This window comes from Ustilaginoidea virens, chromosome 3 (genome assembly GCF_000687475.1).
Source record: "Ustilaginoidea virens chromosome 3, complete sequence".
NCBI lineage: Eukaryota > Fungi > Ascomycota > Sordariomycetes > Hypocreales > Clavicipitaceae > Ustilaginoidea > Ustilaginoidea virens.
The window spans coordinates 3,258,997-3,330,827 of NC_057318.1; the positions used below are offsets into that span (position 1 = coordinate 3,258,997).

At 44.7% G+C, this 71,831-nt stretch overlaps 7 protein-coding genes across 7 annotated transcripts; 4 read left to right on the top strand and 3 right to left on the bottom strand.

The window, feature by feature from the left end:
- Positions 1 to 25,753: 25,753 nt before the first annotated feature.
- On the top strand, positions 25,754 to 27,286 carry UV8b_03798 (uncharacterized protein; the record flags this gene model as incomplete). Its single annotated transcript, XM_043141296.1, has 4 exons — positions 25,754 to 26,000; positions 26,066 to 26,153; positions 26,207 to 26,367; positions 26,427 to 27,286. The coding sequence occupies 4 exons, from the start codon at positions 25,754 to 25,756 to the stop codon at positions 27,284 to 27,286; spliced, it is 1,356 nt and encodes a 451-aa protein (XP_042997230.1).
- A 492-nt stretch (positions 27,287 to 27,778) lies between these two features.
- On the top strand, positions 27,779 to 29,498 carry UV8b_03799 (uncharacterized protein; the record flags this gene model as incomplete). The annotated part of the gene is made up of 4 exons (XM_043141297.1): positions 27,779 to 27,893; positions 28,006 to 28,162; positions 28,230 to 28,861; positions 28,960 to 29,498. 4 exons carry the CDS (start codon positions 27,779 to 27,781, stop codon positions 29,496 to 29,498), a joined length of 1,443 nt encoding a protein of 480 aa, XP_042997231.1.
- Positions 29,499 to 30,805: 1,307 nt separating this feature from the next.
- Positions 30,806 to 32,242, top strand: UV8b_03800 (uncharacterized protein; the record flags this gene model as incomplete). Its single annotated transcript, XM_043141298.1, has 3 exons — positions 30,806 to 31,106; positions 31,237 to 31,479; positions 31,548 to 32,242. 3 exons carry the CDS (start codon positions 30,806 to 30,808, stop codon positions 32,240 to 32,242), a joined length of 1,239 nt encoding a protein of 412 aa, XP_042997232.1.
- Positions 32,243 to 32,939: 697 nt separating this feature from the next.
- On the bottom strand, positions 32,940 to 36,624 carry UV8b_03801 (uncharacterized protein; the record flags this gene model as incomplete). Its single annotated transcript, XM_043141299.1, has 2 exons — positions 32,940 to 35,104; positions 35,172 to 36,624. 2 exons carry the CDS (start codon positions 36,622 to 36,624, stop codon positions 32,940 to 32,942), a joined length of 3,618 nt encoding a protein of 1,205 aa, XP_042997233.1.
- A 1,174-nt stretch (positions 36,625 to 37,798) lies between these two features.
- UV8b_03802 (uncharacterized protein) lies at positions 37,799 to 39,102 on the bottom strand (the record flags this gene model as incomplete). Its single annotated transcript, XM_043141300.1, has 2 exons — positions 37,799 to 39,014; positions 39,083 to 39,102. The coding sequence occupies 2 exons, from the start codon at positions 39,100 to 39,102 to the stop codon at positions 37,799 to 37,801; spliced, it is 1,236 nt and encodes a 411-aa protein (XP_042997234.1).
- A 476-nt stretch (positions 39,103 to 39,578) lies between these two features.
- UV8b_03803 (uncharacterized protein) lies at positions 39,579 to 41,609 on the top strand (the record flags this gene model as incomplete). The annotated part of the gene is made up of 2 exons (XM_043141301.1): positions 39,579 to 40,575; positions 40,657 to 41,609. 2 exons carry the CDS (start codon positions 39,579 to 39,581, stop codon positions 41,607 to 41,609), a joined length of 1,950 nt encoding a protein of 649 aa, XP_042997235.1.
- Positions 41,610 to 45,542: 3,933 nt separating this feature from the next.
- Positions 45,543 to 48,683, bottom strand: UV8b_03804 (uncharacterized protein; the record flags this gene model as incomplete). The annotated part of the gene is made up of 5 exons (XM_043141302.1): positions 45,543 to 46,441; positions 46,645 to 46,861; positions 46,930 to 47,946; positions 48,021 to 48,452; positions 48,513 to 48,683. 5 exons carry the CDS (start codon positions 48,681 to 48,683, stop codon positions 45,543 to 45,545), a joined length of 2,736 nt encoding a protein of 911 aa, XP_042997236.1.
- Positions 48,684 to 71,831: the final 23,148 nt, after the last annotated feature.

The window sequence follows — 71,831 nt, forward strand, 5'->3', positions numbered from 1 at the left end:
CACTGGCTCTGATTAAGCCAGGCTACTATTACTATTACTAATAAAGGTGGTATCCGATGTTATAATCAATGAGGATTAAGAAGAAGCTCTCGTTAATGCTATAGCTTCTAATATCGTTATTAATGTCTCTTTCCTAACCGCGAAAGAGTAAGCCGACCTATAGCTTATTAGCTAATTACGCCGGGAAGGGAAGATTACAACCCCTAGAGCCCCTTTCGAATAGTCTAACCGTATAGAGATAGAAGCATTATAGGCCTGCGATGTATTCTGATTTATTACCTTTAATATCGGTAAATATAGAGCCTAATGCCTCTTTAACTTACGTATAGTATAAGAGATTAAGGGTAAAGGTATGGATACACTATACGAGAAGTCTAGGCTTATGATATAAGGTTATAGTAATGACGAGAAGCAATTGATATTGACTCAGTCCCCTATAATCTAACGGGCTAGTTAACGGTTACTTATATTATTAGCACTATTACTATAATACTCTCACGGCTTATTTCTCTGGATACGTGATATCACATAGGCTTATATGTAGTCATCCACTACCCTTAATCGGTCGATTATCGCTAAGCTACCTAAGCAAATAGCCCACTAATACCCTAATAATACTATTATAGAAGTAGTGAAGCTACTATACGGAATAGCTGAGGCAGGCACCTACTAGTGGGCGATATACTTCCGGCACTATCGCGAGAAGTTGGGCATAACCATATCAACCTATAACCCCTGTTTGCTGATATCCGCCGGTAATAATGATACTAACCGTACTAGTGATACTGACTGTACTAGCGATACTGACCGTACTGGCGATACCAATAATACTAATACATGCTTCGGTATCGTGGGTATGCAGACTAATAATACCCTCGGCCTAAATAACGATACCTTCTTCTAATGGGAGGAATTGGAGCTTATTAAGGCAGGCTTTAACGCAAAGCCTAAAACGAGGCTATCGCTAACCATACCCCTAATATTCAATGGATGCATCCTAACGGCTGATAATAACGGTATAACCTTATGCCAGAAAGGGCAAAGTAAGAAGATTATAACCATCGATAAGAATGCGCCTACAGCCTAGCGTAATTATATCGAATAATGCGCTTATGGCGCTTATGTGGCTACAGTCTGCCAGCCCAAGGCCTCTTTTGACCTGTCTACCGCGGCATAATACCAGCAACCTAGCCCTAAGGATATTGCGAGGTTAAATAAGCGCCTTTAATAGCAGCGTGATAACCAGGATTATGGCCTGCGGTATATCAATCTGACCTTTGCTATAGCTAAACTCTTTGTATTTATTGACGGATCCTTTGCTAATAATAAAGATTTAAGCTCCTAGATTGGCTATATTATTATACTAGGGAATGAAGAGGATAATCCTATGGATAATGCTAATACCTTCCTGCTGACCGGTAATATCGTCACTTATAGCTCTATAAAAAGTAAGCGTATAATATATAGTGCACTCGCTTCGGAGCTATATAGTATGGTATAAGGGGTCGATATCGCATATGCGATAGGCACAACCCTCAATATAATTACCAGTAGGCTGGGACTACTAAAGATTCCTACGGTGGTATGTATAGATTCTTTTTCGTTATACGAATGCCTTATTAAGCTAGGCACTATAAAAGAAAAGAGGCTTATAATAGATATTATGGCCTTGCGATAGTTATACGAGCGCTAGGAAATCTATGAGATTCGCTGGATTAATAGGAACGATAACCTCGCTGATGTAATAACTAAGGGAATGCTAAATAAAGCCTTTAAGACCTTCGTCGATTAAAATAGGGCTATTATATATGTGGAAGGGTGGGTAAAGAGGCCGGTCAATATCTGATTGCATTTGGAAGGTATTGGTGATGTTATGGGTGGCAAGTGTGTGGATTTTCCTATATTTAATGTTGTGTGCATTTGCTGCTTTTACTGTATTTACGGCTGCCCCTTTTTGCCCCTTTATTTTAGCTACGATATTCAACATACCGGCTGTACGGTATGAGCCTGTACAAGCCAGCCGCGCGGCGCGACAGCATTATCGGCGGTATAACCTGCTGAGACTGCGCTACACTTTTCTTTCTATGTGTGCGCTTTACATCCTAGCGATTCCGATGTTTGCTTCTATAAAAAGAGAAGCTGCTAGTGTCGGAATCGCTGTCGCAAGGTGCCTAATTGGGCACTAATTGGGCATATTGCGATGGATGTGCCGCGCATACCCGTTGCGCATGATGTGGCCACTTTTGCCCCTGTGCCCCTGAGCCCGGTAGGGCACGCGGGCAGCCCGGCCCGACCGCGCCGATGCACGTGACCACGGCACGCATAAAAAGGCCATATCGTGTAATTACCCTCTTTTGCTTCCTTTCTTTCCTTTTAGATATTCAGTCATTAGTAAAGCAATTAAATCCTTTACTTAGTGACCTCACGGTACATGATACTACGCGCGCGACCCTACGTATAACTAGGTACCCCGAGTTTATATCAATAAAGTAGGTAATTTTCACTAAGCCCAGCTAGGCTTGCTCCCTAATATACCGGAATTTTAATAGCGTATGCTTAGTGCGAGCATGCTGATTAGGATCGTTAGAATTTGAAATAGAGCCCTAGTTATCGCAGTATAGCGGTATAGGGCATAAAATATCGATTTCTAGCTCCTTATAAAGGTTAGAAAGCCACTATACCTTACGGATAGTCTTAAGTAATGCATCAGATTCAGCTTCTAACGTAGATAGCACTACTAAAGAGGCTCGCTTAGAACGCTAGCTAATAGGACTACTATTAATAGTAGTAAGGAAGCCTCTAGTAGATTTAGAGGTTTCTTTACAGCCAGCAAAATCGCTATTAGAATAAGCGGTTATAATAGGCTGTTAATTGCTTTTAGTAAAGCAAATAGTAAGGTTCTCAGTGCCTTTAAGGTAACTAAAGCTGCCTTTTGCAGTATTTAAATGCATATTAGTTGCTTTCGATATAAACCGAGAAAGGTATTGGGTAGGAAATGCTAGGTCGGGCCTAGTTATTATTATAAGCTATATTATAGTGCCAGTTAGGCTCTGATAAAGGCTCTGATTAGTAGGGCTAAGGTCTTTTCTATTAGATTCATTTAGAATGCCTGGTTGAAGTGGAATAAGCTAAGGTTTAGTATCCTATAGGCCGAATTTAGCTAGGACCTCTACTATAAATTGGGCTTAGTATAGCCATAATAGACCTTCCTTCCTATTTCGTATAATTTATACGCTTAGGAAGAAGGAAGCCGGACTATAGTCTTCTATAGCATAGACCTTATAAAATTTCCTTTTTAGCTGGTTAATATAAGTTATATTTGGACCAACTAATAGGCAATCGTTAATATAAGTGACGATAAAGGTACTGGTTTGCTTATTATAAAAGACGGCAGTATTAGTAGCTAAAGGTAAGAAGCTTTTACTAGAAATCAGGTCTTTTAGCCGGTATTGCTATTCGCGGGGTGCTTGTTTTAGCCCGTATAGGGCCTTTTTTAGTAAAATAGCTTGCTTAATAAAGGGATTAAAGCCGGCTTCTTTAAGTAAAGTTAGTAGCCATTATCGTTGAATATTAGACTAAAGCTTGCTATCGCTATTAGTTAGCAGTAAGCTGTCTATAAATTTAAGAAATCCGTTAGGAATATCTATATAAATGGTCTCAGAAAGCTCGCTATTTAGAAAGGCGCCTATAAAGTCGATTTGCTCTATTTCCCAGTTATTACTAGCAGCTAAGGCCAGTATAACCCTCTAGGTAGGTGGAATAGAGGTAGAAGCATAGGTATGCTAAAAGTCCTTTCTTTCGACTTGTATAAAGCCCTTTACTACTAATCTAGCCTTATATTTTATAGGCTGATTATTAGCATCCTTTTTAACCCGAAAAATAGGCTTATTGCGTATAATTTTCCTATCAATAGGAACGCTAGACTTAGGAATAAATTAGAAGACTTTAGTATCTAAAAGCTGCTCAAATTCCTTAAATAGTGCCTTTATCTAAAGGTCTTTTTCAGGGCTTTATAGCACATCCTTCCAGCTATTAGGCGTACCATTAGGGGCCTTTTTAGCTAGCTTACGCTTAGCTGCATAGCAGGAATCCTATATTAGGTGGTATAAATCCTAATTAGGGAATAAGTCGGTAGGGCTAGTAGGGTTAATAGGGCTAGCAGGTATAGCAGGGCTAGCAGGGCCAGTAGAGCCAGTAGGGCCAGCAAGGTCGGCAGGAGTAAGGCTAATAAGGATATCTATAAGGTCATCCTTTGCAGTAGCCGGGGACTATAGTATAGTACCTTCTGACTTAGAAAGGTAATCCATAGTAGCATTAGTATTAGTAATATTATCCGGGGTAGTATTAGTAATACTAATAAAATTAGTAGGGTCCGGCATGCTTTCTAAGTCATCCGGTATAGCATTAATATTAGTAATACTAGTAAGGTTAGTAGGGTCAGGGATGCTTTCCAGGTCATCCAGTAAAATAGCAGGTTCTTTACTGCTAAATACCCCCTCTAAACCTGTATTTTGCCCTCTGTGAAAGTCTCCTTCTAGGCCACTAGAAATAGGGCCTATTCCTTCATTTTAGTAGATAAAGGTAATAAAAGTTATTTTAGTAACAACCTTCTTCTTTAGAAGGTAGACTAGGTAGGTATTATTACTTAGAGTGGTAAGGAGCCTATCAGGCTCGGTATAAGGCGCTAATTTGCGGCTTTTTATACGCTTTTCGTGTGGTATAAGCACTTTAATAGCTGCTCCAATAGCCCTAAGGTTAATAAGGTTAGGGTAGTGCTCTGGTGTTATCTAGTTATAATCCTTTAGTAGCTCCTAATAGAGGCTAAAAGGTCTATTAGTAATAGCTGTTATATTTACTAGCATAATAACGCTAGTAATTATAGTAGACCAGAGGTTAGATGGTAGCCTTAACCAGGCCATAGTAGCACGTAGCCTATTAGCTATAACCCTAATAGAGCGCTTAGCTAGGCCGTTTTATTCGTAAATATAGGGGCAAAAGGTATTAAAAGCTATACCCTATTTAATAAGCCAATCACTAAGCATTTTGTGGATTTCATTTCCACTATTATAGTGGAATTCAATAGGCGTTTTACTATATCTGACCTATAGGCTCTATATAAAGCTCTATAATGCTTTAAAAACAATAGTGCTATTGCAATTCTAAAGGTCACTATAAAAGCAGAGCCTTACTAGCTAGCTAGATGGCACAAGACTGTCTGCGACCTGTGAACTAATCTTAGTATAAATACTAGATTTTTCACCAAGTCCTAAGACTATACAAGTGCTATAAAGCAGGGCAAGTGTAAAGGCAAGGCAAATATAAGATAACCAGAAACGCAGGGAAGGTGGGAGTTAAGAGGCATATAGTGCATTAACAGACTCGATTGTGCTACCCTTCTACTATCTAGAAAGAAGGGGGAAAGCTATCCTATATATACACGAAGGAGGGGTGGGCCCAGGCATCCAGGGAAGCCAGTAAGAGGGCTCCCTGTAATGCTCGCTATAATACGTCAGCAACCCTGCTATATCCGACCTTTCCAACCACCCTAACCACCGCACTAGTAATTAGTCACCGCACTAGTAACTAGCCACCACGCTAGTGACTAACCACCACACTAGTGGACTAGCCACCACGCTAGTAGGCCACCACGCTAATTTAGCAATGCCACACCACACTAGTAGGCCGCCACCACGCTAGTAGGCAACCACGCTAATTTAGCAATGCCACACCTTTTCAACAAGGCCTACCTTACTTGATATACAGTAAATAATCCACTGAAAATCCTTAAGGTAAAAGGCAAAGGCCTAAGGTAATACTACCATAAGTCCAAGAGGCGGTATAAGGGCCAGAAGGTTAGTAGGCTAGTAGGGTATAAGGCTAGCAGCCTAGTAGGCTATTATAGGATTTTAACACCCCCTCTGATTAGCTACTGTAGTAGCAAGCTAATCGTGTAAAGGATAGGGAAAGAAAATGCAGTAAAAAGTGCTAAGGAAAAACATAGGAAAAACCTTAGTAAAAATATGTTAGTATAAGTTAGTAGGCCCTAAGACCTAGTAACTCGCGGAACCTAGTAAATTTAGGGCCTGGTAGTGGCTTCGTAAGACTGTCAGCAGGCATACTATTAGTAGGTAAGTAGGTAATTTTAACTAAGCCCAGCTAGGCTTGCTCCCTAATATACCGGAATTTTAATAGCGTATGCTTAGTGCGAGTATGCTGATTAGGGTCGTTAGAATTCGAAATGGAGCCCTGGTTATCGCAGTATAGCGGTATAGGGCGTATAATATCAATTTCCAGCTCCTTATAAAGGTTGGAAAGCTATTGTACTTTACGGATAGTCTCAAGTAATGCATTAGATTCAGCTTCTCAAGTAGATAGCACTACTAAAGAGGCTCGCTTAGAACGCCAGCTAATAGGACCACTATTAATAGTAGTTAAGAAGCCTCTAGTAGATTTAGAGGTTTCTTTATAGCCAGCAAAATCGCTATCAGAATAAGCGGTTATAATAGGCTGTTGGTTGCTTTTAGTAATACTAAAGCAAATAGCTAGGTTCTTAGTGCCTTTAAGGTAGCTAAAGCTTCCTTTCGCAGTATTTAGATGTATATTAGTTGCCTTGGATATAAACCGAGAAAGGTATTAGGTAGGGAATACTAGGTCGGGTCTAGTCATCATTATAAGCCATATTATAGTGCCAGTAAGACTCTGATAAAGGCTTTGATTAGTGGAGCTAAGATTTTTTCTACTAAATTCATTTAGAATCCTTAGTTGAAGTGGAATAAGCTAAGGTTTAGTATCCTATAAGCCGAATTTAGCTAGAACCTCTGCTATAAATTAGGCTTAGTATAGCCACAATAGACCTTCCTTCTTATTTCGTATAATCTGTACACCTAGGAAGAAGGAAGCCAGACCGTAGTCTTTTATAGCATAGACCTTATGCAATTTCCTTTTTAGCTAGTTAATATAAGTTATATTTAGACCAACTAATAGGCAATCGTCAATATAAGTAACGATAAAGGTGCTGGTTTGCTTATTATAAAAGACGGCAGCATTAGAGGCTAAAGGTAAGAAGCCTTCACTAGAAATCAGGTCTTTTAGCCGGTGTTGCCATTCGCAGGATGCTTATTTTAGTCCGTATAGGGCCTTCTTTAATAAAATAGCTTGCTTTATAGAAGGGTCAAAGCCAGCTTCTTTAAGTAAAGTTAGTAGCCGTTAGCGCTATATATTAGACCAAAGCTTGCTATTAGTTAGTAAACTTTCTATAAATTTAAGGAATCCATCAGGAATATCTATATAAATAGTCTCAGAAAGTTCGCTATTTAGAAAAGCGCCTATAAAGTCAATTTGCTCTATTTCCCAGTTATTACTAGCAGCTAAAGCCAGTATAACCCTCTAGGTAGGTGGGATAGAGGTAGAAGCATAGGTATGCTGAAAGTCCTTTCCTTCGACTTGCATAAAACCCTTGATAACTAATCTAGCCTTATATTTTATAGGCTAATTATTAGCATCCTTTTTAACCCGAAAAATAGGCCTATTGCGTATAATTTTCCTATCAATAGGAACGCTAGACTTAGGAATAAATTAGAAGACTTTAGTATCTAATAACTACTCAAATTCCTTAAATAAGGCCTTTATCCAAAGGTCTTTTTCATGGCTTTGTAGTACATCCTTCCAGCTATTTAGTATGCCATCATCATTTTTAGCAAGCTTACGCTTCGCTTTATAGCAGGAATCCTATATTAGGTAGTATAAATCCTAATTAGGGAATAAGTCGGTAGGGCTAGTAGGGTTAGTAGGGCCCGCAGGTATAACAGGGCCAGCAGGGCCAGTAGGGCCAGTAAGGTCGGCAGGAGTAAGGCTGGTAAGGATATCTATAAGGTCATCCTTTACAGTAGCTAGGGACTGAATTATAGGGGTAGTATTAATATTAATAATACCAGGGACGCTTTTAAGGTCATCCAGTATAACATTATTATTAGTAATGTTAGTAGGGTCCGGCATGCTTTCCAGGTCATCCGGTATAGCATTAGTATTAGTAATGCTAGTAAGGTTAGTAGAGTTAGTAGGGTTAGGAATGTTTTCTAGGTCATCTAGTAAAATAGCAGGTTCTCTGCTAGATACCCCCTCTAAACCTATATTTTGCCCTCTATGAAAGTCTCCTTCTAGACCACTAGAAATAGGGCCTATACCTTTATTTTGGTGAATAAAGGTAATAAAGGTTGTTTTGGTAACAACCTTCTTCTTTAGAAGGTAGACCAAGTAGGTATTATTACCTAGAGTGGTAAGGAGCCTACCAGGCTCGGTATGGGGCGCTAATTTGCGGCTCTTTACACGCTTTTCGTGTGGTATAAGCACTTCAATAGCTGCTCTAATAGCCCTAAGGTTAATAAGATCAGGGTAGTGCTCTGGTATTATCTGGTTATAATCCTTTAATAGCTCCTGATAGGGGCTAGAAGGTCTGTTAGTAACTGCTGTTATATTTACTAGCATAATAACGCCAGTAATTATAGCGGACCAGAGGTTAGATGGTAGCCTTGACCAGGCCATAGTAGCACGTAGTCTATCAGCTATAACCCTAATGGACCGCTCAGCTAGGCCGTTTTGTTCGTGAATATAGGGGCAAGATGTATTAAAAGTTATGCCCTGTTCGACAAGCTAATTATTAAGCATTTTGTTGATTTTATTTCCACCATCATAGTGGAATTCAATAGGCGTTTTGCTATATCTGACCTGTAGGCTCTGTATAAAGCTCTGTAATGCTTTAAATACAACAGTGCCTTCCCTATTAGGTAGTAAGTAAAGCCAGCGGAATCGGGATTTTCTGTCTATTAATATAAGGGCAACAGGTCGTTTGTTATATGGCATAGGTGATATAGCAAAAGTATCACCTTTTATAATATCCAGGCATTTAGCTGGATTAGGTATCGCATCCTTAGAAGGTCTTCTAACCTTCTTAGCCTGGATACAGGCTAGGTAGCGAAAATCAGCATCTTTAACCTTATTAAGGTTAGGTAGACCAGGAGTATTAGCACAGGTCTTTTTAAGTAGCTGAATACCTATATGCCCTAGCCGTACATGCCAAATGCCGGCTAATTATAATAGCTTTTGATATTTTGTATCAGCAGCTATAGGGGCAGGAGTAGGGCTAGTAGCCACTACAGGATTTTCGCTAGGTATAATAGCGGAAGGTTGGGTGGTAGGGCTAATAGCCTCTACAGGTTCCTTACTAGTCGTAATAGTAGGAACATCGCTAGTTGTGGTAGCGGGCTGGTTAGTAGTAGGGCTAGTAGTCTCTACAGGTTCCTTACTAGTCGCAGTAGTAGGAACGGGGGTAATAGTAGTAACCTCAGGATTACTATAATCAGCAGGGTTAGTAGGGCTGGGGACCTTTACTGTTATACTATTAGTAACAGTATAATAGCTATAAGGTTGATGTAGTAGTGGTGTGTCTATTCCTTTCTGTGGAAGGAAAAAGCCGTATTTATCAAAGTTAAAAATGCCGATGCATTTACGGCTTGCTGACCAAAGCTGATTTTTAATTAGTACCCCTTTAGCAGCATAATGCTTTACACCGCTAATAATGTTAATATCCAAGGCAGGAATATATAGTGCATTCTTGAGCTCTATAATACCCCATTTTGTAGGATTAATGCCCTATAGCACAGTAAATCGTGCTGTACCCTAACCAGTAGGGGAAATAGGGCCACCACCAGTAGTAATTACAGGCTTATCATCCTTCTCAAAGTGGTGAAAAGTGGTGAAATACTTCTTATCATTAACAATATAACAAGTAGAGCCTATATCGTAAAGGAGGGCATCCTTAGGAGTCCTACCGCCTGATTTAGCACTATAGCTTATAGCTAAGGGCTGGTTATCAGTAGATATAGTAGAAGAAGAATAAGATATATTAGTATCCTGGGTATTATAGTTGCCTATAATAAAGGCCTTAATATCTTACTGATTGCTATTAGAGTCCTATTTCTTCTTCTGTTGCTGCTTCTTTTTCCTATTATTAGTAGAATTATTCTTGCTATTATTAGTAGAAGCGGCATTAGTAGACCCTTTCTTAGGGTCCTTAGAAGCCTTAAGCTGCTTAGGGTTATTAGCAGCCACCTTAGAAGACCCTTTAGAACGCTATTCTTCTAGTAGGTCAACTATAAAATACTAGAGGTTAAATTTGCTGCTGTTAATAACACCTTGGGCGCTATAAGCCCTAATCATAGAGCGTTAGCGTTCCATCCAGCGGGTAAATACCCCCTCTACAGCCCAAAGATACTAGTTTACTTAGTCGAAAGAGTCGATCTTAGAACCTAGGATTCTAAGGCGAGAAATATAGCTATTAAATTCGCTATTAAAAGCCTCTAAAGTGCCTTTATAACCGGTAAGTATAAGGGTGTGAAAGGTAGGGTATAAGTGTGCCCGCTATACTTCTGGTAAATAGCAATACTAGGCCACTAGCAAAAGGTAAGCTTCCTCTGGGTCATTACACCAGTCTATAGCCTCTACAGCTTCTTCACCATAGCTATTCTTTAGCATTAGTAGTAAAAGTGCCTGCTCAGACTCATTAAAATGCCTTACTATAGAGGGGTCGTTAACAAAATTTGCTATTTTAAAGGCCCTAAGTTGTATTATAAGGGCCTGCTTCCACTGGTCGAAATTATAGGGGCTTTTTAGCTTCTGAGACTCTTTAAAGCGGTTGGCAGTCTTAGCTAATTCCTTAATAGCCCTATCACTAATTTGGTTGGTAATAGTTATTAGTGGCATTATATAAATAGGCTCTTTACCCTTATATTTTATAGGAGTAGAAGGTTAGTCGATTTCTATAACGTCAGCTTCACTATCATCATCTTTAGTGGTAGTCTTAGTGGAAGGTCCAGCTTCAGTGGCTTTAGTAGGCTTCTTATTAGTAGCCTAGGTAGCCTGTGTGTCGTTATTTTGCCTACTAACTAGGCCCTATATAAGGTCAGTTAGTATATTCATCTGGGATTTCATATCATCCATATCTAGCTGTAGCTGTATATTAGTATCAACTTTAGTATCGGATTCAGAGACCTTATAGGATCCTGACTCTGCCATAGTGGGCAAAAAGGGTTTAAAAATCCGTTGAAAAATAGTGCCGATAGTTATAAAAACAGAGGAATAACTAGCTAAATAGCTAGCAAAATAGTCGAATAACTGGTAAAGTAGCCGAGTAACTAGCTAGACAGCTAGTAAATATAGTGGCTAATAGCCTACTATAAAAGGTAACCGCAGAATATAGCGGCAGGTCTCAATATAAAAAAGCACGGATGCCGTAGGCGTTGTGCAAGTCCGTATTATAGCATTGGTATTCAAGGTGCTTATATGGTGCCGTAATATGAAGGTGCCGTAAGTGCCGTAGGTGCCGTAGGTGCCGTAGGTGCCGTAGGTGCCGTGGGTGCTATAGGTGCCGTAATATAAAAGGTGCCGTAAATGCCGTACCAAAAGTGCTATAAGTGGAAGAGTATAACAGGTGCCGTATAGTATAGTAGGTGTCGTACACTAGGTGCAAAGGTATTATACAGTGGTATAGTATGGTAGATATCACACTATAAAATCCGTAGGTGCCGTAGGTTACGCCGAAAATAACGTAGGGTTACGCTAAAAGTGCCGTGAGATTACGCCATAAATTGCCATTAGGTACGCCATTAATTGCCGCAGGGTAATACCGTAGGTAATAAGGGTAAGCCAAAGGTAATAATAGGTAAGCCAAAATTAATAAGGGTAAGCCGAAGATACTAAAGGATAGCTATATTAGTAGTACTAATAAGCAAAAGAGACCAAGGGGTGAATACAAAAAAGTAAGGTTAAAACAAAGAAGTAAAACCCAGGCTCATAACCTATTGCAATTCTAAAGGTCACTATAAAAGCAGAGCCTTACTAGCTAGCTAGATGGCACAAGACTATCTGCGACCTATGAACTAATCTTAATATAAATACTAGATTTTTCACCAAGTCCTAAGACTATACAAGTGCTATAAAGCAGGGCAAGTGTAAAGGCAAGGCAAATATAAGATAACCAGAAACGCAGGGAAGGTGGGAATTACGAGGCATATAGTGCATTAACAGACTCGATTGTGCTACCCTTCTACTATCTAGAAAAAAGGGGGAAAGCTATCCTATATATACACAAAGGAGGGGTGGGCCCAGGCATCCAGGGAAGCCAGTAAGAGGGCTCCCCATAATGCTCGCTATAATACGTCAGCAACCCCGCTATATCCGACCTTTCCAACTACCCTAACCACCGCACTAGTAATTAGTCACCGCACTAGTAACTAGCCACCACGCTAGTAACTAACCACCACACTAGTGGACTAGCCACCACGCTAGTAGGCCACCACGCTAATTTAGCAATGCCACACCACACTAGTAGGCCGTCACCACGCTAGTAGGCAACCACGCTAATTTAGCAATGCCACACCTTTTCAACAAGGCCTACCTTACTTGATATACAGTAAATAATCCACTAAAAATCCTTAAGGTAAAAGGCAAAGGCCTAAGGTAATACTACCATAAGTCCAAAAGGCGGTATAAGGGCCAGAAGGTTAGTAGGCCAGTAGGGCATAAGGCCAGCAGCCTAATAGGCTATTATAGGATTTTAACAAGTGCCTTCCCTATTAGGCAGTAAGTAAAGCTAGCGGAATTAAGATTTTCTGTCTACTAATATAAGGATAATAGGTCGTTTATTATATGGCATAGGTGATATAGCAAAAGTATCACCTTCTATAATATCCAGGCATTTAGCTGGATTAGGTATCGCATCCTTAGAAGGTCTTCTAACCTTCTTAGCCTGGATATAGGCTAGGCAGCGAAAATCAGTATCTTTAACCTTATTAAGGTTAGGCAGACTAGGGGTATTAGCACAGGTCTTTTTAAGTAGCTGAATACCTATATGCCCTAGCCGTATATGCCAAATGCCGGCTAACTGTAATAGCTTCTGATATTCTGTATTAGTAGCTATAGGGGCAGGAGTAAGGCTAGTAGCCACTATAGGATTTTCGCTAGTCGTAATAGCGGGCTCTTCGCTAGTCGTAATAGCGGGAGAGTTAGTAGTAGGGCTAATAGCCTCTATAGGTTCCTTACTAGTCGTAATAGTAGGAATAAGGGTAATAGTGGTATCCAGAGGATCACTATAATTAGTAGGATTAGTAGGGCTGGGGACCTCTACTATTATACTATTAGTAACAGTATAATAGCTATAAGATTGATGTAGTAGTAGTATATCTATTCCTTTCTGTGGAAGGAAAAAGCTGTATTTTTCAAAGTTAAAAATGCCGATACATTTACGGCTTGCTAACTAAAGCTGATTTTTAATTAGTACCCCTTTAGCGGCATAGTGCTTTACACCGCTAATGATGTTAATATCCAAGGTAGGAATATATAGTGCATTCTTAAGCTCTATAATACCCCATTTGGTAGGATTAATACCCTGTAGAATAGTAAATCGTACTATGCCCTAACTAGTAGGGGAAATAGGGCCACCACTAGTAGTAATTACCGGCTTATTATTCTTCTCAAAGTGGTGAAAAGTGGTAAAATGCTTCTTATTATTAATAATATAATAAGTAGAGCCTATATTGTAAAGGAGGGCATCCTTAGGGGTCCTACTGCCTGATTTAGCACTATAGCTTATAGCTAAGGGCTGGTTTTCAGTGGATATAGTAGTAGAAGAAGAGGAATAGGATATATTAGTATCCTAGGTATTATAATTGCCTATAATAAAGGCCTTAATATCTTGCTAATTGCTACTAGAGTCCTACTTCTTCTATTGCTACTTCTTTTTCCTATTATTAGTAGAATTATTCTTGCTATTATTAGTAGAAGCGGCATTAGTAGACCCTTTATTCTTAGAGTCTTTAGAAGCCTTAAGCTGCTTAGGGTTATTATTAGCAGCCACCTTATTAGACCCTTTAGAACGCTATTTTTCTAATAGGTTAACTATAAAATACTAGAGGTTAAATTTGCTGCTATTAATAACACCCTGGGCGCTATAAGCCCTAATTATAGAGCGTTGATATTCCGTCCAGTAGGTAAATACCCCCTCTATAGCCTATAGATACTAGTTAATTTGGTCGAAAGAGTTAATCTTAGAACCTAAGATTCTAAGGCGAGAAATATAGCTATTAAATTCGCTATTAAAAGCCTCCAAAGTGCCTTTATAACCGGTAAAAGTAAGGGTATAAAAGGTAGGGTATAAGTATGCCCGCTATACTTCTGGTGAGTAGTAGTATTAGGCTATTAGCAGAAGGTAGGCTTCTTCTGGGTTATTATACTAGTCTATAGCCTCTGCAGCTTCTTCACTATAGCTATTTTTTAGCATTAGTAGTAAAAGTGCCTGCTTAGACTCATTAAAGTGCCTTACTATAGAGGGGTCGTTAATAAAGTTAGCTATTTTAAAGGCCCGAAGTTGTATAGTAAGGGCCTGCTTCTATTGGTCGAAATTATAGGGGCTTTTTAGCTTCTGAGACTCCTTAAAGCGGTTAGCAGTCTTAGCTAATTCTTTAATAGCCCTATCACTAATTTGGTTGGTGATAGTTGTTAGTAGCGTTATATAAATAGGCTCTTTACCCTTATATTTTATAGGGGTAGAAGGTTGGTCAATTTCCATAACGTTAGCCTTATTATTATTATCTTTAGTAGTAGTCGTCTTAGTGGAAGGTCTAGCTTTAGTAGCTTTAGTAGGCTTCTTATTAGTAGCCTGGTTAGGCTAGGTGTCATTATTTTGCCTACTAACTAGGCCCTATATAAGGTTAGTTAGTATATTCATCTAGGACTTCATATCGTCTATATCCAGCTATAGTTGTGCATTAGTATCAGCCTTAGTATCGGATTTAGGGATCTTATAGGTAGAAGATCCTAATTCTGCCATTATAGGCAAGAAAGGTCTAAACATCCATTGAAAAATGGTGCTAATAGTTATAAAAATAGAGAAATAACTAGCTGAATAGCTAGCAAAATAGTCGAGTAACTAGTAAAATAGTCGAATAACTAGCTAGACAGCCAGTATATATAGTGGCTAGTAGCCTACTATAAAAGGTAACCGCAGAATATAGCGGTAGGTCTCAGTATAAAAAGCACAAGTGCCGTAGGCGCTATGCAAATCCGTACTATAGCGTTAGTATTTAAGGTGTTTATAGGTGCCGTAATACAGGAGCCATAAGTGCCGTAGGTGCCGTAGGTGCCGTAATATAGGTGCCGTGAGTGCCGTGGGTGCTGTAGGTGCTGTAATATAAAGGTGCCGTAAGTACCGTACTAAGAGGTGCTATAAGTGGGAGAGTATAACAGGTGCCGTATAGTACAGTAGGTGTTATGCACTAGATGCAAGGGTGTTATATAGTGGTATAGTGTAGTAAATATTACACTATAAGATCTGTAGGTGCCGTAGGTTATGCCGAAAATAACGTAAGGTTACGCTAAAAGTGCCGTAAGGTTACACCATAAATTGCCGTTAGATGCGCCGTTGATTGCTGCAGGGTAATACCGTAGGTAACAGAGGGTAAGCCAAAGGTGATAATAAATAAGCCGAAGTTAATAAGGGTAAGCCGAAGATACTAAAGGATAGCTATATTAGTAGTACTAATAAGCAAAAGAGACTAAGGGGTGAACACAAAAAGGTAGGGTAAAAACAAAAAAGTAAAAACCCGGGCTTATAACCTATTGTAATTCTTAAGGTTACTATAAAAGCAGAGCCTTACTAGCTAGCTAGATAGCACGAGACTGTCTGCGACCTATAAACTAATCTTAGTATAATACTAGATTTTTCACGAAGTCCTAAGATTATATAAGTGCTATAAAGCAGGGCAAGTGTAAAGGCAAGGCAAATATAAGATAACCAGAAAACGCAGGGAAGGTAAGAAGTTAAGAGGCATATAGTGCATTAACAGATTCGATTATGCTGCCCTTCTACTATCTAGAAAGAAGGGGGAAAGCTATCCTATATATATACAAAGAAGGGGTGGGCCCAGGCATCCAGGGTAGCCAGTAAGAAGGCTCCCCGTAATACTTACTTGCCACGTATATAATACGTCAGCAGCCCCACTATTTCGGGCCTTTTCAACCACCCTAACCACCGCACTAGTAACTAGTTACCGCACTAGTAATTAGCCACCATACTAGTGACTACCCACCACACTAGTGGACTAGCCACCACGCTAGTAGGCCGCTACCACACTAGTAGGCCGCCACCACGCTAATGGGCTACCACGCTAATTTAGCAATGCCACACCTTTTTAACAAGGCCTACCTTACTTGATATACAGTAAATAATCCACTGAAAATCCTTAAGGTAAAAGGCAAAGGCCTAAGGTAAGACTACCATAAGTCCAAGAGGCGGTATAAAGGCCAGAAGGTTAGTAGACCAGTAGGGCATTAGGCCAGCAGCCTAGTAGGCTACTATAGGATTTTAACACCCCCTCTAATTAGCTACTGTAATAGCAAGCTAATCGTCGTATAAAGAATAGGAAAAGAAAATGCAATAAAAGTGCTAAGGAAAAACATAAGAAAAACCTTAGTAAAAGTTAGTATAAGTTAGCAGGCCCTAAGACCTAGTAACTCGCGGAACCTAGTAAATTCAGGGCCCGGCAGTGGCTTAGTAAGACCATCAGCAGGCATACTATTAGTAGGTAAGTAGGTAATTTTAACCAAGCCCAGCTAGGCTTGCTCCCTAATATACCGGAATTTTAATAGTGTATGCTTAGTGCGAGCGTGCTGATTAGGATCATTAGAATTCGAAATAGAGCCCTGATTATCGCAGTATAACGATATAAGGCGTAGAATATCGATTTCCAGCTCCTTATAAAGGTTAAAAAGCCACTAGACCTCACGGATAGTCTCAAGTAATGCATCGGATTCAGCTTCTAAAATAGATAGCACTACTAAAGAGGCTCGCTTAGAACGCCAGCTAATAGGACCACTATTAATAGTAGTAAGAAAGCCTTTAGTAGATTTAGAGGTTTCTTTACAGCCAGCAAAATCGCTATTAGAATAAGCGGTTATAATAGGCTATTGGTTGCTTTTAGTAGTACTAAAGCAAATAGCTAGGTTCTCAGTGCCTTTAAGGTAGCTAAAGCTGCCTTTCGCAGCATTTAGATATATATTAGTAGCCTTAGATATGAACTAAGAGAGGTATTGCATAGGAAATACTAGGTCGGGCCTAATCATCATCATAAGCCACATTATAGTGCCAGTAAGGCTCTGATAAAGGCTCTAATTAGTAGGGCTAAGGTCTTTTCCACTAGATTTATTTAGAATCCCTAGTTGAAGTGGAATTAACTGAGGTTTAGTATCCTATAAGCCGAATTTAGCTAAAACCTCTACTATAAATTGGGCTTGGTGTAGCTATAATAAACCTTCCTTCCTATTTCGTATAATTTGTACGCCTAGAAAAAAGGAAGCCAGACCGCGGTCTTCTATAGCATAGACCTTATGAAATTTCCTTTTTAGCTAATTAATATAAGTTATATTTGGACCAACTAATAGGCAATCGTCAATATAAGTAATAATAAAGGTGCTGGTTTGCTTATTATAAAAGACGGCAGCATCAGAAGCTAATGGTAAAAAGCCTTTACTAGAAATCAGGTCTTTTAGCCAGTGTTGCTATTTGCAGGGTGCTTATTTTAGTCCGTATAGGGCTTTTTTTAATAAAATAGCTTGCTTTATAGAAGGGTTAAAGCCAGCTTCTTTAAGTAAAGTTAGTAGCCGTTAGCGCTGTATATTAGACCAAAGCTTGCTATCAGTTAGTAGACTTTCCGTAAATTTAAGAAATCCATCAGGGATATCCATATAAATAGTCTCAGAAAGTTCGCTATTTAGGAAGGCGCCTATAAAGTCGATCTGCTCTATTTCCCAGTTATTACTAGCAGCTAAAGCCAGTATAATCCTCCAGGTAGGTGGGATAGAGGTAGAAGCATAAGTATACTAAAAGTCCTTTCCTTCGACTTGCATAAAACCCTTGACCACTAATCTAGCCTTATATTTTATAGGCTGATTATTGGCATCTTTCTTAACCCGAAAAACAGGCCTATTGCGTATAATTTTCCTATCAATAGGAATGCTAGACTTAGGAATAAATTGGAAGACTTTAGTATCTAAAAGCTGCTCGAATTCCTTAAATAGTGCTTTTATCTAAAGGTCTTTTTTAGGACTTCGTAGCACATCCTTCTAGCTATTAGGCGCACCATCAGTGGCCTTTTTAGTTAGCTTACGCTTAGCTGCATAGCAGGAATCCTATATTAGGTGATATAAATCATAATTAGGGAATAAGTCGGTAGGGCTAGTAGGGTTAGCAGAGCTAGCAGGGCCAATAGGGCCAGCAGGGCCAGTAGGGCTAGCAATATCGGTAGGATTAAGGCTAGTAAGGATATCTATAAGGTCATCCTTTGCAGTAGCCGGGGACTGTATTCTAGGACGGTCATCTAAGGTAGTATTAGTATTAATAACGCTAGTATTAGTAGAGTCCGGCATGCTTTCCAGGTCATCCGGTATAGCATTAGTAATGCTAGTAAGGTTAGTAGAGTTAGTAGGGTCAGGAATGCTTTCTAGGTCATCCAGTAAAATAGCAGGTTCTCTGCTAGATACCCCCTCTAAACCTGTATTTTGCCCTCTATAAAAGTCTCCTTCTAGGCCATTAGAAATAAGGCCTATACCTTCATTTTGGTGGATAAAGGTAATAAAGGTTGTTTTAGTAATAACTTTCTTCTTTAGAAGGTAGACTAGGTAAGTATTATTACCTAGAGTGGCAAGGAGCCTACCAGGCTTAGTATGGGGCGCTAATTTACGGCTTTTTACACGCTTTTCGTATGGTATAAGCACTTTAATAGCTGCTCTAATAGCCCTAAGGTTAATAAGGTCAGGGTAGTGCTCCGGTATTATTTAGTCGTAATCCTTTAGTAGCTCCTAATAGGGGCTAGAAGGTCTGTTAGTAACAGCTATTATATTTACTAGCATAACAACGCCAGTAATTACAGCAGACTAGAGGTTAGTTGGTAGCTTTAACGAGGCCATAGTAGCATATAGCCTATTAGCTATAACCCCAATAGACCGTTTAGCTAAGCCGTTTTATTCGTGAATATAGGGGCAAGAGGTATTAAAAGCTATACCCTGTTCGATAAACTAATCACTAAGCATTTTATTAATTTCATTTCCACTATTATAGTGGAATTCAATAGGCGTTTTGCCATACCTAACCTATAGGCTCTATATAAAGCTCTGTAATACTTTAAATACAATAGTGCCTTCCCTATTAGGCAGTAAGTAAAGCCAATAGAATCGGGATTTTCTATCTACTAATATAAGAGCAATAGGTTGTTTATTATACGGCATAGGTGATATAGTAAAAGTATCACCTTTTATAATATCCAGGCATTTAGCTGGATTAGGTATCGCATCTTTAGAAGGTCTTCTAACCTTTTTAGCCTGTATATAGGCTAGGCAGCGAAAATCAGCATCTTTAACCTTATTAAGGTTAGGCAGACTAGGGGTATTAGCACAGGTCTTTTTAAGCAGCTGAATACCTATATGCCCTAGCCGTATATGCCAAATGCCGGCTAATTATAATAGCTTCTGATATTTATTAGCTGCTATAGGGACAGAAGTAGGGCTAGTAGCTACTATGGGATTTTCGCTAGTCGTAATAGCGGGATTTTCACTAGTCGTAATAGCGGGCTCTTCGCTAATCGTAATAGCGGGAGAGTTAGTAGTAAGGCTAGTAGCCTCTATAGGGTCTTTGCTAATCGTAATAGCAGAAGGTTGGGTAGTAGGGCTAGTAGCCTCTACGGGTTCCTTACTAGTTATAATAGTAGGAATAGGGGTAATAGTAATATCCTTAGGATCACTATAATCAGTAGGGTTAGTAGGGCTAGTACCTCTACTGTTATACTATTAGTAACAGTATAATGGCTGTAAGGTTGATGCAGCAGTAGTGTGTCTATTCCTTTCTGTAGAAGGAAAAAGCCGTATTTTTTAAAGTTAAAAATGCCGATGTATTTATGGCTTACTGACTAAAGCTGATTTTTAATTAGTACCACTTTAGCGGCATAGTGCTTTACACCGCTAATAATATTAATATCCAAGGTAGGAATATATAGGGCATTTTTGAGCTCTATAATACCCTATTTCGTAGGATTAATGCCCTATAGTATAGTAAATCGTGCTATGCCCTAACCAGTAGGGGAAATAGGGCCACTACTAATAGTAATTATAGGCTTATTATCCTTCTCAAAATAGTGAAAAGTAGTGAAATGCTTCTTATTATTAACAATATAATAAGTGGAACCTATATCGTAAAGGAGGGTATCCTTAGGGGTCCTACCGCCTGATTTAGCACTATAACTTATAGCTAAAGGCTAAGTATTAGGGGATATAGTAAAAAAAGAATAAGATATATTAGTATTCTAGGTATTATAATTGCCTATAATAAAGGACTCGACATCTTACTATTTGCTATTATTATTAGAGTCCTATTTCTTCTTCTATTGCTTCTTCTTTTTAGTAGAGTTATTCTTACTATTATTAGTAGAAGCGGTATTAGTAGACCCTTTTTTAGGGTCCTTAGAAGCCTTAAGCTGCTTAGGGTTATTAGTAGCTACCTTAGAAGACCCCTTAGAGCGCTATTCTTCTAGTAGGTCAACTATAAAATACTAGAGGTTAAATTTGCTGCTATTAATAACACCTTGGGCGCTATAAGCCCTAATTATTGAGCGTTGGCATTCCGTCCAGCGGGTAAATACCCCCTCTATAGCCCAAAGGTACTGGTTAATTTAGTCGAAAGAGTCAATCTTAGAACCTAGAATTCTAAGGCGAGAAATATAGCTATTAAATTCGCTATTAAAAGCTTCTAAAGTGCCTTTATAACCGGTTAAAGTAAGGGTATAAAAGGTAGGATATAAGTGCGCCCACTATACTTCTGGTGAGTAGCAGTACTAGGCTACTAGCAAAAGGTAGGCTTCCTTTAGGTTATTATACTAGTCTATAGCCTCTATAGCTTTTTTACCACAGCTATTCTTTAGTATTAATAGTAGAAGTGCCTGCTCAGACTTATCAAAATGCCTTGCTTGTAACGATATGGCCCAATTGGGCCCTAAGCGGGTGCCGCGCACATCGCCAGATAAAAACCTACTCTCTTGACCATACGGCCAAAAGAGTACGTATTATACCAAGTTACTTTGACTTGGTACAATTGACACCTATATTACACTAGCCGCGCGCACTTACTGTGAGCTTGTCTTTAGTAGTATGAGACGGGCGTAGCCCGAATCCTTAACATAGCTCCCCTCTCCGCAGGCCCTTCAAGCTCGTGCGGCTGGCGCCGACCACATAATACCACACACCCCCCAGAGGCTAGTAGCACGTCCTCTGTAAGCCCAGATGAAGAGCCCGCGCATCGCATACAGGATTCGAACCTGTGACCTTGGGTAACTTGGTACAAATGTAACGAAGTGGCCTAATTAGGCCCTAAGCGGGTGCCGCGCACATCGCCAGGTAAAAACCTACTCTCTTGACCATACGGCCAAAAGAGTACGTATTGTACCAAGTTACTTTGACTTGGTACAATTGACACCTATATCACACTAGCCGCGCGCACTTACTGTGAGCTTGTCTTTAGTAGTATGAGACGGGCGTAGCCCGAATCCTTGACATTGCTATAGAAGGGTCGTTGACAAAATTAGCTATTTTAAAGGCCCTAAGTTGTATTGTAAGGGCCTGCTTCCACTAGTCGAAATTATAGGGGCTTTTTAGCTTCTAGGATTCTTTAAAGTGGTTGGCAGTCTTAGCTAATTCTTTAATAGCCCCATCACTAATTTGGTTGGTGATAGTTATTAGTGCCGTTATAGTATAAAGAGGCTCTTTACCCTTATATTTTATAGGGGTAAAAGGTTAATCGATTTCTATAATATTAGCCTCATCATCATTATCCTTAGTAGTAGTCATCTTAGTAAAAGGTCCAGCTTTAGTAGCTTTAGTAGGCTTCTTATTAGTAGCCTAAGTAGCCTAGGTAGCCTGGGAATCGTTATTTTGCCTACTAACTAGGCCCTATATAAGGTCAGTTAGTATATTCATCTGGGATTTTATATCGTCTATATCTAGCTGTAGTTATGCATTAACATCAGCCTTAATATTGGATTCAGGGACCTTATAGGATCTTAACTCTGCCATAGTGGGCAAAAAGGGTTTAAAAATCCATTAAAAAATAGTGCCGATAGTTGTAAGAACAGAAGAATAACTAGCTAAATAGCTAGCAAAATAGTCGAATAACTAGTAAATTAGCTAGTAAAATAGTTGAATAACTGGTAAAATAGCCAGTAAAATAGTCGAATAACTAGTCGAATTGCCAGTATATATAGTAGCTAGTACCCTACTATAAAATTAGCCGCAGATTATAGCAGCCGGTCTCAGTATAAAAAAGCACGGATGCCATAGGCGTTATGCAAGTCCGTATTATAGCGTTGGTATTCAAGGTGCTTATATGGTGCCGTAATATAAAGGTGCCGTAGGTGCCGTGGGTGCTATAAGTGCCGTAATATAAAAGGTGCCGTAAGTGCCGTACTAAAAGTGCTATAAGTGGAAGAGTATAACAAGTGCCGTACAGTGCAGTGAGTATCGTACACTAGGTGCAAAGGTATTATACAGTGGTATAGTATGATAGATATTACACTATAAAATCCGTAGGTGCCGTAGGTTACTCCGAAAATAACGTAAGGTTACGCTAAAAGTGCCGTAAGGTTATACCGTAAGTTGCTATTAGGTATGCCGTTAATTGCCGCAGGGTAATGCCGTAGGTAATAAAGGGTAAGCCAAAGGTAATAAAGGTAAGCCGAAGATACTAAAGGATAGCTATATTAATAGTACTAATAAGCAAAAGAGACTAAGGGGTAAACACAAAAAAGGTAGGGTAAAAACAAAGAAGTAAAACCCGGGCTTATAACCTATTGCAATTCTAAAGGTCACTATAAAGCAAAGCCTTACTAGCTAGCTAGATGGCACGAGACTGTCTGCGACCTATAACTTAATCTTAGTATAAATACTAGATTCTTCACTAAGTCCTAAGACTATATAAGTGCTATAAAGCGAGGCAAATGTAAAGGCAAGGCAAATATAAGATAACCAGAATAACACAGGGAAGGTGGAAGTTAAGAGGCATATAGTGCATTAACAGACTCGATTGTGCTGCCCTTCTACTATCTAGAAAGAAGGGGGAAAGCTATCCTATATATACATAAAGAGGGGTGGGCCCAGGCATCCAAGGTAGCCAGTAAGAAGGCTCCCCGTAATACTTACTTGCCACGTATATAATACGTCAGCAGCCCCACTATTTCGGGCCTTTTCAACCACCCTAACCACCGCACTAGTAACTAGTTACCGCACTAGTAATTAGCCACCATACTAGTGACTACCCACCACACTAGTGGACTAGCCACCACGCTAGTAGGCCGCTACCACACTAGTAGGCCCACCACGCTAGTTTAGCAATGCCACACCTTTTCAACAAGGCCTACCTTAAGGCCTACCTTACTTAATATACAGTAAATAATCCACTGAAAATCCTTAAGGTAAAAGGCAAAGGCCTGGGTTGGTAAGACTACCGTAAGTCTAAGAGACGGTATAAGGCCAGCAGCCTAGTAGGCTACTATAGGATTTTAACAGGCATAGGGGCAAAAGTGACCATATTGTGTGCAGCGGTGTGCGCGGCATATCCGTCGCAATATACCCAATTGGGCACCTTGCGACAGCGATTCTGACAGTATAAGTATCAAGGCTGCTTTTTTGCTTAGTTTAAAAAGAAGAAACCCCCCCCGCCACGGTTAGAAGTTAAGGATAATAGGTTAAATTAGTGATAATAGGGTGTTATATATAAATAGATTAGCTTAGATAGTAATTAAATATGCCTTTTACTATAATACTAATATATAATAGGATACGATTAACGACTAACGACTGACGACTAATAATAACTACTAGCGACTATCGACTATGAACGATTTATACTAACCTACGCCGAACGACCGACCGACCGACCGACTGAAATAATTAAGACTATTATACTAACCTAATTACTGTTCTGTGTGTATTAGGGGCTTCGGTTACTTAGTGATTTAGGTTGTAATGTATTGCCTTGGGTTATCAGACTGGTGCCTAAGGCGGCTGTATTGTTTATACAGTATTAAGTCCTAGCTAGCCGCCCAATTAATACCTCTCTAATCTGGTGAGGGTAACTCCTATTTTTATTAATAGAATATATATTACGCGATATCTTAGATATTATAGTTATGCGGCGATATTACACAATATCTTCCAGCAGTAAAGGAGCTATATTCCTAAGTAAGAATATAATGCAAAATATCGTCAATTTAATTGCACGTAAGGAAAGAAAGTAAAGCACACTTACGAGTTTTAGTACTTCTGTGTATATTAAGGTTGTACATTTAAATCCTATACGTGCGATTTTTTTTTATAAAAAATGGGGCTATAGTAAAAATAACCTGACTAATTAGATTGTAATTTTTTGGAGAAAAGTGGGGCCGCAAAAAAATTAATCCCGACCTATAAATACACTCATAGGGCTCCTCCGCTTTTCCTGTGCCTTTGAGACCGAAGAATTCGGCGGCACCCTAGTATATGCGGTTTCTCAGAAGAGTTCCAATCAAAGGACTTGCACGCCTCCTCTACCCAAGTCAGCAGCTAGGCAATGAATGACTCGTCCGAAATCTGTAGCTGCTCCTGTCAAGCGTTGTCAAGGCGCTGCTCGGTGATCAGTTGGGGAGTCGGACAAGTCGCGCATCAAGATTTGCCAGCCATCAATTGTAATTGGCTGCGGGGTGCGGGGCCTGCCGAAATTTCAACCGTCCAATCGGCACCGCTAGACCCTACGTGGGATGGGGTCCAGGCCAGGGTTATCAGACCCCATCCAGCCATTACTGAATATCACTGGTCCCGGAAGCGCCAAAAGTCGAGGTGCATGAGATGTGGTGACTCTTGTAGCCAGTAGCAAGCCGCAAGTCATGCCGGCTTCATCACAACTACGTCCGGTGCGGAAGCTTCGATATTGGGGGTTGGGGGGGGGGGGAGACACCATGTCTGTCTGGCACCCACAGTCAAGCAGTACGGAGTACGGAGTACGGAGTACGAAATACGTATTCCGTCGATACCGAGTACGGATACGTCACTGCGGGTACAGGACAGCTGCGACAGCTGCCAGCTCATCCAGGGGTCGGAGAGGGAGAGCTGGAAACATTGAACGGCAGGAACGCTCCCAGGACTACTACATACCTCAAGAGGCTCGAGGCTCAGAGGCTCAGAGGCTCAGAAGCTCAGACCACCTCTCGCCCTCGCATTGGGAACATGAACCCGTGGAACACACAACACCTGCTTTTCATTCCACGGCCCCAAGGCGCTTGTGCATGGTCGAGATCTGAAGGGCCGGTCCGGTTCACTGCATCCTGCAACTCGAGATATCAGAACCAGCCCTCTCTGTGCCCTTGGCTGTGCGGCAAGGCGGGACTCTCTGTGTCGCTTCGGCCCAAAAGAAAACCGCGCTATAACAGAGCTCTGAAGACGTCGATGCCCAGTTTGCCGGGTCTCGACCCCGAATTCTTGCTTTCAGGAACTGCATGACATCCATTGACATCCGCGGATATCGTTTCCAGCCCCCTCAGCCTTATCTGGTGCTTGCCGACGAGCGCCTGACTGCCTGCTCAGCTGTGGACACAACTCGAAGCAGTGGCAGGAGAGGGAGTCTCTGAAGAACATGCTGCGACTCATTAGTTCGATATTCGCCTCGCTGGCAGCAGTGCAAGCCATTCTTTGTCCCTCGGGCTCACAATGTGCTGCCAAATGCGGCAACGTTCTGGCCGCCACCTCGCCGGATGACCTGGTTTGCGAGCAAGCCGCATTCTCCAACAACCCAACGGGACAGTTGTTTGCGGGATGCGTCGACTGCCAGAGGTCGAGCGCATACTTTAGAGGGAACGACAGTGACGTCCAGTCCATGTTGTGTATGTTTTGACCATCTGTGATTTCCGAGACAGAAAGAGGTGCTAAGACAAGTGATGCATAACAGACAACATTCGATACGCCCTCTCGTATTGCGTTTGGGGTTCTGTGCCGGTTAAGAACCCCCAAGTGGTTGACACCCCATGCATCACATCGTAAGTCCATCTTGGTCTGTTTCCCGCATGGGACTTGATTGACACTTGTCCAGAAAAGCATGCGGTCCCTTTAGAGACGCCGTTCAGTTCATGAACTTGTCCACGCAATACGATGCTTATCAGTACTGTGACGTTTGGCCGACCAATGACGCTCTCGACTTTCAAGGCTGCACCGAGTGTCTTCAAGCCGAGGGGAGACAATACATGGGCAATTGTGAGTGTCCTCTAGAGCCAGAAACTATTCCTTATCTCGTGTGTACTCATGTTTCCTAGTCATCATTGCTCTTCAGGCAGCATGTGTGCAGAAACCCGCAGCTGGGCTCTTTATTGGACTCGGCGGTGAATTGTTCTCTACAACTGCAGTTCAGATCTCAACGCCAAGTCCAACGGCCATGATCAACCCTGCCTGGTTTGATCATGGTGCTATTACGCTTGGATGCAAGGTGGGCATCGCTTTTGGATGCTTGGTCGGTCTTCTTATTCTTGTTGGCTGCGGCATTGTCTGGAACGGTAAACGAAGACGCCGTGCTTATTTGCGCACGCTCGATGCGAAGTATTCTCCTCCCAAGAGCTGGCCAACACCGGTTGCACGAGGCGAGATGGGGGAAACACAAGGCCAACGACAACAAACGTTCCGCGGCTACGACGACACTCCGCTCAGTCAACAGCCTTTGCGTGGATGGGATGACACACCCGTGAGCCAACAACCCCCTCGAGGGGGCTGGGAAGATTCTCCCGTGACGGCAACTTGCGAGAAACCTTTGCCAAGGTACTTCTCACCTTACTCGAGTCAATACAACAGTCCGATTGGTGCTCAAGAAGGCCAAGCCATGCCGTGGGCACAAGCCGCACCGGTGCAGAACCATCATACTGGAGCCGCCGCCACACGTGGTGAGGCTTCCAGTGATTACCAGGCGTCGGGATCTGTCGATAAAGGCAAGGCGAAGGAGGAGGCTTACGAAATGCATCACGTCGACACAAGCGAAATTGCGACCTCGGGCAGTCACCCGCGTGCCATGGGAAGAAATGAAACGCCTGTGCTCAGCCACCCAGGTTACGGACGGCAAGGACAAACTGCTTCGGCACGGCAAACAACGACAGGCCATGGGGCAAGTCATGGAAACGCCACATAGGGTGAACCCTTCAATGTGATGGACAAGAAAGAATGTCTGATTGATTTTATTGCACGGCGTTGCGGCGTAATCTCTTTTGGAAAAGGTGACTTGGATCTATTGACTGGAAGTTATGCCATAGAGTTTGAAATCCAAAACCTGATGCACGCGCAGAATCTAACAAAGACTGGGTCGTCACACCTTTAAGTCGCGAGACGATCTCCACTCAAATTCAACCGACTGTGGCTGAGCAGTGTGGCGGGCGCCTTGACATATAACCCGAAGCGGAATAGATTTACTCTGTACCAGCCACAGCCACAATGGCCAGGAGGCAGAAAAAAAAATCAGAAGGTTTTTTTTTTTTTTTTTTTTTTCTTCAAATCATCGCTGGCAAAACGCAGCAAACGCTTCACCACGAACCTGCAAGCACGCCCTCGTGAGCCGCCTCCGTACGAGTGTGCAGTATTCATCCGGCTGCAGGATCCCGGTTACATTAAAAGATTCGCGGTGACGATGGAAATCGTCAAAAGTACAAAGGTGGAGGAGGAGTACACCATCAAGCCGCAGGCCGTGACACCTTCAGTTGACACGAGCTCGTGGCCCCTTCTCCTCAAGAACTACGACAAGCGTGAGTAGCAGCGCTAGAGGAATGGATAGATTGGTTTCATGGATATATACGGCCCAATTGAGCATCTCCAGGGGGTGGAAACTTGGAACTGACACTTGCTTTGTTTCTGTAGTGCTTGTCCGAACCGGTCACTTCACACCGATCCCTAATGGCTGCTCCCCTCTGAAGCGGGACATCAAGTCCTACATCAGCTCTGGCGTTATCAACCTGGACAAGCCATCGAACCCTTCCAGTCACGAAGTTGTATCCTGGGTGAAGCGTATTCTTCGGTTCGTTGCTCTTCTCACCGCCGGTTTGATGCTAGAAATGCTTGGCTAAAACTGGGGTTGTGAATAGTGCCGAAAAGACTGGCCACAGCGGTACCCTCGATCCCAAGGTTACTGGCTGCCTGATTGTCTGCATCGACCGCGCCACCCGTCTCGTCAAGTCCCAGCAGGGTGCGGGAAAGGAGTACGTCTGCGTGATTCGCCTTCACGACAAGTTGCCTGGTGGCCAGGCTCAGCTCGCCCGCGCACTCGAGACCCTGACTGGCGCCTTGTTCCAGCGTCCTCCTTTGATCTCGGCTGTCAAGCGTCAGCTTCGTATCCGGACCATCCACGAGAGCAAACTGATCGAGTTTGACAATGAGCGCCACTTGGGCGTGTTCTGGGTCAGTTGCGAGGCCGGTACCTACATTCGAACTCTTTGCGTGCATCTTGGTCTTCTTCTCGGCGTTGGCGCCCACATGCAGGAACTGCGTCGTGTCCGCAGTGGTGCCATGGACGAGACCAAGCAGCTGGTTACCTTGCACGATGTGCTTGATGCCCAGTGGACCATGGACAACACTCGTGACGAGTCATATCTGCGCAAGGTCATTGCTCCCCTTGAGACTCTGTTGACCTCTTACAAACGAATTGTCGTCAAGGACAGCGCTGTGAATGCTGTCTGCTACGGGGCCAAGCTGATGCTTCCCGGTCTTTTGAGATATGGTATGCAGGGTTCCCATTTAAACGTTACGTGCCAAAAGGGAAAAAGGAAAAAAAAAAAAAAAGAAGAAAAAAAGTAATGGAGCTAACATGTTTTTCAGAGGCTGGTATTGAGCACCACGAAGAGGTTGTTCTCATGACCACCAAGGGTGAGGCTATCGCTCTTGGTATTGCGCAGATGTCTACGGTCGAGATGTCTACATGCGATCACGGAGTTGTCGCCAAGGTCAAGAGATGTATCATGGAGCGCGACCTGTATCCTCGTCGCTGGGGTCTTGGTCCTGTCGCTCAGGAAAAGAAGAAGCTCAGGGCTGACGGCAAGCTGGACAAGTTTGGGCGCACCAACGACAATACTCCTGCCACGTGGACGGCCGAGTACAAGGACTACGGCGCAGCGGATACGTCTGCCGCTGCGGCGGCGGCGGCCCCGACGCCCGTGAAGAAGGTGACGGTAGAGACCAAGATGGAGGTTTCCGCGCCTGGCACCGAAGACGGCGACAAAAAGAAGAGAAAGAAGCACGAGGGCGAGACTCCGGATGAGAAGGCTGAGCGCAAGCGAAGAAAGGCAGAGAAGAAGGCGGCCAAGGCGGCCAAGAAGACTCCCAAGGGGGAAACGGCTTCCGACGGCGACAGCGATTGAGACGCATGCTTTGTAGTGACGAGGGCATTGTTTGATTGTTTGTGTGTGTGTGTGTGGGGGGGGGGGGGGGGGGGGGGGGGGAGGGGAGGGAGGTGGGCTCTGGAAGGGAGTTTTGAACTTGGGACCATGATGTGGACATGTGGGACGGTTATGCTGTACCATATTCTGATCTGAGACTTGGGGTAAACGGCGTTTTGGCATGGATCGATTTGAAGGAGGGGGGCCATGATTTCAAACTCGGCAGAATGTACGCAGCAGTATTACTTTAGGTCTGGTACGTTCTATGGTCTTAAAGTCGGTACGTACGCGTACGGAGCAGTCTGGATGGAGAAGGGTAAAGCTTAGTCCGTGCCGAATGCTTTGGCAGGAGCCAGGCAGGAGTGGCAAACCCTTTTGGATCGCTTCCATGCCATTCCATCCCCTACCTACTACTACTACTACTACTACTACTTACTACTACTACTTACTACTCCGTACCTTACCTACCTTTGGCTCCTAGGCAGTTTTGATAATTTTGATTTTTTTTTTTTTTGATTTTTTCTTTTTCGTCTTTGTGCCCCTCCGCGTCTCGTCAAAAGAAGTGTCAGAAGAAGCGAGATACCCTTGGAGTCAATGGCCGTCGACGCCAGCTCGTGAGTCACGCTCGGGCAATACTCGTCTGGGCTGTCAATGCCACCACCACCCGCAGCAGCGGCGCTCCACCGTTCCCCCCTCCTTGCTTGGCACGACATGCAGGTGCGTGTCGTGCCCAGCAACCTCGTACACCCCAGCGCCCCTCGGCCGTCTTCAAACCACCTTGACCGGGTCGTGGATCGTGGACCGTGGATTGTGAACCGTGATGGACTTTGGACTCAACCGTCGTTGCAAGCATCACCGGACACGGGGGACGCTATTCGCCAAGCCTCCCCTCCCGACGTGATGAAGAAGGTGATGTGATGGTGGCTGGCTTCAGAGATGAGATGGCTTGACTTGGCTGGGCACCTCTGCTTTGGCTTCCAGCAAATCTTTGCCAGCTGCATCTGCCGGCCGCTGCATGTCGCGTATGTTGGTCTTGGAACATTGACTGACCTGACCTGACCTGGCCATGGCCGTTTTCCTTGCCGCCACCGAGTACTCCGCACTCCGTACGGCTCGGCTCGCTTGCATAGAAGCCCGCCTACCTTACTCCAGCTTACTCTAGATTTCAAAGACGCTGTACGGAGTACTCCGTATCGTGCCCGGCGCACTCGCCAAGTCTCTTGCTATTTCCGCTCCTCGACGGCAAAACAACCGCCGACTGAACTGAGCTGAGCGGTGATAATCCTGCCATGGCTCGTGCTCGTGCTGCCGGAACGGAAACCCTCCTCCTCCTCGCCGCCATGCTCGCCGCGGCAGCGGGCCTCCCCGAGGTCACGCCCAACTCGCCCTGCTCGTCAGCGTGTTTCGACTGGGGAGGCCTGGACGCAAGCTCGCCAAGCGGCACCACCAGGGGCAGCGATGTCGACATCGTCTGCCCCGACCACCAGTTCGACACCACCGCCAGGGGACGCAAGCTCGCCTCCTGCCTTGGCTGTCTGCAACACAGCACCTTTAGCCAGGGCGTCGAGAGCGACCAGGCGTGGTTCCTCTGTAAGCCCGTCCCGTCTCCCTGCCCGTCTTCTCGTCTTTTGCGGGCATACGTGGGTTCAAATTGCAAAGGGAGGAAGAGGAAGAAGAAGAAGAAGAAGAAGAAGAAGAAGAAGCTAAAAGGTGCCTTTAGACAACCTCCGATATGCCTTTACTTCCTGCGTGTTTGGGTCCCCCAACGGCACGGCCGTTTCGTCCCACCCGTGTGCCACGTCCGAGGCATGTGGCCGTCTCGCACCGGCTTTGCAAGACGGCCTCGCGCACCCACGCCGAGTTGAGCGCCTGGGCTACTGCGATGGCGTGTTGTTTGCCTCACGCGCCAACGCCTGTGTAGAATGTGTCCGAGCCGACGGGCAGCACGCCTACCTCTCAAACTGTAAGTCGCTGACCCAAGAAGAGAAAATCCACCTCTCCACTACCTAACCCTCCCCCCTTCTTCCCAAGTCTTGGTCGTCCTCGAGGCAGCATGCCAGCAGAAACCACACGCAACGCAAGCAATCGGCCTCAACGACACCATCTTCTCCCACCACGCCGTCCAACTCGCCCAGCCTGCTTCCTCGTCCCCTCCGCCATTGACCACCCCCGCCATCGTGGGCATCCTCGTCGGCGCCATCGTCCTGGTCGCCCTCCTGAGCGGCTGCGTCTTCCTGCACCTCCGCAAACGCAGGAGCCGCACCCTTCGCTTTAGACGCACCTTGTCGTTCCGCTGCAAGACAGCCGCCTCCACGACTTGTGCAGCCCAGGCCCTGTATCAGGATGACCATCACAATGCCGAGCGCTTCTTCTCTGAAAAAGGAGCCGCGATGGCAAGCATGTCCCCCGTGGCGAGGTCGGAGCCTCCGCGGTGGACCCAGACAAGCGCCCACAGGCAGCTGACTACCACAAAGACGGCGGTGCCGCGTCCCCCGCCGGCGTATTCGCCTGAGGGCATGGGCTTCTCTCCAGACTACTACACGCCTACCAGCCCCGATTTCACGAGACCCAACGTGTCTCCGCTCACCTACAGAGCCGGTGGTTCGCCTGGCGTCACGGCCCTGCGCGCTTTTGGCGCTGCGTCTCCAGGGAGGGAAGCCTCGCTCAGCTCCAGAGCCATGCGGGGAGAACGAGACACACGTCCCGGTCTGCCGTCCATGCATTGAGGATTCAGACCAGCTTTGAGCCCTCCTTCGGTGAGGCAAAGAACTTGGGTGTCTATCCTTTTTTCCCATTAGTTAACTTGCTCTTATTCCTTCACCGTCGTCATGGAAGCGGAAGGCGGGTCAGGGTAACGAAGCTTGGGGAAGAAAAAAAAAGGGGGGGGGTGAAGCCGGGGGGGTTCTACGAGTGAAGAGAAGCACCCTTGCGCCGGCGCAACGCCTCAGCTACGTATCGCATCGCAATGGCAACTGTCAGTGTCACCCCCAGTCACCCAATGCGAGTTTGAACCATGTTGTGAGCCCCGTCAGCCGTCACAAATCCGTGACGCAAGGGAAAAAGTGTCCCATTACCACGAGGGTTTCCCTTGACCGTCCATAATGCTACAAGTCATGCCAATGCTCGCTTATACAAAATGAGCCCTTTGCAAGAAGAAGAAGAAATAAAAAACAAGAAACAAAGCAATACAAGGGAAACAACCCCCCCCCCCCCCCTCCGGGGCAAATCAGCTTGCCCAGCTTGCCAAGTTTTGCAAAAAACTCAGATAATGTCGCAAGGGGACATGTGCCGCTGACGCACGCACGCACGGCAGCGGAATGACCAGACTTGATGAGCGTCCCGCGCCAGCTCGGAAAGCCGCCCATCGTCCCGCCAGCACCAGAATGCAACGCGGAAATTGTGAACCGAACCCCCTCCCCACGCCTAATCTTGTCCCGCGACGCCGTCCAAGATGCCGTCGTCGAGCCAGGGCGGGCATTCGCGCCCCCGCGATTCGCTCCGCAGCCGCTGAGTCTGCGACCTGAACCATTCTGCGCCTTGCTCCAGCTCTTGCCGAATCGCCTTGAGCTCGCTCGTGAGCTTCTCCGCCTCGCTCATGATCCGCTTGTGTCTGCTTCGTCCCCCCGCGGCATTGGTGGTGCCTGCGGCGGACCGCTTTCTCTTGTTGGTGGCTGAGGAATCATCCACGGCCGGCACGCCCGTCTTGCTGGTGGGGGACCCAGAGGCATTGCCGTTGCCGTTGCCGTTGCCCTTGGCCTTGGCGTTGGCGTTGGCGTCTCCGCTCACGGAAGCCCGACGGCTCGAGCGGCCCCCCGTGGTGGAGGACCCAAACGCCAGGCTGGAGTAGAGGCTGGGTCTCGACCTCATGTCGTACGCCATGGACTCTGGTACGGCAGTCGCGTCTGGCAGCTGCTCAATGCCCATGGCCTTGAGGCGCCATCGAGCGGACGCATTGCTGGCGGGCCGTGGGCCCTCCGGCGGCTCGCTGCTTCGGCAGGACATCGAGGGCAGCGATCGGCGGAAGCGTTCTGGTTTGCCCAGATACATGTCGCGCAAGGCCCGTGTTTTGCTCCCGAACCGTCGGCTCGAGCTGGGCGGCGACGGCTCCCTGGACTGGCCGCCGGTCGTGATGGAGTTGCTCCTCGACCGAAAGCCCTCCTCCCGAACGATGGAGTCGGCGACCTCGCGCGCGTCGTCGTCGTCCATGCCGGACAGCACGCCGCTCGAGAGCAACGCTACTCTTGCCTCCGACCTCGTCACCTTCTTCCGCTGGAGCATCTTCGCAAACTCCTCGGGCCGATTGATGTCGGAGAGTTCCGCTCGTTGCCTCGCTGCCTGTTTGGCCGCCTCCGTTTGCGCTTTATGCTCGGCTGCATGCTGCGACGCGTAGAATGCTCGGAGCTGGTCTCGCCCGCCGCGTCGAAGAGCGCTCAGCCGTTTCTCCCTGGCGTGCCGCCTCCACCTGTAAAAGTACTTGAGGGATAGATTGTACTTTCTAAAGTTTTGCACCTCTTCGTCGACGCGCCTCTCCTCCTCTATCCGCCTCGTTTCCGCCGTCTTGTTCTCATAGTCGCTAAACGTTTTGCTGACAATATCATCAATCATGAATATTTGAAACTGTTCCAGTACGCCATTGTCGCCCAAAACGAACCACGTGGTAAAGTCAGCCATCAGATCTCGGGGAGGAGCTGCAGGTTGGGCATGTGTAGAAGCAGCAGGTGCTGATGTGCTGGGCTGGCTCAGGGCTGATCCGGCCAAGGGTTTTGGCTGATTTGCAAGGCCCGAAAGAGGGTTCGACGACGACGTGCCGCCGGTTGCTGACAGACCGGAGAATATTGCCGTAGACTGAATCACGGGCTCATCCGCGGTCGAGGAGGGAATCGCTGGTGATGGTGCTGCATCATTGGTCACAGCAATTGAGCTTGAGGAGCTCCCTGGCAAATCTGGCGCTATGGATGGATTGGGCGTTGTGTTTGCAGTACTGTTGCTGGGCTTGGCCACGTTTGAACCCCCAAACGGGGCCGATCTGGCCTGGGGAGGCGTCCAATTCGCAAGGTTTGCAAATACGGCAGCAGGCTTATTCGTTCCAACATCGATCAAAGAAGGTGGGTGACTATCTGACGGCGATCTATCGATATTCGAGACTACTTTCGACTGAGGAATAGGTGGCGGCGGCATTGAGGCTGAAGAGGAGGCAGACTTTGAGTCACCGGATAGTCTGGTGGATGAGAAAGGATTCGCGGTGCCAGGATTTTCGGCGCTTACAGAAAAGCAAGCTTGTAGTTTGGATGCCATTGACGGGAACGTTGCGCTGCTCTCCCTAAAGGCCGGTTGTTGACCTGTCGTTTCTGGCGTCAACGTCGACGAGTTCATGGTGACAGCCGCAGCACCGCCTTTGAACATGCTCATCGCATCTCTACCTCCATCACCGGCCTTGGACGCGAACAAGGACGCTGGAGATGCTGTAGAAGCGAATGGATTCAACTTTGAGTGACTTTCGGAGGCAGCAGCTGGCGCGCCAAAGGGATTGCCGCGAGTGATGGAAGTATCCTTGCTTTGAGAGCTTAAAGGTGCAGCAGCGTTCGATGCTGCAAATCGTCAGTGAAGCGGCCACGAGGCAATTCGATATCATCGAGACGGCATGACATGTCTCACCTTGCTGGCGACCCAAGATTTGCGTCGATGAGAGTCCTGGCGTGCCGAACGGGGATGCCAGGGAAGGACGCTCAGCCGAAAGACGGTTAGGAAAGACCTCCGACAAGCCGGACAGCCCAGATGGCCCAGGATTGTAGCCAACATCCTCGACGAAAAGGCTGCCTTCGGATCCGAGGCTGTTGGTGCTCTTTGCAGCGGTGGAATCTTGAAACACAGTGTTGTGAATCACTTCTGGAAGAGGTCGTGATGATCGTTTGCGCTCCACCAGGCTGTGAGAATACTGATGTTGCAGCCTGCGATGAGGCAGTGGTAGTTTGTCGTCAAGGACTAGTATATTTCCTCCTAGACCTGGCTGACCTTCGGGATCGGCGGCAAACTCAAAGTCGTGAAGCTCGGCAAAGTCGATGGCCTGCTCAACGGTATCAAACTGCAGGAAATTGTTAAGTACTGCCGCTGTTATGTCCTTGGCAGGGTCCTTGGGTCTAGCCAGAGCTCGTTTTACTGTCTGCAATATCGACCTCCGAAGCTGCGGGAAATGGCATTCGGCAAAACAGGCCATGGTGTACGAGACCTTGGGATCTCGCACGATTCGGAAATAAGCCTGAGGAGAGGTCGCCGCAGCAAGAGAGGGCCCGTCCTTGAGTGGGCCATGAAAGTTGCTTGTGTTCTGGAGCGCCTCAACTAGCGAAACCGCCGTTCGAACCTCATCCGAGTCCCGCCAGTGGTGGGGTTTCCATTGCCGTTGGAGGGTCTCTAGGATGCTCGGATCTTCCGCGTGGAATAATAGGTAGTAGGCTCGGAATTCGGATTCATTCTCGCACGCTATCCCTTGTTCGCCGCAGTCGTCGTACACGTCTCGCAAGGACAGGAGAGCCTTGCCTAGCTGTTCGAGCTCCTGTTGCTGAACAAAGTCTTCGGGTGCCTTTCCCTCTTGGGAGAGGAGATGCAGGGAGGTAACATGAAATCTGGCAATGTTCTCCAGTACGTAAACTTGGGTTTTGGTCTCCTCCGGCGTCAACGAAGAGAAGAAGGAAAAGTCCCGACGGATGGCGCGTGTACGGTCCCAGAGAAAGCCGTGGACTTTGGGCAGGTTTGCGTCGGTCCGCAGTAGTTGGTCCAAGAGATAGTCGAGCGTCCTCCGGAGGGCAGGAACGGACCGAACATCCATGGGCAGGGGGGCCTCTTGGCCAGCGGCCGATCGTGCCAGCTTTTTGACCATTTTACTCGGGTTCGCATGGCTCGTCTGGGGATCCTTCTCTGCCTGAACAACATCGAGCTCCGTGATTCTTGTTATCTTCTCAAACTCGGGGCACATATCCTCACATATGCCCTTGAATTCTATAGCATCGCTAAGCGCTTTGCGTTTCTCCGGGTCGTCAATCAAGCCAGCTTTGGTCAACGATGCTCGAACCCTTTTCCGGTACGCCTCATGCTGCTCCCTGAACTTGGCCATTGCTTGCTTGTTCTCGGGGTCTCCGGGTCGTGATGGCCAGGGCGGGGGGCTAATGCCATCTTGCCGTAATCTTTCGTAGACCTTTTTCGCCAGAGGATCTGCTGAGTTGTGAGGCACGACTGCTACTCTGTTGGTTTCTTCGTTGGACGACGTGCAGGCCGGCGAAGAAGGGGCTCGGGGGCGTCCGCTGTCCAAATGCGGTACCTGAGACAGTCCGTTCGAGTTGCCGGCATCGCGTCGTCGAGATTGAGCAGCAGAACCGTCCCTGGCTTTTGACTTCTTTGCGTATGCATCCGAGCGACCTCGTTTGCCCTTTTGCGACCCGCCGCTGCCGCCGAGGCTCGCATCCTTTGTTTGAAAAGGATTGTTGTGTTTCCGTGTGTTCTTTCTCGAGTCGCCTGCATCACCAACGCCGAATGGGTTTGTCTCGCCTTTGGATGGCGCGGCAGCGAAAGGGTTGACCATGGGCGCTGGACCGCGCGTCCCTGCAGCAAAGGACGCAAACATCCGGTTCGACGATGCAACGGGCGTCGCATTCACCTAAGCTGTTGACTCTCGCACATGGAGAATATGCATGTGTCCCGCGAGCAGCAGGGGAGCTGGGCAAATCTATAAATAAAGAAAAAAAAAGGATGGACTGGGTGATTTGGCAGAGAAGCTATTCGCAGGCCTGTTCAGGCAGCCTGAAGCTCTCAAACTCTCCGAACTAGCTTCTCTTTGTCTAGCTCCCTCACGTGACGCGCGGATTTGGACAACTCAAAGCCGCAAGCAACCCCGTCAGGCGTGCAACAGCGCGGAAATCGTTTGGCATTTTGTGAAACGGAGAAGACCTTTCGAATATTCCAGAGTCTGTCGTATGTACGGAGCACTCCGTGCGGCGAAATATTCTTGACTGACTTTCCCGTACAATGACTCCAGTGGTCAAGGTTTTGCCCTGCCAAGTTTTGGCGCGTCTGCTGCTACTCCGTACTTTGCTTAGCCAGCCATCCTCACCCCAACCCACCGCCGCCATCATCACCGGCCATCGAATTCTCCAATCACCAACCAACCACCAAGGGTTCCGGGAATAAACAAGTCAGCGCAAAGCAAAAATATCGAATTAACTCCGTACAAATCGATCCAAATAGTTTTCATGTTTCATCAAATCGTGACTATAGGAAATGGCTTTTCCCGGCTACGTCTTGACATTTCTACCTCGAATTCGTGCCGGTCCAAGCTCCCGGCGGATTTCATCTAGTTGTTGCAGACCAGTCTGTGCCTTTGATTTTTTAGAGGTCCTCTTTCCAGGTTTGGTGTAGCTTCCGAGGAAATCGTCAAGGATATCATCAAAATCTTTTCTCGCAGGCCCATCCACGGTTGAGGCGGTGGATGCCTGTGAGACGGATGCCAGATCCGCTTCAACGTCCTCGTTGTATTGCTCCTCAATCTTGTCGAATCTGCAATCGAGCAAGGTCAGCTGCTCGGTCCGTACCAACGATGACGAGGTCATCGAAAAGCTTGAGGCATCAGTCAAAGCCCCCTTCCTCTTCTTTCTGCGACCACCGTTCGTAGTTGTAGTCCAAGTTGATTGAAGCTCAGAATGCGTTGGTGCGACGGCAGTTTTCCCAGACTTTTGCTCCATCTTGAATTTTTTAAAGTCTTTCATCCAGTCTTGCGACGGGCCGACCTCGGGTTCGTCATGAGCCTTGACCAGCTGCGGAATCTCCTCTTTGTATTCAATGGTAGGTTTGGCAGTATCGTCGGATTCCCAGCCTTGGTCATCTTCACCGTGGAATTGAGCTTCGTCAAATTCATAATCATCAATTTCTTGCCCATCCTTGGTAAGGGTCTTGAAAATGTCATCATCCTCGTCATCCACATAAGCCTCGTCATCTAAAGCCTCCAGAACTTCGCGCAACCTAGGATCCATGTCCGGTTGAAACCCGCGTAGCGAGTCGGGGACGTCCTGTTGGGCCTCATACGTAACCCGCGTCAAGTTCTTCGATGGCAGTATTTCCTCATCATCGAACAAATCGCCTGATTTTTGCTCCAAGTCCAGCTTCTTCAAAGCGGCCTCTAGGGATTCTTTTTGTTTTCCCTTGTTCCTGCCCGTCGCTTCGACGAAGACAACTTCTCCAGAGCCGGTGTTGAGATCGCGCAGATGTTGCATGTAATCATATTCCGTGTCATCGAAGTAGACTCCGTAACCGGCAGCTTCGCCCTCATTTTCTCGAATCTGGGCAGCTTCTGACCCGAACTCGGAGGCTAAATCATCCAAGTGCTTGACTTTAGAGGATCCCGGCTTCGGCTGCGTCGGATTCAAGACCATGGACGGAGCATTCTCGTCGTGGATGAGCGGGTCGTTCTGTGGTCGATGCACCAGCGTAAAGTGCTGGGCAGTCTTTTTGTCACTGCACGTTCTAATCAGTCTTCCGCATTCATAGCAACAACCCTCGGGAAGGGGTATATTTGAACATACATCCACTTTCCTCGCGGCATTTTGGAGATATTCCGTGTGCAGGTCGGATAGAAGTTGGCAGGACATAAAGGTGGAAGAAACCGAGGGTCAATGAAATTGGCTTGTTGGGCATAACTGGAAGGGAAAAAAAAAAAAAAAAACGGGACGGGGTGGGTTGCCCAGCAGTGTGCGCTACGATAGCACTGTGTGGGAGATGGCTTTTTGTGGGCGTATGGACAGTGTCAGATTAGTTTCCATCGCTATCGCGGAAAATTTGCCCCTCACATCGCGACGCATTAATCAGCTTCAAGTGCGGGCAGTTCCAAGTCAAAGTCTTCTTCCACCTCATCTCCTCGTCTTTCACCCAGATTTCCTGAGCAGCACGGATACTGTGCCGCTCTCTAGCGTTTTTTTCCCACTCCCTATTGTATTCAGTAGACAGATAGGGTCGTTATCTTACACACAACAATCGGATAGCAGCGGTGAAACCGTCGCCGCCCCCGCCCCCGCCGATATAATGGTTCTCGCAAAATCCAAAAAGAGTGTGGGGCTCGGCAATGCCTTGATGAATGATCGGTTTGGCAAGGGCAAAGGTACCGACAGGAAGAAAACGGCTGCTATTACAAGAACGAATCATGCTACTGGAGAGCAGTACCTTGTGAACGAGAAGCAAGATGCCGCGTGGGTCAAGATGCGGTCCGTCACAGAGCAAGGTGCTCTTGATGAATTCTTGGCCACGGCGGAGTTGGCTGGTACCGACTTTACAGCCGAAAAGATGAATAACGTCAAGATTATCCACACGGATCAGAAGAATCCCTACCTGCTATCTGCACACGAGGAGCGCGCAGTGCTGGGCAAACATCGAATGCACAAGAACCGCCTGACGGTTCCCCGGCGACCAAATTGGGACTCCACGACTACTCCCCAGGAACTAGATCGGGCCGAGCGAGACGCCTTCCTCAACTGGAGACGCGGCCTGGCAGAACTAGAAGAAAACAATGATCTTCTCATGACACCCTTTGAGCGGAACTTGGAGGTGTGGCGTCAGCTATGGAGGGTTATCGAACGATCAGATCTTGTTGTGCAAATCGTCGACGCCAGGAATCCCCTGCTCTTCCGTTCTGCCGATCTGGAATCCTACGTCAAGGATATCAACCCGAAAAAAGAGAACTTGCTCCTCATCAACAAGGCAGATATGATGACACCGACACAGAGGAAAATGTGGGCGAAACACTTGAAAATGGCTGGCATCGCCTACAAGTTCTTCTCGGCGTATCTGGCCAAGGAGATGAATGAAGCAAGAGACCAAGACAGCGACCTGGAGGAGAATGTGCGCCAACAATCAGACAGTGGCCTCGGGAAGCAGTCCGCAAGAGGTGGTGGCGTCTTGTCCGACCAAGAGGAGGAGGAGGAGGAGGGCGGGGCCGAATCAGAAGCTGGCGACGAGGATACTCGAATCCTCACCGTCGAGGAACTCGAGGACATATTCCTCCGATATGCCCCTCAGGATGCCGGTAAGCTTTGTCCCCTCTCTCTCTCATCAACGTGACGTGACAGTCATGAAAAAGTGAAGAAAAGCCTAATCAGATTGGTAGAAGCGGATCACAAGTTACAGGTGGGATTGGTGGGATATCCCAACGTGGGTAAATCATCCACCATCAATGCCTTGATTGGCGCAAAGAAGGTGTCTGTATCCTCAACTCCCGGAAAGACGAAACATTTCCAGACCATCCACTTGAGCGACAAGGTCATATTGTGCGATTGCCCTGGTCTGGTGTTCCCCAACTTTGCCTTCACCAAGGCGGACCTGGTCTGCAACGGTGTCTTGCCTATCGACCAGATGAGAGAATTCAACGGCCCTGTCGGCCTCGTTTCTCAGCGAATCCCCAAGCCTTTCCTCGAGGCCATATACGGCATCCACATCAAGACGAGGCCAGTGGAGGAAGGCGGCACTGGCGTCCCGACAGCCGAGGAACTTCTTCGTGCCTACGCCTCGGCCCGAGGATTCTCGACCCAGGGGTTAGGTCAGCCGGATGTAGCCAGGGCCTCCCGATACGTTCTCAAGGACTACGTCAACGGAAAGCTGCTCTTCGTCCACCCACCCCCCGGTATCGACGACGCAAGGGCCTTCAACCGCGAACTGTACAGTGAGCTCCATCTCCCCGAGAAGCGGAGAGCCGCTCTCGTCACAGCGACGGATTCCATGTCCTTGGCAGACGACGCAAGCGCCGCCACCGACTTGGACATGGTGGGCATCCCCGCCGAAACTGGTCCCAAGACGCAAAGATTGGACGCTGGGTTTTTCGGCGACAAGGGCACCCGAGGCCATGTGGCCATGCCTTTCAACCACAAGTACACAGAGCAAGGCCTCGCCGCTGGGAGAATGCTCAGTGGCAGAAAGGCCCGGACTGCTGTGGCGTTGGAGGGTGGGCTGGACCCCAAAGATATGCGGTTGGGAAACGGCAAGAAACATTTCAAGGGCGGAGCAAGGATGGGCAAGGGGAAAAAGGTCCGGACGAGGAATACAGACCGTGACGAAAGTGATTAGACCGAGATCCGCATTTTCTTTTGTCCATGTTACCATGCTGGATGTGGGGAAGGGAGGATTAAAGCACGAAGTACGACTCTTGGAATATCTGCCACAACCTCCCAAGAGCGTCCGTCAAGCATCCAAGTCTAGGCTCTGGAACGTGGACGCAGCTCTCTTCCGCCTTGAGAGGACCGATCTCAATTCATGGTGTGTCCACAGAACAGTCGTCAGCCACGGCGTAGCACGTTTTGCGAGTCGTGCTGCTTCACTCAGTTGCTCCGGCCACGAGATTCGAGAGCTACCTTTACGGATGCCAAAGGATCTGTCTCTTCATAGAATTTTGTCCGTGTGGCATGCTACCATTACCACGAAATCCGCATGCTCTCTTCACAGTGTAGCCAAATCTCGGAGCCCGCCTGGCCGCAGTCTTCACAAGGCGACAAGTCGCAAGTTTTTCTTTGTCGAGGATCGACGTCACAATGATCCCTCGGAATGCGGGCCCAAAAGATTTCTTCTCCCCCATCCCTCTTTGAGCTCCTATCCCGCCAGTGGGCGAACCCCGAGTCCCGCTGTGACAAAGTGTTGTGTCCTCCATGGTAATACCGGCCGCTTGGGCGGCGTGCTGATGCCTGCTGGTTGTGAAGCACGTCAAGCTTCGTGCGGCCCGCGCCTCAGTCATCGGACATGACAAAGTTTCGACGCCCTTTTAAAATCACGTGAGCAAGCAGATATATTGGTCCAGCGACCCATCATTGCTGGTCAACTCCTGTACCATCTGCGCATCAATTCAAGAGTGCGCGCACGACGCTGATGGTATGCCCAACTTTCCGCGCTCCTAGATGTGGAACTACGGCCCCAAATCCTCCTATCCAGGTTTTTCTGCTGCTGTATTTCCGGAAATATCGCCGCACCCACTCCCCTTTCTCTTGGTGGCTTTCTTCGGCGGTCCCTTTCGCAAGATATCCACGGCACGCATGCTGTTGTCGTGGCAAGGATGGCACCGACGAGGCCTCAAATCAAGCTCTTATTACCGCTCGCTATATGTATGGAACCAACAGCTTCAACGGGGACATATATTTAGACGATTTAATATCGTGATGTGATGCCAACATCGTTGCCTTACCAATAGTCCTAGCCAAGAGCTTTGGCCGACCTGACAGCGTGGCCGCCAGTGCTTTCTTAGACTCCGGCGGTATCGGCTCCACCGTCACTAATGAATCGGACTTGCTTGGCGTGAAAGTTCTTCACTGGCGTGCCTCCAAACCTAAGGTTGAATGATAGCACCGTGAGCTTCTCGACCATTGGGGCGTTCTTTGAGAAAATAGGGACAGTCATCTTGATCTCCGCGGTAGGTCCGTCTAATACAAAAGCCTCGGCAACTATCGTTATTTTTCTCGCTGACGTTGGGGGCGTGCCTGTAAGACGGGCCCTAGACAGTCACATTCACCCAGCCAATCGTCAATGCGTCGGTGGAGCTGATGACCTTTGCTTTCGCGAATTTTCTCTTTGCTCTTTGCATCCCGGGGGTTGTCGAGCATCCCGTCAAGTGCGGCTTCAAAGAGATCGCCCTGCTGAGCATTATGGGTAGTTATTCGGCGAGTAATGAATGCCAAAGGACCCTGTCCGGGATTGACTATGTGGACGGGGTTGGCAAGCCAATTATAGCCGCCCTTGCCTGAGAAGAAGGCCCGGTATGACAGGCCAGGCTGCAATTTGCACTCCCAGCAGGTGCGAAAGCCCAAGTTAGCAAGTTTTGGACATGGGGTTGCGGTTCTGCACCACCTCCAAAGGAATGGTAAAACCCTATCCAATCCTGTGAGCCAGGATGTGGAATGCTGTATTCACTGAACTGAGAGGGATCCCTAGGGGCCAGAGACGCCGAATTCGATCGGCTGAGCTAGCCACTCATAACCTTGGTTGGCGAGAAGGCGCCAGACGCCTTGTACTGGCCTGGAGGTAAGTTTGCCGCGGGCAACTGTACGACTGCTTCCGCGTCGGGTGCGTAATCCCATGATGGCGAGTCTTCAGCATGCTCTTGATTGCCCGGGCCTCCACCAATCGCAGGGTAGATGCCAATCCAGTTCTTCTCGTTGGCATGTTTTGTGGAACAACTGAATGATTGGCTGAAAGCGTTACTCGGGGCGAGAGCAATGCGGCCAGACAGATAGATCACTTGAAATGAGCTCAACGCCGAGATGAAGTGCGGCTTTTGCAACCATATTGCCGTGTCGTCAACAGTTCAGCAAGTGTTCTGTGTCACTTGGATACGATACATTGGGACCGTGCGGCCGGGGCCTCCCAAGACAAGTCCCTCAGGAATGGCCTGTTGAAGAGAAGAGAAAGGTAGAGAAGAGTTGCCTTTCAAATGATTGCCACGGATGTACGAGTTCTGTGAGCACATTGGTCAGACGATGGGTACTGGCACTCTTAATCATCCCTTTTCTGAACGATGAATGCTCTTGTGCCAGAACAGCAACGTCCATCTCCCCGCTCCACATGTGACCTTGATTCCTTGCCACTTACTCTTTTGCATTCTCGTACGACAGGTATTCGACTTACAGGGTGTAGATGGCCAAGTCAAGGCTGAACTCTTATTCCCAACATGAGGAAAACGTGCAAGCAGATCGGCAATGAGCCATGTAACTATTATAGAGCGAATAAAGGCTCGGTCAATCGGAAAAGCAGTAAGGTGTAACTGAATCTTACGGCGGGGGAATTTGCAGCAAAGCTTCGAGTGTCGGTCCAGTATCGGAGTTCAAGATACAGACATACGCTGCTGGATTTGTGCGGTGTTGCAACACATGAACGAGACAAAGTGGACGGGAAGGGATGAGGTTGCGAGGAGAATCGCATGACCAGACGGCACTGTGTATCCGCGTAGTACTCCGTACACGCCACAGACATGCTGGGAGAGGATGCGGGGTGCGTGTAATTGCGGATACAAAACGCACAAGGTACTTACAACCTTCAATGTGTACTGTGTGTGCACTGTCCCCGCTCCAGACTCCAGAAACCCTCCAAGAAGACGTTGTGGTACTGTACTTTTGCAAGTTGACCTGAGCGACTGTCTTTGTCGTTATGCTAATAATGCAATTCTCTCTACCCAGCTGGCACATACGACCATAGCCGCCTGAGAACTTTGGATCCCGTTCGATCTCCGTTAAATAAACAGGCGAGCGCCGGATTAGTAGTTGGGTCGGTGACGACCAGCGAATACCTGGTGTTGTATGTCATCCGTTCATGGTTTTTTTTTTCTTCTTTTCTGACTTTCTTTTTTTGTGTGCTTTTCTATGTACCTTTCTTGCTTGCTCTCCTTGCATACATATGAGTGTTTCTGCCCCCCCATTCCTTTCATTTTTGACGTGCAAGGACGAGTCTCTTGGTCACACAGCGGTGGATGCTAAGAATTCGACTACACTAGCAGAAACCGTGAAGAGACTCGGGTGGCCAGCTTTGCAATCTACATGTTAGGCAGGCTTCGGGTTTGGGATACTTGGCTCTGTACTCTAGTGGAGCCTGGTCTGCATCTCCGTATTCGCGTATACATAGATGGCTCTGCAACGCCAAGCGCGTGGCCTTTTTTACAGACGGGGCTGTAGATTTGATACTGCAGATGTCAAGTCTGAATATTTTTGATTAGTCTATACTGTAGGGCTAGCGACCTGCTTGCGCACAACTGCGAACCGATAAGCCCTCGTGTTCAGAGAGTAGAGGCAAATCAAGAGGCCTCATAAAAATCTATAAACCGAAAATTCTCATATCCTGCAATCCTCCACTTCGCATCCTCGAAAGTTGAGCTTTACTTGTGGGGGGGAGGGATAGTGGGTTACCATTCTGCCAACGTTGAGTACCAACTCACGCATTCCAAGTCTGAACATTAAAGATTACCCTTGATGCCTGCCTGTCAGCTTCCAACCACGAGCCGTTCACGGAGAATGGCAAGACCAGAATCTAATAGTTGAAAATCATCAAGCTCGGGTTCAGGACCAAGGGAACCAAAGCATGAAACCCCACGTTCAGGGACAAGGGTATAATGACGGTGAAGTCCGTAATGGCCCAGTCGGGCGTTGCAAATGCTCCCAGGTACACCATGGCGCCGGTGATCAACGCAAGGATAAGATACATATACTTGAAGGTGCTGAAGATGCGAGGCATCTCCTGGAAAAAGTTGCTGTCCTCCTTCTCCTTGGACGTGGCCCCCCACTGCATATCCACGTGGAAGAGGTGCGCCAGCAGCGCATTGGAGATGTGGAATGAAATGCCGCCGAAGAAGACCGTCATCATGGGCATCCACTTGAAGTTCTCCCAGAGCGCTTTGAGCAGCGGCTTCTCTCCGTTGCGGTAGCGAACAACAGCCAGGGCGACGGGGCCAGAGGCGTTGAAGACCACCACCAGGGAGAGGAAGACATTCCACGACGTGAGGTAGGAAGAAGCGAGGTCGTCTCGGAACCACCCCACCAGGAAGTAATTGAGCGTGGAGAGGAAGAGGGCGGATCCAAGAGCATAATATGAGCACATGTAGGCCAGGATGGAGATTTTGGAAGAGAGCATGATGTTGGACGTGATGTAGGTGTAGAAAAGGGGGGTGAAGGGGCCCTTGTAGATCCAGCGGTGGAAGGGGTGGAAGATCATCTCATTGACGCCGTAGGCGTACTTTTGCCAGCGGGCAATTTCATCGTATATGGTGAGGGATACACCTTCTTTGAAGGCGCCGTCGTGGTAGTCTGCGATGCGGATGACGTTGCCCTTCATTTGCAGACGAAGGGAAATGTCAAAGTCTTCCGAGACATGGCTTTCGGACCAGTAGGGTATGTAGCCATCTTGTTGAGGGACGCCGACATCCTGGACAGCTAAGGCGCATGACACTTGTATTAGCGGGGTTGGGGAAGGAAAGGCAAGGAGAACAAAGGGACATGGAAACTGTGAAGGCATGCACAGGCTAGTGCAGGCTAGTACAGGCAAGTAAAGAGAATTATGCGGAAAGAGGAAGAAAGAGGGAGAAAGAAGGGGGAACGAGGGAACGAGGGAAATAAAAAGAAAGGTGCAGGCAGACCTTGCCATCTCAGAAACGCATTGTGGCCCACAAACGGGGCACTTTCTCCCGATCCAATGCAAAACCGAATCGAGGAGTATATCAGGTTGGTAAAGTATGTGATGCCGTTCTCGAAGTAGTCGTACGTTACTTGCATAACCCCCGTCGAGTGCTGGACAATGGCCGCTTCTGGCGACAAGAACATTTCAGCTGCCCCATACAGCAGGCAGTCCTCGGGCTACACACACACGGGCACGTCAGTTCCAGATGAAGCAAACCCTCCCTCAGAGTCCGTCTTGCACTTACAACTCGAGTGTCCGAGTCGACAATCAAAATCACCTCCCCCAGACGAATGTCTCCATCAGCCCACGCCAGGGGGTTCTCGCTTAGAACCCTGCTCAGAGCAGTCTCGTACATCTTCTCCTCCTCCTCCTCGGTAATCCAGTTTGTTCCCAGGTCTGCCATTCTGCTGTCGGCGTGTTCCTGCATGTACGCCTCCACCTTTTGCGAAATGTTGAGAGCAAAGTTCATGTTGGAGGCCTTCTTGAACTTGCCCTTGCGAACAAACCCCTCGTCACCATGATGTTTAGGTCGAGCCACCCAGCCAATTCTATTGTCCGCATAAAACTCCTTGCGTTTGCACACCTCGTCATCGCCGAGGCCGGCGCGGAGCCCGTCATCGTTGACAAAGATGTTGGCGGAGCCCCCGTGAGACTCGTAGTGCGATATGGCGGCCTGAAGACTGCGAATCGTGGGGACAATCACAGACTCCATGCCCTCCTTGTATACAGGCATCTGGATGGTCATCTTGGGGGGCGAGAATCCATCTGCGTAGGCTCGGCGCAGGCATGGTTTGTGGGCGGAAAAATATCGTGAGTTGGTCTTCATGCCCCCGATTGGCCCAATCATTTGGAATAGATTGGTAAGGATGACTTGGAAGAAGAACAGGGACGCGCACATCAACAAGGGAACAGTCACGGCCAGTGCCACTCGTGTCCAGCTATAGGCCAGGACACACTCTGTCACCACTTTGCCCAAAAAGATACCAACAAGCAGACAGATGGACAGGCACAAGGCAGCGCCGACAAAAAAGGCGGAAGCTCGTGAGACGGGTCGAGCAACAGACTCGGGTCTGTTCATGGAGGTATCCTTTTCCATGACTTCCTCACCGCTGTTTGATCGCGTCAAAACGCCGGGAGATGCCATACCCAGAGTAGGCGTAGCTGTTCCCATGGGGCTGGGAATGCCAGGAGCGTGTAACGATGAGGCAGCTCGACTTGACGCCTGTAACAAGTTGAAGGGTGTTTTTCCTTGTCCCCAAACCTGCGCAAGACGGGAGGTGGGGGCGGTTAGCTCGGCCAGTCGCCTGAGAACAAGTGAAGGAAGTGAAGACTCACCAGAGCCAGGAACCGCTCCTCCATCATGGTGGCTTGGGGGAAAATGCTGGCAAGATCATGGTGCCATACAAGTATGATGCCCTCGTGCCTAAATACACAGGCGTATTGCAACTTCTTCACCGTGGCAGGTTGTGCGCAGGCCAAGGAATCGACAACTTGGATTTGGGAGCCGTCGTTGAACCTGAGCTCCGTCTGGCCCGGTGCGAGCGAGGCAAGGATTCCATCCAACATTTGGGGTCGCATAGTAAGAGCCACATGCAAGTTGAGCCGCATGACTGCCTCGACAAGTATCGGGCTGATGGCATCCGGAGCCGTGATGTACTCCCCGCGCGACCGTCTAAGCAGGATTCCTGAGCAGTCATGTTGAACGCCCCCAGGCTCTGATGGGATCCAGCCACAACCAACGGCCCTTCTGTGCAAGTAAGTGACCATCTAGCAGATATTAGGGCCCCAAAACTTGAAATCTTGCATGTTAATGTTAAGCTTGCTTACCGTCTTGAACCGAAAGTCATCATCATAATGATGGTTGTGCCTTGTCTCATGCACAGATGGTAGGTCGTGAGACTCGCCCGAAGTCACAGACAAGGTGACGAGGGACATGTTTCTTGGAATAGAGGGGTCGATTCCGGTCGTCGGTGAATGAGAAGCCGGAGAGGCAGCCATGATGCGAGACGGAGTCTGCCCTCTCTTATGGGCAGTTGACGGACGAGTGCAGTAGCAAACCACGAGAAGAGGATGGCTATCAGGGGATATGGCTGCTATTGAAAATGGGTATGCAATGCTTATCTGATGTTCTCTGGAAGCAGCTTGGTTCATAAGCCAATCGTCGACGTTACCAAGGCCGAACGACAAGGGGACAACGATATTTTCGTGAGCAATCTCTGCAACTGCGCCGTGGCCCATGGCCACCACTTCTTACATACACCAGGGTACGGATACCAGCTACAGCGGCATCTTTCTGCTCGTATTGAGATCCCCCATTGCTGAAGGTGTGGGTACGTTACGGCGGCCCAAGACAGCCATGGCACCTGAGGTCCTGAGGGAGGGCCTGGCTCGCCACAGATTCCAACCAGGAACCTGCCGTCTCGATAGCTTCAGCCCGACAGTGGCTCCTGTCTTGCCAAGAGGTTCGACATGGACGTGCTTGAGCCACATCTCCACAGTTTCCGTCCGTAGCGCTTAAAGAAGCAAAAGCAATGGGCTTTCCCTTTCCCGTACGGCCCACTTGGCAGAACAAACGTCCACCCCAGACCTGGCCCCCAAACGACGGCCATTGATGGGATGGAATGCGAGGCAGAGAAACCGATATCCCCAATTAGCCTATGAAATGGGTGCCTTTGGGTGCCGGGGCCCAGGAGTCCAGGAGTCCAGGAGTGTCTTCATGGGGGCTGGATGTTTCCAGGCACTCTCACCGTCTCAGCTCAAGCTTCTCCGGGCTGATACCTCGAACCAACATTTTGTTCGGGCGGACCCGTACAATCCGCGGCTTACTCTACCTGAACCTTGCATGCTCGGTATAGGAAAGGCATTGCAGAAGGTTTGCGCTATTGAACGTAGGGCGTTGTTCGTATCAACTCCATCATGTACATGCATGGTTTGGGTCAAGGGTGGCCATTGCTAACAATGGCAATATGGTACGGAGCAGTTGTCGATCAATAAGCACAGGTGAGTAGAGAATCGATATGTCTTGGCCACTTGTCGATGATCGAAGGCGAAACGAGCAACTGACCTTGCGCATGGCCACGTCAGGGGTTGCTGGAAAGGGGGATGCGGTCATCTCAAAGCTCAGCGGCGGGTTACATTTACGGCCAATACAGCGGGGTGGGGGGGGGGAGAAAGAAAGAATGAAAGAAAGAAAGAAAGGGGAGGGAAAAGAAAAGAAAAAAAAAAAAAAAAAAAAAAAAACGGTGCGTCATCTGACTGGCAGGGCCGGGCTAGAAAAGGCCCGGAGAGGCTGAGCGCGAGCTGACATGACAAGTGCAAGTGCTAGGTACCTCTAAGGTGATGATGACCTACGAACCTACTGTACCTTTGACCTTAGGTACCTACCTAAGGTAGGTAGGCGGTTAGACGGGTTCCATCTACCTAGTTTTCCATCAGTGGAGCAGGCCGGTTCAAGATCGGAGCGCCGCCGAGGATAATTTCCGCATGGTGTCGAACCGAGGATTTGATCGGAAGTAAACCGAGTCACGGGGCGCGTCAGTAAGTAAAACTCGTCGGCAGCAATGACACACTCACGGCCGAGCAAGTCAAAAGCCGCTAAGACGGGGGGAAACAAGCTGATGCAACCAGATAATATGGGGGGTGGAGAACCCGATATAATTGGGAACAACAACACCAGAGTGCAGGGTGTACGGAGTATGTAATAAAAGTGCAGGGGTACAGAACGCAGGGTATGTAGAGGGGCACGTCGTCGTCAACGACAAGCCACAAAGCCGCTCTCCGGTCGGGTACGGAGCCATCAGAGCGGGCAAAGCGATCCCCACCCGTCAGGGGCAGGCAGCAAGGAGCAGATATACAAGTACAGACATCAATTTTGCTACTCCGTATGTAGGTAGATAAGGTAGGTAGGGTAGTTCAAGCATCTGGGGGGGTTTTTTTTTTTTTCTTTTTTTTTTTGCCACGCGTAGGCACCAGATGTTTGTATATATATATATATATTCAGACGCCAGGGCCCCACCGCTCCTACGATAGTATATATATACCTAGGTTCTCCTCCCGGGTCTCGCGTTTCCTATATAAATTAGTATAGGGGTTCTAGATGCTAGCCTACTTAGTGGCGCCCTAGGTAGACCAGCTAGCGTAATATTATTATTATTAAATTACGCTAAAGGCTATTTAAAGCTAAATAACCTATCTAGTACTTCTATATAGATAATTCGGAAAGGGAAAAACCCGGTAGCCGGGAGGAAAACCCTTCCTGCTTTCTTAATTTCTGCTCTTATCGCCCCGCATCGGGGGTGGTGGGTATCTAGTACGTAAGAGAATAGGGTACGCAACCGCTTAAGACTATATCTAGTAGTATTATATAGGAAGAGTGCGAGCAGGAAGTCCCGGAATATCGGGTCTAAGTTGGTGATCTTATCGGGTAAAAAGTAAAAAGAGGGTAAAGCTAGGGGGGTAAGGCTAACGATACACTTGCGGTAAGTATATTCTCGCCAGGCGTATATCTATAGTGGCCTAGGTACTACTTAGTATGCATTAATTTTTGGGTCGGAAGAGGAAGTAAGCTAATTCTAAAGGTTAAAGCGGGCGGCTTTAGGCACTATATTAGTATATAGGTCGGCAATACCCCCCGACTTAATGCCTTTTCTTCTTTTCTTTTTTTCTTTTATAGCGCTAATTTTAAGGTATATAATGACCCCTCTATCGCGGTACGGGGCCAATACTAACCCTATTAGCAGTATAGCAGTAGTAGCAGCGACAACAGCAATAATAATAATACTAGCAATAATAAGAATAATAATAGCAAAAATGCCTAAACGGTCGGCAATATTAGATAAAGGGGTAAGTATAGGTCTTATGCACGGCGGAACCATAGCTAACCCTTATAATATAGCCTAGAGAACTATACGTATAGCCTTATAGGCTATATTTAATACACTTAGAGGATCCTAAGTATCGATACCGCAGTTAATAAGGTATAGACCAGGTTATACCCACTCTTTAGCGAAGCTAATATAAATAAAGACTAGTGCAGCTTGCTATCCTTATGCCTTTATAGGTAAGATATATATACCCCTAGAGAGGACTCCTAAGAACTAAGTTCTAATGCAAAAGCTCCTAAATGCATAGGAGACTATTACCGGGGGGATAAAAGTACGTTTTCGATTTATATATAGTATAAGCTACTAACTAACTATCTTTAGCTTTAGATAGATAATTATAAGGCCCTTTAGTAGAGGGCTAAATAGGCATCCGCCTCTTAGGGGCGTAATCGGGCTATAGTAATAATAGCAGCGGCAGCAGTAGGAGGCCTTAGCGCTCTTAAGGTAACCTAGGAGATACTAGACCTTAAAGAGAGGAAGGTCCTTATTTTAAAATAATAGGCCTATGCCTAAAAGGATATCGCTATATCGTTATAGGTTTTCCTAGCCTAAAAGGGGGGGGAAAGGGCTTTAGAAGGAAAGTAGACTAAAGATAAAAAGGGGGAGAGTAATAGAGAGGGCAAAGGGGGGGAAAGGGGGGAGAGTACCCCTATTACTAATATAATAACTATTAACTAGTTTCGGCCCATAGGGCCCAAAAGATTTACTTATTCCTAGTGCACCTCGTTCCTACTATAGGATTACTATGAATATTATGCGGGGGCTATATAGGGGTATTTAGTAGCACCTTTAGCTATACTATATTAGAGGGATTAGGTAAGCTAGAATTAATTAAGTCGGTCGATACTAAATATCTAATAAGCAATCGTTTATACGAAATATAGTTTATTAAATACAATAGATATACTATATTAATTATAAAGCAAACTAAGGCTAGGACTAGACCTAAGGAGTATACGCTTTTATCTATAGTACTTTAGATAAGAAAGGATAATATAGTAGAGGTCTTTTAGGCCTTCCCTATAGTAATAGAGAGGTAATAGCACTAAGGGAACTTATTAGAGGCAAAGGAAAAAGTTAAAGCCGATTTTTTCTATATAAAGTTAGGTAAATATCGCTAATTTATACTTCTATAGACCTTTATATAGTCGGGTCATTTTCGCTATAAATTAGAAGTCTAATGCCCTTTCGGCCGCTAGGGTCTTATGCTAGGGGTATCTCGCCCTTACTACTACCCGATTATTTTACTATCGGTTATACTAATCTTTTACTAATTACTTTTTAGCCGGGAGCTAGCTAAGATTGGGATTAAGGAATAATATATAGGCTAGGGGTCTTTAATAACCCTTCCTTTATTAGCATTAGAGCATTATTAGTATTGCTATTAATGCGCGGTTAATCCTATCGATTATACCTATCTTATCTATTCTTTTAAAGAACCGCTAGCGGATATAGTTAAAATAGAGGTCAATTGGGGATATAGCTACTTTAGTCTTAAGGGTATTTAGCGGTATAGCCTTAAAGGCCTTAGTAACTATATAGAGGCAGGCTGATTATTCTATAGCTAGGGATTTTGCAATGCCTTTTACTACCCCTTTAGGGGCGGTAGGGGTATACCATACCCCCGCGCTAAAGGCAATAGAGGTCTAGATAACCTATATATAGACTAGGCGTGCTTCTTAGTATTAATAGCCCTAGGTTAAGGCTACTATTACTATAAGCGTAAATCGCTATTACTTAAGTTTCTTTGCGATCTTAATATAGTATTCCCTCTATTTTAGCTTATAGTAGATTTTAACTCCTAAGAATCTAGCATACTGCTTTAGCTAGATTATTATAATCTTAAGCCGTACTATAGTCTCATCCACTTTATATACGTAGGTAAAGTAGATAAGCTCGCTTTTACTAGGGTTAAAATTAAGTCTGGCTTATTTAGACCAGCTATCGCAGATAAGCTATACTTTTTTAAGTAGTACCCTTATCTCCCCTATATCTCTCCTATAGGCTATAATATTTATATCGTCGGCAAAGCCTAATATAGTAGTTAAGGCTACCTTTTATAGCCTCTTATAGAGCGGTATAATATAGATAAAGAAGAAGATAGGAGAAAAAAGGGACCCTTATAATACCCTAATAGTAATCAGCAATTTCTCTATAAGCTATCCCTCAAAGTAGATTTATACTATTTATAAATCGGTAAAGCCGTATACCTATACTATAAGCTATAGTGGGAGCCCTTTATTAAAGAGTAGGTAGATAAAGTAGGTATAATTAACTATATTAAATACTACTAATATATCTAATTAAAGGAGTAAGGTAGTCCTACTATAGTGCTAAATTATACGAATAATCTCTATTAGCATACTTAATGCTATATTAATTAACCGGTTTGCCCTATTACCTATTTAAAGATTTAGAAGGAGGTTACCCTCCTTAAAAATAGCGGTAAGCTACCTTATGACCATAGCTTTTATAACCTTCCCTATTAGGTTAAATAATAATATTAGTCTCTATCCTCCTACTTTTAAGTATTCCTTAGGCCTTTTCCTAAGTTTCTATAGTACTACTACTTTAGCCTCCCGGAACTAGGCTAAATAATACCTAATACGGTATATTTTATTAAGGAAGTATATTAAGGTTTGAACGAGTAGAGGGCTATATACTTTAAGAAATCCTACTAAGAGCCTATTAGGGCCTAATACTTTCCAGCCTACTATATTGTGTAATATAGTATATACCTCTTCGTAAGTAAAAGAGTCTATAGAGGGGAATATAGTAGTAGTAAGCTAAAGGAATATTAGGTTAGGGATATCGTTATAAGTAGCCTAAAAGGTAGGGAAGAACCGTTAGGCAAGTATTTATACCTTCTCTTTATACATTATTGCCTTTAGGCCTAAACTACTTTATTCTAGTGGGGGGATCTCTCTTAATTTAGGCAAGAGGCCGCTATATAAGCAAGCCTATTTCTCTAAAGACTATATGTTGAAATCAGCGCCTTTTTAGCTGTATTTTGGTACTGGTCTCGCTACCGTACGACGTCTTTACGTTGAGATATCGCGGTGGCTATACCAGGCGCTATGGTGGGGCACAGCGCCCCACAACGCCGATTACAGTGGGCCACAGCGCCGGTCACGGCACCGGTACAGCGACCCATAATCCGGCCACAGCGGCCGGTCACAGTGGGCCACAGGGCCCACAACAGGCGGCGCATTTCTATGGGATTACCAAATGGGCAAACCTTGCTAATACCAGCACTTTCGGCCTTCTATATACAGTCACCCGCTACACCGGTCATTTACGGCAGACCGATATAGGGCTTCCGGCCCATACGGCAGGCTGTTATAGGGCATCCGGCACACCGCTATAAGCCACTGGGCTTGGTTGGGTATGCACTAGGTAGGATATTGGGCACAGACTAGGCACGGTTAGGCAGACCGACTTTTCGTCGGGTTTTTCGCTATTTTTGCGGTTTTTCATTATTTTCAACCACTTTTTCAAGATAGTAGAAATATGCCCAAAATTCCCTCTTTCTAGCTAGAATAGTCACTAACAATTAGAATTAGATTTCCCTAATATCTTTGCTCTGGTCAACCTTTTATACGCTTTAAATCTTTAACCAGCTCTTTATTTTATTCTGCAACGCCTTATACGCCACTATCGGTATCCAGTACATTTCCAATAGTGTTCTGAATCACCATTTTGCAATAGGTTATGAGCCCGGTGTCTTAAGGCTTCCAGCTTAAGACTTTTTTACGCTAACTTAGGATTTTAATGCATTTGGCAGCTAACCTTCTAGAAATCTAACTAATAAGGGACTGATCATCCTAGATTTAGGAACTTAGCTACCATACCAAGCTGCAACACATCCTTACAATAGGATTTTCTAAGGTTATTCCTTAATGCAGCTTTCTTCTAGATTTTTTATCTAGATTTTTAGTCTTAATTTTCTTCGCATTTTTAAGATATTCCGGCACCTTTTCTCTTCCTATAATAGCCAGTCAGAACGTTCCTACTAATAACCCAGGCCATAATAACCCAGGCCATAATAACCCAGGCTACTAAGTCCCTAATACGGCAGAGGTAGAAGAATCTGATAATAACCAGGAAATTGCCTAGCTTAGGGAAGACTAATAGGAAATAAAAAAAGAATTCAACTATAAATTTAATTGAATTAATTCTAAAATCGATTTTTTGGCTAATAAGGTAGGCACCTTAATAGACAGACTAATTAAGCCTACTACTAGCCTACCATCCTAGGATATAATGGATGTAGATACCTTCCAAACCCCTATAGGTAAAGGAAATAATCCACTATTACTACCTAAAGCCTAGTAACCCCTGCCGGTTCCATCTAGTATTAGCAGCCAAGTTAGCGCTATAGCTATTAAGGAACTAGCTAAAATAGCTAATAGATTCTAGGAATCCTAAAAGCTAAGGGGGGCATCTAACTTCGACTAATAGAAACAGGCCCTTATAATTCAACTTAGGGCACTCAATATCGCTAAATTCATCGAAAATCCTTCTATTGCTAGCAGTTTTAACGATTTAGGGCAAGCACTTTTACTATTACTTATTAAGAATAGTTGCATAGAAGGACTAGCTGCCGCTATTAACTGGTGCACTAACCTAGAGTCAGCCTTTACGTTACTTACTAAATAATATTCTTACTCATTAGACGTATAGCGGACCCACCTATACCCTGCCTTCTATCAACTAAATTTTATAGGCTATAAGGGTACCTTAGAATCTTTTAATGCCTCCTTTAATAGCTACCTATCTAGGCTGTAAATTTTAGGCTCCTATATATAACCTTTCGACTAAATCAGCTAGTATTTATATACTGTAGAAGGGGTCTTTTTTCAGTAGGCAGAACGGCACCGCATAATAATAAGAATCGCCTATACTCAGGGAAATATATTAAATATTAACTTGTAATTTTATATAATTGATTTACTAGAAGAATAATACATTAAAGGGTTATTAATAGTAAGGGCTACTACCCACCTCGCAAAGGTTAAGGGTGCCGCTACTAATAGCAATAGTAGCAAGCCAGCTAGTAATAATACTAATAAGGGTAGTAAAAATACTACTACTAATGCTAATAAAAAGAATAAATAGGGGTCTTCTACCCAATAAGGGTCTTCTTTAGCTATATAGGGTAAGCCGGAAAATAAGAAGAAGAATAAAGAAAAGAAAGATTCAGCTAATAAAGCAGATACCCTATAAAAGACCGACGAAAAGGAAAAGACTGTTAATTCCTTTATATTAGGGAATTATAATACTTTAAGTCTTATACCTAGTAAGACAGCCTATTCTTCCTTTTAGGACCGCGAATATATGCAATTTCTAGCTACCAGCTATAGTGCATAATCCGGTGGGAAAACGCTAATAGATTCTTTGCTTTATAATACTAGTTCTACGGTGTATATCATCAACGATAAAAAGCATTTTACCTACTTCTAATACTATACCGGAAATAGACCAGTCATCAGCATAAGTAGTGGCCTAATTAAGCCTAGTGGGTAGGGCATAGCGCGTTTTACTGTGCTATAGGGCACCAACCTACCTTAGTAGGGCACCTTAGAGCTTACTAACGCCCTCTTCATACCAGCTTTTAATATTAATATCTTTAGCGGCGTTAAATACTATCTAAATTATGGCAGTATTTAGGGCCAAAGCCTTATTAATAGCAATAATAAGTGCATTAGGCTTCTTAACTTTAAGAGATATAGCTTTTTTTTACAATAAAAAGGGATAGATTCGCCGTTTTTACATCATACCAGCCAAAATCACCCGGCTTCATACAATATCTCGGTCGAAATACCTACCTTAGCTAACCTAAATAAATACGAAAAATATCCCCTACTAGAGGATTTACCTACCCTACTAGCTGACTCGGACTATCTACTAGCTAATTCTCAAGCTAATCTACCAGCTAATTTGCAAACTACCCTACCAGCTAGTCCTGGTTTTTCGGTAGTACCAAAAGAGGCTACTATTCCCAATATAGCCTAACCACTATAGAGGGCCCCGGTCGCCCTCAACCCAGCCCTAGTATCAGCAGCTGATATTAAGTATTAAAAGCTACTATTACTAGCCGGACTTTGGCATATCCGGCTTGGGCATATTAGAATCTAACTTTTAAAGAAAACTTATACATTAACTATAGGGTTACCTAATCTTAGTAAGGTAAAGGATTCTGATTTTAACTGCATCGCCTGTAAAAGGGCAAAGTCAGTTCGGCGTTTTACATTAGGGGCTATACCAGACCCTATGCATTATTTGGATATTATAGAGGGTGATATCTTCTAAATTAACCCTCTACTATATAATAAACGCCCTATTTGCCTTATTTTAGTTGACCGGAAATCACGCTTCCGTTAGGTATATTTACTACCTAATAAGGAGGGACCCATAGTATTCCCAGTATTATAGGGGTTCTTCTAAAGTCTTAGGAATCGCTATAGCAAATCAGCTATTAAATTCCACTATAATAGTAGCAAGGAAATCAACGACGTTATTACAGCCTAGCTAGCTCTTAAGGGCATAGATTTTTTAACTTCTTCCCCTTATATTTATAAGCAAAATGGGTTAGTAGAATGCTTTATACGGGTTATTATTAACCGACTTAGAGCTACTATGCTTTAGTCTCGGTTACCTTCTTACCTTTAGTCTATAGTGATTCTTAGTATTACTACCTTAGTAAATCTAATAGCAGTCTTAAACCGTTCTTTATCACCTTTCGAGGAATTAAAGAAGGACTTTCTAGAAATTACGCACTACCACCTACCCGACCTTACTAGCTTTAGGGCTATTAGTGCGGCTATAGAGGTGCTAATCCCTCTAGAAAAACGGGTCATTAGCTATAAGCTGGCCCCCCAGACCGAGTCAGGTAGGTTACTAGCTACGCTAGGTAATAGCACCTACCTCGTCTATATCCTATATCGCCGGGTCATTATTAAGACCTCTTTTATTACTTTTACCTACTAAAATGAAGGTATAGGCCCTATTTTAAGTGGCCTAGAGGGTATTTTTAATTTCTAACCGCCTTCTAATTTAGAGGGGGTAAATATCGACTAAATTACTCTGGAAGAGCCTATTTAGAAGTCGCCTCGCCTAAATATGCCTATTTTAGGCTTAGCCGAGGGCATAGGCCTACTATAGGCCACGGATCCAACACAGCCTACGGGCCCACCACAACTAATGGGCCTAATACAGTATACGGATCCACCATAATTAGCGGGCCTACTATAACTAATGGGCCTGCCACAACCAGTAGGCCTACCAATTGGCCCGCCACAGCACTCTGCAATATTTCCTAGTAATTCGCCGTCTTTTAATTCTAAATCGCTTTAGTCTAACTTAGCTTTTTAGCTTAGGCAAGACGGTCCGCTTTTACCGGCTAAGGAAAATGCACCTTTTTTCCATACAAAAAGGCTATAAATGCTAGGAAATATAGAAAGCTCTCGTCACTAGGAATCTTAACCATAGAGATTTTCTGAATCTGTTATAAAAGTGGGCATATCCCGCATATATGAAAATTCTGACTTGCTTCATATAGAAAATTTTCAATAGTCCGAATCTTAAAGCCTTATACATACTAATTTTCTGCGACTTTCCGATACAATAGATTCTGCCTTTTTATTAAGCTTCCTAGTAAATATAGCATTTCACTATAGTAAAACGCTGCCTATATTAGAATATCTAAAATTTAAGAGTCTAGATATCGTATTAAATGAGAGATTGTGGGAGAGAATGTTTCGAGTACTAGAAAATAAGCCTATTATAGCCACTAGGGGTAGAAGAAGAATATATACACAGATACGAGACGTGCAAGGTATCCTAAATTACGGATACTATAGGTTACTTTCTGGCCTACAAGCGGACTAATGGGGCTTTTTCCCACCTATACAGCCGGAAAACAACGGCATTTTCGGGTACCCAGGCAGCCCCCTAGAGGCTCCTATATAGGATTTCCCCCCTTCCTATGCTTTTTACTAGTAAATATACGATATATGCTATGCAGCTAAGATTAAGGCTGCAAAACGGGCCTTAAAAGGTGTGCCTAATAGCTGGAAGGAAGTCTTATATAACCCATATAAGGATAGCTGGGTTAAGGCCTTATTTTCGGAATTCGAGCAATTAATCGACTTAAATATCTTCTAATTTATACTAAAGGCTAGTATTCCTACTAGTAGGAAGATATTGCGTAACCGGCCTGTTTTTCGTATAAAGAAAGATGCGAATAATAACCCGGTTAAATATAAAGCACGATTAGTTGTTAAAGGCTTTATGCAGGTATCTGGGTAAGACTTTATAGAGACCTATGCCTCTACCTCGATCCTACTAATATAGAGGATCATCCTTGCTTTTGCTGCTGCAAATAACTAGGAAATAGAGTAAATAGACTTTATTGGTGCCTTTCTAAATAGCGAACTACTGGAGACGATTTATATAGAGATTCCAGCTGGTTTTCTAGAATTTGCAGAAAGCCTACTCTCACCTAACCTAGCCTTATGGTCTGACTAGCAGCATTATCGACTTCTAGCCTTGCTTACTAAGGCTGGATATGACCCCTCTACATTACAGGTCATACTATTAAAGAAAGCCTTATATAGGCTAAAATAAGGCCCTCGCGAGTGGCAGTTATGGTTAAAAGATCTTCTAGTATAAGAGGGTTTTACGCTATTACTTTCTAATGCTGCTATCTTCTATAATAAAGGAATGTATACTTTTATTATAACCTATGTAGATGACTGCTTAATTGTCGGTCCGGACTTTAGCTATATTGACTAGCTTAAGGCTAAATTCTATAAGGTTTATACTATAGAAGACTGAGGACTTACCTCCTTCTTTCTAAAAGTATAGATTATTAGGGATAGAGAAAAGGGCTTATTATAGCTGCACTAATCGCAATTTATTACGGAAGTCCTTAAGAAGTTCAACCTTAAGGATGTATAACTGTATCTAATCCCGCTATAGCCCGGTATACTTACTGAGGCTGATGATATGCCGCTAGATGCTAGTAATCAATACTTATTCTAGCAGCTAATAGGGACATCAATATGGTTAATAATGATATTAAGACCTAACTTTGCCTTTCCAATGCAATACCTATTACGATATATATAATAGGCTTCTACTATACAGCTTAATACTGCTAAAGGCACTTTTCGCTACTTAGCTAGTACAGTAAATACAGCTATTTATTACCGAGCCGCTAAAGCTACCATAGTATTAGCTGCATTTTCTAATAGCGATTTTACTAGGTGCCGGCTAACTTTAAAGTCTACTAGTGGTTATCTTACTACCTTAAATGGTGGGCCTATTAGCTAGAGGTCAAAACGATCTTCGACTATAGTTTTATTAACGCTTAAAGCCGAATCTGATGTAATACTTAAGGCGATTCGCGAAGTAGAGTAGATATCTAATTTATTTAAAGAAATCTAGGTCGATATTTAACGCCCGATACCACTATACTGCGATAACTAAGGGTCTATTTCTAATGCAAATGACCTAAATTAGCATACCCGCACTAAGCATACCTTGCTTAAATTCCGGTATATACGTGAGAAGGCCTATAGTGGCCTGGTAAAAATATCTTATTTACCCACGATAGATATGCCTGCGGATAGACTTACTAAACCACTTCCAAGCCCGAAATTCCCTATATTTCGGCAGCTATTAGGGCTGCAATCCCTATAGCATTATCATCTTTTTTTTCTAATTTTTACAGGGTTTCTTTCTTTTATTCTAACGCTAGGATTAGCCATATTGCTAATCAGAGGGGGTGTTGAAATCAGCGCCTTTTTAGCTGTATTTTGGTACTGGTCTCGCTACCGTACGACGTCTCTATGTTGAGATATCGCGGTGGCTATACTAGGCGCTATAGTGGGGCACAGCGCCCCACAACGCCGATTACAGTGGGCCACAGCGCCGGTCACGGCACCGGTACAGCGACCCACAATCCGGCCACAGCGGCCGGTCACAGTGGGCCACAGGGCCCACAACAGGCGGCGCATTTCTATGGGATTACCAAATGGGCAAACCTTGCTAATACCAGCACTTTCGGCCTTCTATATACAGTCACCCGCTACACCGGTTATTTACGGCAGACCGATATAGGGCTTCCGGCCCGTACGGCAGGCTGTTATAGGGCATCCGGCACACCGTTATAAGCCACTGGGCTTGGTTGGGTATGCACTGGGTAGGATATTGGGCACAGACTGGGCACGGTTAGGCAGACCGACTTTTCGTCGGGTTTTTCGCTATTTTTGCGGTTTTTCATTATTTTCAACCACTTTTTCAAGATGGTAGAAATATGCCCAAAATTCCCTCTTTCTAGCTAGAATAGTCACCAACAATTAGAATCAGATTTCCCTGACATCTTTGCTCTGGTCAACCTCTTGTGCGCTTTAAATCTTTAACCAGCTCTTTGTTTTATTCTGCAACGCCTTGTACGCCACTATCGGTATCCAGTATATTTCCAACAGTGTTCTGAATCACCATTTTGCAACACTATAGGTCGGCATGCTATATAGTTGCTGTATTAAGGGCCTCTCGCTATAACTGGCGCTATTCCTCCTAGATAATATAGGACTAAATCGCTCTTGCTTTTTAAGTGGCGCTAAAGTTCTCCGGGGTATAGCATACTGCCTATTTTCGGTAGGCCTTTTTTACTGCTATTTAGGCTATCTTAGCGCGGGAGTTCTACTAGGGCTCTATATTAGGAGCTTTAGGTGCCCTCTTTAGTACCGCGATATTAGTGATACTCTAGAGTTAGCCGGTAAGCTATTTAGCATATATATCTGTTAAAATCCTATAGTAGCCTACTAGGCTGCTGGCCTTATGCCCTACTGGCCTACTAACCTTCTGGCCCTTATACCGCCTCTTGGACTTATGGTAGTATTACCTTAGGCCTTTGCCTTTTACCTTAAGGATTTTCAGTAGATTATTTACTGTATATCAAGTAAGATAGGCCTTGTTGAAAAAGGTGTGGCATTGCTAAATTAGCGTGGTTGCCTACTAGCGTGGTAGCGGCCTACTAGCGTGGTGTGGCATTGCTAAATTAGCGTGGTGGCCTACTAGCGTGGTGGCTAGTCCACTAGTGTGGTGGTTAGTCACTAGCGTGGTGGCTAGTTACTAGTGCGGTGACTAGTTACTAGTGCGGTGGTTAGGGTGGTTGAAAAGGCCCGATATAGTGGGGCTGCTGACGTATTATATACGTGGCAAAGCGAGCATTACGGGGAGCTTTCTTACTGGCTACCTTGGATGCCTAGGCCCACCCCTTCTTCGTGTATATATAGGATAGCTTTCCCCCTTCTTTCTAGATAGTAGAAGGGCAGCACAATCGAGTCTATTAATGCACTATATGCCTCTTAACTTCTTATCTTCCCTGCGTTTTCTGGTTATCTTATATTTGCCTTGCCTTTACACTTGCCCTGCTTTATAGCACTTATATAGTCTTAGGACTTAGTGAAAAATCTAGTATTTATACTAAGATTAGTTCATAGGTCGCAGACAGTCTCGTGCCATCTAGCTAGCTAGTAAGGCTCTGCTTTTATAGTGACCTTGAGAATTGCAATAGGTTATAAGCCCGGGTTTATACTTCTTTGTTTTTACCCTACCTCTTTTGTATTCACCTCTTGGTCTCTCTTGCTTATTAATACTACTAATATAGCTATCCTTTGGTATCTTCGGCTTACCCTTATTAACTTCGGCTTACCTATTATCACCTTTGGCTTACCCTTTGTTACTTACGGCATTACCTTGCGGCAATCAACGGCGTACCCCTATGGTAACTTACGGCATAACCTTACGGCACTCTTAGCGTAACCTTACGTTATTTTCGGAGTAACCTACGGCACCTACGGATTTTATAGTGTGATATCTACTACACTATACCACTGTATAACACCTTTTCCTCTAGTGCACGACTTATATTGCACTATACGGCACTTGTTATACTCTCCCACTTATAGCACCTTTGGTACAGTACTTACGGCACCTTTTTATATTACGGCACCTACGGCACCTACGGCACCTGGCTTCTACAGCATTTACGGCACCTACGGTACTTATGGTACCTTTATATTACGGCACTATATAAGCACCTTGAACACCAACGCTATAATACGGACTTGCATAACGCCTACGGCATTTGTGCTTTTATATTGAGACCTGCCGCTATACTCTGCGGTTACCTTTTATAGTAGGCTACTAGCCACTATATTTACTGGCTATTTTACTAGTTATTCGACTATTTTGCTAGCTATTCAGCTGGTTATTCATCTGTTCCTACAGCTATTAGCACTATTTTTAACGACTTTTAACCACTATAATGGCACAGTCTAGGCCTTCTACTTATAAGGCCACTTTGGATTCCGACTCTAAAGCTGATCTTACTATACAACTACAGCTAGATATAGACTATATAAAGTCCCAGATGAACACCCTAATTATCCTTTATCAGAATGAAATTATTTATTGTTATTTTATTTTATTATTTTTGGATATCTATCGCCGATAATTCCTACGCATCGCCGCATCATCAGATTGAAAAAGGTATTAAGTATTTAGTACTTATATTTATATGACGGCTGCTAGTAAAGTTGAGTACCCAGTACTTACACACATTCCTTTACGCGCAAATGTATGATGCATCACAAATTGATCACACCACTTTATCGTCGCAAATCTCGATGCATTACAAATGCACATTTCGCCACATATCTATGATATCACAGTATGGTCACGATATTTACGTCAGATTGATTTCACTAGGGATGTTCTATGTTGGAATATTATGTATTTAAATCCCTAGATATTCCTACCCAAATAGTGGGAAGGAAGTATGGAGATATGCATGTAAGCAAGTATGCAGAATTAATGCATATCAGATTGTCCCTACGCCTTAGTCTCGTATCTTATCTATGCCGTTACTTTACCTTACTGCGATTTTACCATTCTACTGCCTTTATCCTTTGCATACTGTATTATCTTAGCAGGCGAAAACGTTTGATAGTTATGAGCCCGGTTTGCATCCGGTAAATCATTTTATTCTATCTATTTTATCCTATCGATTTCTCTCCGACTATTATTCGCATGCATTTATTACCAGCTGCACGCCGACAAATTACCAGCTGGTCCGACGGATTACCAGCTGCTTCCCCCTTTTTATCGTGCAAGCAAACAGCTACACACTGACTTTAGCCAGCTGCATACAGCTGTGCCTTGGTTGTAAGAGTGCAATTACGCATTCTATGCAATATTAATCTTTTCTTGCTGCTATATTTCTTATACCTTTGTGCTAATATTATTACTAGGACCGTATATCACGCGTTTATATATTGCAATTCTATCACCTTAATCCGACCTTCGCCGCGCGCCGCGCAATAGGCATACCGACTGCTTACCTGCGCACCTTCTATTATATCGTCGCTATCTTGCCAGATGATTTTCTACGATTAAATATTCTTTCCGACGAAGAAATCAGCCTCGGGCAAAAGTTCTGCTAGGGCACCCGTGCTGCCATACAAATTGCTAATACAAGGCACAGCCTAAAAGAACGCAGCAGTGCCGACACATTTACCTGCACGAAATATTTCTTCTGACTTAGGAAGCCGGCAAGCGACTTTTGACTACTAAGGCCGGAAGACCATAAGTGTGGTATATTATAACTGGATTGACCACCTGGATTAATCCCTTTTGCCTAGGACTATTTACTAGGACTATTTTGCCCTTTGGATTTACTTAGACCTTTATCCGTTAGATTTTCTTTGACTAAGGCTAGGTTATTATTCTTTCCTATTATTATCCTATCCTACCTTACCTATCTTACCTATCCTGCCTTTCCTACCTATTCCACTATAGCTACTAATACCGACCTAGGGAACCCGGCAAACTTCCAACTGCTAGGCAGTAAAGACTGGTTTAAATAGATCTCGATTATTGAGAAGTTCGCTATCAACAAAAATATCTGGGCCTATATCAACCCTTCTGTGTAAGATAGGCCTACCTTATAATAGCCCGTTGAGCCTACTGCTTCTACTATTAAGCCTCATGCTTCCTCTATCCTTAACCTCGACGATTCTAATTTTACTAGGTTGCAATATATAACGAATGTCTATAGGACTGCCCTATAGGATTATAAGGATAAGAAAAAGGCTCTCGTTAATATCTAACGCTAGATTATCGCAACAATAGGCAACTACTACGATACCATAAGCCAAGAGAATGATGTTACCGCATAGCTATACTTATTAAAACAATACTTACAGCCTACCACTTAGGATTATGAAAAAGATATCCGCCAGCGCTATATAGCTATGCTGCGAAGTCCTAATAGGACTAAAATATCCAGCTAGATTACTTCCTATAAGAAAGTCCTTATAGAAGCTATTAATATCAACCTACCAGATACATAAGGACTCCGACCAACCTAGGATTTTATCGATGCCGTAGAATCTATTACACCAGCCTTTTCTAATTATTAGAAAAATAGAATTAAAGAAAAGCAACGCAATAATAAAGAAGGATAGGAGAAAAAGATACCCAACGGTCATTATATCAGTAATTTATTCGAGCAAGAGTTTGCCTTACAACAATAAAAAGCATAAGGTACCTTTACCTCTTTCCAGGATATAGATATAACTAATAATGCAAATAAAAATCAACAAAATAATCAACAAAAAACAACTAACATTACCAAGCCAAAACAACCATATATTTGTGGCCTTTTATATCGCTGGGAAGATTGTTATGTTTTAAACTAGCAAAAGGCGCCTAAGGATTGGAAGCCTAATACCACTATACTTAATAAAATTCAATCTAAGTTTTCATCTGATCAGCGCTTTAAGGATATAGTTATCAAAGCATTGCAAGCGAAAGGAATCACGATTAATCCTATTATATTACAACTACCCTATCCTTCTACATCACTTAGAATTGCGTTTGCTAGCAAGGATAGTAATATGTTACACAATATTATACAACCCGAACCGATTATATCGTTAACGACTATTATCAGCCCACAAGTAAGCCCACAGGCATCTCTATCTATTACAAGCCCATAGGCATCCCTATCTATTACCAGCCTATAGGCATCCCTTCCTATTACCAGCCCACAGGCATCTCTCTTAACCACACCCTATCCACTTAAAGATTCCTAGATACTAGATAGTAGTTCCAATACCCACATCACCAACAATAAGGACCGGTTGCTAGATTACGTACCAAATATCGAGCCGGAAATAGCATTTGCAGGCGAATCTAATCCTTCTATACTAGGATATGGAAGAGTGCGATTAAATACTAATAAAGGCATCTTCGAGCTACTACATGTAGCATACATACCGACATTTCACACTAATGTGGCCAGCTTGGAGCGATTTATGCGTGCAAATTACCACTGGAACTCACAGACTGGCTGGATTACACACAATAAGGACCGTTTATTTTATACTAACCGGATGTTTGGCTAGCAGGTTATTGAGTATAGCGAAGTCGCTGTTGCTACTGCCACCACTACTACTACTAAGGATACTATAGTATCTTACCCCTCTGATGAAACTACGGTATCTTGCCCTTCTACATCTAGTACCTCTAAGGATACTATGCCGCCTTCATCTATTATTAGTAGGGAAGACCCTACTATACTAGATAAAAATATATCTCTATCAATCAACAATTCTGCGGCTACACAATCTATACTATTTCATCCTACTCAACCTACTATAGCGCCTACTACAGCAGTAGCTATCTCGAAGGATACCTATAATGCGTCTGCCTCGGAAGCTACGGCTACGATATAGCATAAGAGACTAGGCCACCCTAATAAGGAAGCCTTAGAAAGGATAGTCCAGTCGACTACCGGCGCTAAAATTAAGGGATTACTTACTATTGATTGTGAGCAGTGCTTACTATCTAAGGCCACTAGGATTATCAGCCGGCAGCCCTATTTACCTAGCCTAAGACCTTTCTGGCGGGTATATATTGATATATTTATACTGGACCAAGCTTATAATGGTGCTGTTGTAGTACTATTATTACGGGATGATGATACTAAATTTATCTTCTGTTATCTTTTATTTTCTAGGACCTAGTCGGAAATCCTAGGAAAGCTAGCAGACCTTGACAACTATTTATAGCGCTAGTGGAACCTTGCTATTTCTGTTGTTTATCGCGATAACGATCCTGCTTTCCAGTAATAATACCACAATTGGAAGACATCCTTAGGTATAGAGGATGAAGTCATAGCGCCTTATACCTTAGCCTAAAACGGCCCAGCTGAATGCTTGGGGGGTATTATAGGGACTAAAGCTAGGACCTTACGACTAGCTGCTAACCTACCTAAAGACCTATGGCCGGAGCTATAGAAAGCCGCAACCTTCTTATATAATCGCACACTACAATAAGGCCTTTAGTGGATTATACTACATCAACGACTTCATTCCTGGCTAGCTAATAACGCTAGGGATACCCAATATACTGATCCTAGGCCTTCTATATTATTCCTCAAGGCTTACAGTTGCAAGGCCTATCTATTGATAATAATAGCATTAAAAGGCACTAATCGATGAGAATTAAAGCTAGCACCACACGCTGAGATAGGATATTTAATAGGTTACGATTCTACTAATATCTACCGTATGTAGATTCCCGACCCTTATGAAGTACGATGAATTCGCGATATTACTTTCGATAAAAACAGCTTCTATAGTGGTAAAGCCACCGCTACTATACCATAACGAATTGAGATACAACTGCCACAATATATCGATAACGCATCTGAGTATGAGGATATAGACGAACTCTATATATCTTACCCTTCTACTACTGTTATACCTGTTCCTTCTACCCCTAGCACTACTTAGCCTTATATTCTTAGTCCTACTATACCTTCTACTAGCATAATATTACCTTCGACTTCTATACCTACTAGTGAATAAGCTGTTCCTAGTAAATAACAATATCTTATAGTCTAGCTACCTACCCCAGCTTCTATACATCCTTCTGAAGCAAGCGCTGAGATTAGTCCTACACTACAAAGGTCAGCTAGGCTGGCTAGTAAGAATACTTCTAGTACGGCTTTTATTAGCAGTTTTTTTCTAGGCACTAAGGAATACCTATACCGATTATCCCTACCGCCTGAACCTAGGTTTTGGAAAGACCTAAAAGGTCACCGTTTCGAACTAGAATTTAAAGAAGCCGCAAAGAGCGAATTCTGCGATAACTGGAATAAAGGAACCTTTAAGCCTATACAACTATCAGACCTTCCTAATAATTATAAGCCTATACCACTTACGTGGGTGTTTAAATACAAGTGTGATAAACACGGCTTTCTCACTAAATTTAAAGCCCGAATTTGTGTGCGTAGTGATCTTCAACCTTATAGTGATAAAGAGACCTATGCCGCTATACTAGCTGCCAAATCCTTTCGAATCTTAATAGCTATTATGATGAAGTTCGACCTTGATACTATACAAATGGATGCTATATCGGCATTTACCAATAGCCTATAGGACGAAGTTGTCTATATCGATTATCCGGATGGATTTAAAAGACCTGGATGGGCACTATTATTATAACGCGCCTTATATGGTCTTCGCAGGTCCCCTTACCTATAGCAATAAGAGCTTTTATCAACCCTTAAATCCCTCAACCTTACTCTTATTATAGAAGACCCTTGCATTATGATTACTACTACTGTAGTAGTCTTTTATTTTGTGGATGATATAGTAGTACTATTTCAACTAAAGAATCGTCCTAAAGTAGAATCCCTCGTTAATAAATTAAAAGTAGCCTATAAAATGAAGGACCTTAGTACTCTGAAATGGTTCCTAGGTATCCGAATTATACGGCATCGGCCTACTAAGACCTGGCTATTGTAAGACTTTTATATGGAAAAGCTTGCGCACGACTTCTTAAAAGGAAGAAATATTATATATAAAAACTATCCAATTCCAGAACAGCCTCTTAATAAATATACTGGTATCGCTATAGTATACGAGATATACTAGTACTAAAAGCTTATGGGCTCTATAAATTACCTAACTACTATAACCCGACCTGATACTGCTGTAGCAGTCTCCCGCCTTTCAGAATATCTACACAACCCTTCTCCTTACTATTACCTACTAGCCATAGGGGTCATAATGTACCTCTATATCACACGTTATTTAGCTATTCAATATACTGCCATATAACAACCAAGTGATGATATCCAGCAGCAATTGTCTACTAAAGAGCTATTAATATCTTCTAATGCTGCTTTTGCTGATGATAAAGAGACCCGAAAGTCTATCTAGGGCTTTTTCTTCAGCCTATTTGGCGGACCTATTGGTTGGGAAGCCACTAAACAACATACCGTTACCATATCTTCCACCGAAGCAGAGCTACTAGCACTATCATCAACTGCTAAGACCACTATATCTGTAACCCGTCTTATGGAATAACTAGGACTTAAGCTTGATCATAAGGTTACTATTGACTGCGATAACCTACAAGCTATACGCCTAGTAACAACAATAATGCCCCGTATTAATACTGCATTAAAGCATGTTGATATCCACAACAGCTGGCTGCGACAGGCTTATCAGCAGGGTTTATTCGACCTGATTTATATCCCTACTAATAATATAGTAGCGGATGGGCTCACAAAGGCTCTTATAGGTCAACGATTTACTACCTTCCGTAACCAACTAGGCCTAGTAGATATTGAGGACCTAGTACGAAAAACAGAAGATGACGAGAGTGATACCGACTAGCTAGATAGAGCTATATTCTAGCCTATCTAGGGGGGTATGTCAGAATGAAATTATTTATTGTTATTTTATTTTATTATTTTTGGATATCTATCGCCGATAATTCCTACGCATCGCCGCATCATCAGATTGAAAAAGGTATTAAGTATTTAGTACTTATATTTATATGACGGCTGCTAGTAAAGTTGAGTACCCAGTACTTACACACATTCCTTTACGCGTAAATGTATGATGCATCACAAATTGATCACACCACTTTATCGTCGCAAATCTCGATGCATTACAAATGCACATTTCGCCACATATCTATGATATCACAGTATGGTCACGATATTTACGTTAGATTGATTTCACTAGGGATGTTCTATGTTGGAATATTATATATTTAAATCCCTAGATATTCCTACCCAAATAGTGGGAAGGAAGTATGGAGATATGTATGTAAGCAAGTATGCAGAATTAATGCACATCAGATTGTCCCTACGCCTTAGTCTCGTATCTTATCTGTGCCGTTACTTTACCTTACTGCGATTTTACCATTCCACTGCCTTTATCCTTCGCATACTGCATTATCTTAGCAGGCGAAAACGTTTGACATCCTTATATAAGGCTTAGTTAGTAGGCGAAATAGTAACGTTCCTACTATTATAATTAGCAAGGAACTAGTAGAGGCTACTAGCCCTACTATCTCTAGTCCTACTAATATGAACAGCAAGGACCCTGTAGAGGCTATTAGCCCTACTAATACTAACGCCGCTTCTACTAATAATAGCAAGAATAATTCTACTAATAATAGGAAAAAGAAGCAGCAATAGAAGAAGAAACAGGACTCTAGCAGCAAACAGCAAAATGTCGAGTCCTTTATTATAGGCAATTATAATACCCAGGATACTAATATATCCTATTCCTCTTCTTCTACTACTATATCCACTGATATAGGCTATAGTGCTAAATCAGGCGGTAGGACCCCTAAGGATGCCCTTTTTTACGATATAGGATCTACTTATCATATTGTTAATAATAAGAAGCATTTTACCACTTTTCACCATTTTGAAAAGAATGATAAGCCTGTAATTACTACTGGTGGTGGCCCTATTTCCCCTACTGGTTGGGGCACAGCACGATTTACTATTCTATAGGGTATTAATCCTACCAAATGGGGTATTATAGAGCTCAAGAATGCACTATATATTCCTACCTTGGATATTAACATTATTAGCGGTGTAAAACACTATGCCGCTAAAGGGGTACTAATTAAAAATCAGCTTTGGTTAGCAAGCCGTAAATATATCGGCATTTTTAACTTTGAAAAATACGGCTTTTTCCTTCTACAGAAAGGAGTAGACACACTACTGCAGCATCAACCTTGCAGCCATTATACTGTTACTAATAGTATAATAGTAGAGGTCTCCAGCCCTACTAACCCTGCTGATTATAGTGATCCTGAGGATACCACTATTACCCCTGTTCCTACTACTGCAACTAGTAAGGAACCTGTA